General features: G+C 38.3%; 3 protein-coding genes, 1 long non-coding RNA gene and 1 pseudogene across 4 annotated transcripts; 2 read left to right on the top strand and 3 right to left on the bottom strand.

The window, feature by feature from the left end:
- The first annotated feature begins 6,785 nt into the window (after positions 1-6,785).
- Positions 6,786-7,352, top strand: LOC113359233 (serpin-ZXA-like). The gene has a single exon (XM_026602900.1). The coding sequence runs from the start codon at positions 6,786-6,788 to the stop codon at positions 7,350-7,352; it is 567 nt and encodes a 188-aa protein (XP_026458685.1).
- A 15,688-nt stretch (positions 7,353-23,040) lies between these two features.
- Positions 23,041-23,844, bottom strand: LOC113359231 (protein NYNRIN-like). The gene has a single exon (XM_026602899.1). The coding sequence runs from the start codon at positions 23,842-23,844 to the stop codon at positions 23,041-23,043; it is 804 nt and encodes a 267-aa protein (XP_026458684.1).
- Positions 23,845-47,452: 23,608 nt separating this feature from the next.
- On the top strand, positions 47,453-48,867 carry LOC113359230 (serpin-ZXA-like). Its single transcript, XM_026602898.1, has 3 exons — positions 47,453-47,953; positions 48,001-48,500; positions 48,708-48,867. The coding sequence occupies exons 1-3, from the start codon at positions 47,453-47,455 to the stop codon at positions 48,865-48,867; spliced, it is 1,161 nt and encodes a 386-aa protein (XP_026458683.1).
- Positions 48,868-48,895: 28 nt separating this feature from the next.
- Positions 48,896-51,759, bottom strand: LOC113355715. The gene is made up of 9 exons (XR_003362589.1): positions 51,677-51,759; positions 51,479-51,521; positions 51,317-51,392; positions 50,968-51,018; positions 50,517-50,815; positions 50,362-50,405; positions 50,194-50,271; positions 49,788-50,083; positions 48,896-49,137 (listed from the first exon to the last, which is right to left on the bottom strand). It is a non-coding gene; the product is annotated as an uncharacterized LOC113355715 (long non-coding RNA).
- Positions 51,760-52,429: 670 nt separating this feature from the next.
- LOC113359229 lies at positions 52,430-55,351 on the bottom strand (annotated as a pseudogene).
- Between the last annotated feature and the right edge of the window lie 16,738 nt (positions 55,352-72,089).

Here is a 72,089-nt window from a genome sequence, read left to right as displayed (position 1 = left end):
GCGAAAGATCCGAAATCCTCAGGATCGAATGATTGTTGTTACGAGCCTCTTCTTTGAGAATCCTTCTTCGTTCTTTGATTGATGTTAAGGCCTTGAATATACTCTACTAGAGAATATACTGCTAGTTCATACCCTAGTCTCCTAGAGAAGTAATAGAAGAGAAATAGTTTATGTGTAAACCTTAAACCTTGCGGCAGTTCACTTAACCAAGATAAGAGTAACTTATACTCTTATATATGTCGTTCAGGGGAGTGGAAGAAGTGCTCCGAGTACTTCTCAGTCAAAACTGATTCTCCCACATCTCCCACGTTCAACTATTCAACCCAATATATGCGGGTATACAAGATGGATTTGGTCATGGGTCAGGGTACATAACTTGACTGACCAAATACTAACATCTCTCACTTGCACGCATATAATATAGTATTTTCTATGTCACATTACCAAACTCTTCATACTGGATATAGGGTGTGCGACCTCACGAGCATTACACAAATGGCAGGAGCACGATGATCAAGTTTTTATCAAACTAACCAAAGTACATCACTTACTAACTTCTCGTTTTCACCTCAGATAATTTGACTACACCAGGTGCAATACTCTTAATCCCTCGAAGAAGCGGTATTGTACCCACACATATAAATTGTATACATGATTTTCGACAGACGAAAAATGCTGGCCAGCAATGAATCACAACTTATGGTGTATCATCAAATTTTCTTCCAAGAAATCCATATCAATCCAATTCAACTTAATAGATTTCCTAGACATGTATCATATTACGGAAATATGCATCGTATTAGAAAACATGCTAAAGTAGCATCATTAAGTATCATATTCATGACATAAACCTAAGTCAAAGGGGTAAAAGAATTGGATATTAATCCAGTGGCTCACACAGCAATGAAGCAGGGAATCATTCATTGCTCCCACATTTGGTCGACTTAGCACATACAATATGCGTATGCTACGGTGTTCTCCCACTTAAGTGGGCATGTCTTGCGTTAAAAATATACACCATACAAATCTTAGTCTAGTCGCTAAAAAGCGCCTAACCTGAATTTCTAAACCCAGTCATACACAGAGAGACTATTTAGAAAATCAAATCTGGATTTATAACATGCTTCATTAAGTGGTGGTCCAACTTAATGACTAATCTCTTTGAGATCTCATCTTAGACATACTAAGGCGACTTTTACAATTTAGAAAAGAATCAAAAGATTGTTACAAAAACAAGTAGTTTTTGAAATACAAATTCCCAAAAACTTCTTTTCTCTTGTCTCATCCTGCTCGCTATACTAAGCGCCAAGGCGAATCACCTGTGTGAGTAGGCTGATTCTTGCCCGTAGACAACTTCATATATATGTACACATGAATAGTATATTTGAATCCTATAAAACGTATTTAATCAAGAAAACAATCATTACTCATTCATTCACTCAAAAATAATAATAATGTCATCGAACAATAATCAAATGTTCTACATATCAAATCCTAGACATGGGATTGGAAAACAACTCTTGGAATTGGCTTGGTCAAAGGATCATCCAACATCTTGTTCGTGGAGATATGTCTAAGAACAACCTTTCTTTGTGCAACTATATTACGTATGAAATGGAATCGCCTACCAATATGTTTGGTTTTTCCATGGAATTTGGGATCTTTCACATATGCAAGAGTTGATGTGCTATCACTATGAAGCACCACCGCATCCTTTGCATTTTCTGAGACACCAAGGCTCTTAAGAAATCTCCTTAACCATACAGCTTCTTGGACAGCTGCTGAAAGTGCAACATACTCTGCTTCCATAGTGGAAAGAGAAACAAACTTCTATTTATTACTACACCAAGTGATTGCACCACCTCCTAGTTTAAACACATAACCTGAAGTAGACTTGTACTCATCTTTATCGTTCCCTAATCGACATCGCTAAATCCTTTAAGTCTAATATCATCACCATGGTAACAAAGGGAAAGATCAACAGTCCCTTTAAAAATAGAAATATACTTTTTGACGCTTACTTCTGCGTGTCTCAAGGTCTTGGGGATCTAGTGTGATACTCCCACTAGGATGAAGATCACTCTCACTATCTTCAGCGGATATAGGTTGAGAAATTAATTCCCTACCCTCGCTAGAAGATGGTAAGATGTCAACATTCTCTTCTATTTCAAAGAGTTCCAAGTCCTTGTTAATGTCACTGATGCGTGGAAAATCATCTTCAATGAAAACAATGTCTCTGGACTCTACTTCAGTCATTCCTCTATTTGGATGTTCACCATACATCAAATAACCTTTTGAGCAATCAGAATATCTTATAAAGACAAGCTTTCTTGCTCTAGGTCCTAGTTTACCGTACACATAGGAAGTGTTGTGAAGAAAACCAGCTGAACCCCATGGACGCAAATTCCCTAAATTGGGGTTTTTCGCCTTTCCATAGTTCATATGGTGTAGTAGGAACTGACTGTGACGGGACACGGTTTAAAATGTAGGCCGCACTCATAACAGCATCCCCCCAGAAAGATATTGGGAGGTTGGATTGCGTTATCATTGATCTTACCATATCCAATAATGTTCTATTCCTTCTCTCTGCAACACCATTTTGCTGCGGAGTATAGGGAATAGTAAGCTGCCTAGTTATACCACCCTTTGTCTCACAAAATTCTTTGAACATATCTGATAAGTATTCGCGTACAAGGTTAGTACGGAGAGTCTTCAAACTCTTCCCAGTTTGATTCTCAACCTCTGCTACAAAGCGCTTGAAATAATCCAAGGCTTCGTAGCGGTGAGCGATCAAATATACATAACCAAATTGCGTATAATCATTAATAAATGTAAGAAAATAGGAATAACCATGCCTAGATTTAACATTCATAGGTCCACAGATGTCAGAATGTACCAAATCAAGAGGTTGATTAGCACGTTTAACCTTACCAAAAGGCTTTCTACAAGCTTTGCCTTCTAGAAAAGGTTCACAAACGGGTAAGAAAACTTTAGCGAGTGAGCCAAGATGGCCTTCTCGAGCTAACCTTGTCATCCTATCTTTCCCAATGTGGCCTAGTCTAGCATGCCAAGTCATATAATCATCAACTGCACTACTACTAGCATTAGTTACTAAAACATCAGAAGAAAAAGAACTAAACAAATCTAGTTTAAAGAAGTTATTACTTAAATAACCATGTCCAAACAAAATACCATCATAAATGATGTCCAATATGCCGTCTTCAATTTCAAAAGAATATCCAAAACTAAGAAATGCAATAACTGAAAGTAAATTATGATGAATTCCAGGTACATAAAGCACATAGTGGAGTGTTAAAATGCGTCCAGAGCGCATATAAAGTTGATAAGTACCAACTCCAACAATTTCCTCACTTGAGCCATTTCCCATGTAGACTCTTTGTGTACCACGTGAAAGATGTCGATAATTTACGAACCCCGCTCGATCTCGATCTACATGTCTTGTTGCTCCCGTATCTACAATCCATTCAGGGAGAGAGTGAGAAACCAGTACATGTGTACAAACACAAATTTTTACGGAGTTGGGTGAAAAATGTACCTTTTTAGGCTCTGTGCACTCACGGCCAAAATGTCCCTTTTTGTTACAGTTGTAGCATTTCAACTTGGACTTATCCTTTTTACCAGCTCGCTTGCCGCGACGGCGCTTAGGTGTCTTTTCTGCCTTGCTGACATCTTTTCGGCTATTGTTCTTGCGCTTACCCTATGGTTTGCACTCACCTTGAGCATACAAGGAAGCCACACGTGTCGCCTCTTGGCGCTCAGCCTCAAGCTCAACGTGTCGAGAAATATCAGAAAAATTCTTGATGCCTTCATTATGAGTTAAAATTTGCTTCATATGCACCCAAGAATCAGGCAATGACCTTATCACAGCTAAAACTTGTTGTTCATCAGTAAGAACATTCCCAATAGATTTTAAATCACGGATCATAGACGACATCGTCCTAAGATGTTCGTTCATAGAATGCTTGGGATATTTTCTGTAGACCTCGAATTTCAGTGCTAAGCTGCGAAGTCTTGTAGTGGACGTACCACCAAAATCAAATTTTAGCTGATCCCACATTTGCTTGGATGTTGGATAATTCTCATATTCTCCAATAAGATCATCATTCATTCTACTCAACATAGCATAGCGTGCATGACGATCTTTCTTAACCCAAGCTTCGTAGGCTTCAAGGTCACCACGGGCTTGTACAAAATTACCTTCTTGAGGTCGGACCATTTCATTTGTTAACAGTTCCGTTTGATCTTTGGAGTCGAACAAGTACTGAATTTTCCTATTCCACATGTCATAGTTCTTCCCATCTAGTTTATATCCCTTGGTGAGATCAACAATCAAATTCTCGGTAGTCATTTCTACACGTATTTTGCACAAAGATTGACATTATTATTATGTGTACATACGAAATACCGTCTCAAAATCTAATTAATAAAAATAACATTTACATACAATTTAGGATAGAAAATTTCGCTAGGCTCATAATCATCACCCAAAAATGTACTTCAACACGAAATTTATCAATTAATTCAGACAAGTAATTATTGGTAAAATACATAGTTTAAACCAACTGAACCACAAAATTTCATTTAACAAGCATGTTACGCACACACAAAAAACAACATGTGATCATGGTTTTCAAAACAATCATACATCTTAAGCATACATGTCATTAATACGAACATGTGATCATACCATACAACTTAAATTATGATTAATGTATATATATCTATATACATATATAAGATGAGCCTGAAAATAAAAATGTAGCTTTAAGTTGAGAATGTCATGTCCTGTTACCGTCCAACTTATGAACATAACGAGACTCTCCAGTTTCCGGAGCACCGAAAAACAAACTGCATACACTTATTGATTAACCAACGGACACTAAGCCCATTTAGGCTACATAAGCCCACTTAGGACTCATCTTCTTCGTGATATTTTCTGAAAACTCAAAAAACATATGGTACACACAGCAAGCAAAACATGGGGACTCATTTTCACAAACCATATGAAGACAAAAAAGATCAATACAGAATCATTTTGAGTTCCTTTACTGCTAGGTACCCATTACCCATCTCAAAAATCATTTTCAACTAATAAAAATGACGAGCTTCAAAACAATCAAGAACACAGTACAAAACCATTTTCTTGTTTCTGACAACGTACCGAGCAGATGTATACGGGTCTATAGATCTATGGATTTATTATAACAAATATATAATCCCTCCTGATACAATTCCTAAGTACTGGGCAATAAGTCCATTACTAATTGTATCCTCTTGCTCGGCTTTGAAAGCTCATGGGAGTTTCAGAAAACATACAGATTCAAACAGATGTCAACTTGACTGACTCTTCATGATGGGAACAAATCGGTATAGCAAAACAAATACACTCATCATGGTCACACTATCCACAGAAAAAATATGTCTATATATGGCATGATTAGACAAACTATAGGATTACAGAAGAAACATAAAGATACTAAATCTTCATGTGATATACACGAAAATACTTTCAACCAATGAAAGTAAGTCTACAGGTCATCCAAAAGACGCTGGACTCACTTGTCCCGAAAATAGACAAAATATTTTATGTTTCTTCCAAACATACACGGAGCATATTCGAGAAAAAACAGGACTTCCTCTGTATACGAAACAATCAACAGGAGATTCATCATACATCAAACAGAGATACAAAATCATCATGCGACATTGCACTCCTAATGCATACATCAAACAAGAGATACAAAAACTCCCATTGCATACAACATACATAGATCAGAACAGAGAACACTCCAAAAGGCGAATCAAGCAATACTAAACAGCTCATGATGCCACTGTTACTCAAACATGAATCAAAGTAAATGGATTCGGATAGGAACTTACCTGAAGAAGATCCGAAATCCCCAGGATCGAATGATTGCTGTTACGAGCCTCTTCTTTGAGAATCCTTCTTCGTTTTTTGATTGCTGTAAGGCCTTGAATATACTCTACTAGATAATATACTGCTAGTTCACACCCTAGTCTCCTAGAGAAGCAATGGAAGAGAAATAGTTTATGTGTAAACCCTAAACCTTGCGGCAGTTCACTTAACCAAGATAAGAGTAACTTATACTCTTATATATGCCGTTTAGGGGAGTGGAAGAAGTGCTCCGAGTATTTCTCAGTCAAAACTGATTAGAGAACCTGATTCTCCCACATCTCCCACGTTCAACTATTCAACTCAATATATGCGGTTATACAAGATGGATTTGGTCATGGGTCAGGGTACATAACTTGACTGACCAAATACTAACATTTACAAATCTACCGCCGAAACTGTAGATTTCACAAATAAGGAATGTAGTTGCTCGCACAGTTTATGTTTTTGTTATTTCTTTCTTTTTGTGTTTTTTTTTTCTTTATGTTCGTTTGATGATAAATTTCTTCGTTTCACCGTAATGATTTGTTGTTGGTTATCATAGCAAAGAAGTGCTGAAGAAGGTGAACACATGGGCTGAATATAAAACCAATGGATTAATTCAAGAACTCCTGCCTGCTAAGGCAGTCAATGAACATAAATAATTTATATTTGCGAATGCACTCTATTTCAAAGGAATTTGGAACAGATATGAACAGTTTACACCATCACTAACTGAAATGTCAAAGTTCTATCTCCTCGACGGAAAACAACCGGTATAGTTCCGTTCATGTCATCGAGGGGAAACCAACATATTCGTTGTCATGAAAGCTTTAGAGTACTGCAACTCCCATACAAAAGAGACCCGAATATGAGACCACATTTTTCTATGTACATAGTTTTACCCGAGGAACGTGATGGGATCGGTGCACTTATTGAAAAGGTGAGTTCTGATCCTGCCTTTCTGGATCAATATCTACCAGATGGTGCGGTTCCAACAAGACACTTTAAGGTTCCCAAGTTCAAAATTTGTTTTGATTTTGAAGCAAAAAGAATTCTAAAGAAAGTAGGACTAGTTATGCCCTTTGATCACAAAAAGGCAGATCTGACTGAGATGTTGTATACTAAAGATTCCAAAGCAGAGCTAACTGAGACTGATGACTCAAAGGCAGAGCTGACTGAGATATTGAATAGTCAGAGTAAGCTTCATGTTTCAGAGGTTTATCACAAGTGTTTCATTGAAGTTGATGAAGAAGGAACTCGAGCTTCTGCTACTACTGGTGTAGTGACTAGATCGGTAGTTTCCAAGGGTCCTCCTCGTGCACCTCCTCCTCCTGTTGATTTTGTGGCAGATTATCCTTTCATGTTCGTTGTAAAAGAGGAGCAAACTGGTGCAGTCTTGTTCATGGGGCATGTCCTTAATCCTTTTTCAAACTAGTCTCTATGTGTCTTAAGTACCCTCATTAAATAGTTTTGAACTTTTTGTTCTTTTTTAATCTAAGAGAATTGATTGAGAGGTTTTAAACAGAAAAAATGTAAACACATAGTCGTATTATCAAAGAAACAGAAAAACGAAAGTGAACCCTTAGCTACATCAACTAGATAATAAATGTAAACCACAGTTGGGGGGAGAAGTGTAATTTGAGAGTCCACCAGAAACAACATATTTGGATGTCATCTTGTTGAATGCAACTGGAGCAGATTTTGAAAGCTTTCTGAAGAACATCATATTTGTCGTTCTTTATATCAATCATTAGAAATACTAGATGACCGTGTCCACGATGGTTCTTCATACCTCTATTACCTTGTTCCCAAATTTATAGACCTTGGTTCCACATCTGTAGAACATTGAAACTAATGCATCTTCCCATAGAATCGTTTTTAAGCGTTTTGGAAAATCAAGTAGCTTAATCTCAACTAGCTCATCATCACTCATTTCTTCATTGTTCTCAGCCTCATCATCACCACGGGCACTCATTTTTACATTGTAATTATTTTTACGTTTTTTTTGTTTTTTCTATATAATACGCAACTCTATTCATAACCCTTGGAAAGGCATCCAAATATTCTAGCTTTCGGCCATTATGTGTCATAGCTTCAATTTGCCGCACAAGAGGCACCAAACTCCTACTGCAACCCTTAACATGATAAAAAAAATTCAAACAAAAGCGATAAGCATTACCTGATCTTCTACAACCCACGTACATACATCCCTGTAAGTGATCAACGACAAGTGGAACATAAGGAGAATTGCAGATGACACGGAGTTGAGAAAATTGATGCTTCTTAGCAAGTGCAATACCATCATTTACACGCTTAAGCACCTGAGTGTGTTGGAAACAATAAAGAAAATTCACACAAAATAAATCTCAAACAGCTGAGTCGCGGACTAGGTCGCTATCTTTAAGGTATTTTGCGACTCTGCCTCTTGAATGTGATGTCAGTCAAAAACTTGTCGAACACCTATGGGATAAAACAGCTGATTCTCTCTTGTTCGATTTCTCTGCACCTTGAGAAATCGAACCAACTCTTACTCTATCTTACACTTGCTCAGAACACAAATAGATGAAAAACTCAATCATTCATCTTCTCCAAAAACTGTCTTTTATAACTCAAAGGAAATCAATTCGGTTTAATGAGAATAAAATCAATAATAACTGCATATTTAAAATCCTCCATAACAATAATAAAACGGCTAGAATATAAAACCGAAATTAATGAATTTAATTGAGAATATTAAGTTGACAAAAAACCGTTATGGAATCAGAAGTTACATCTGCAAAAAAATAACTTTTAAGTCAGTAGACCTCCAAAGACACCAAGGCCCCGCTCTCCCGGACTTTTTAAGTAATATATATATATAATATACCTAGTCAAATGCATGGGGTGACACTTGAACCCAAGTCTATAGTGTGGGAGCCCAAAATAATACCACCACACTAATTCTATAAGTTTGATATAATATTACAAAACTATGTTTTTAAATATATATATATATATATATCTCCCAACAATCCCCCACTTATGTTTTAAAAACATTGAGCAAGTGTTGTATAGTTGTGCATCTGCAAAGGTGCCTTTCGACTTGAACCTCCGCATAGTGTTGAACTTTCTAAGTACCAGGTGACTAGAGTGACTTGCTTCTTGAACTCTAACTAATATTAGATTATTTAACACATACAACTATATCTAGAGTAAAGTCCTTAAGTTCGCACATTAAGGCCATGTGTTTATCCCTTTTTTAACAAATGATCTAGAGAAATGCCCAATTTCTCAAAGAAGGCGGCCACACCTTCACATTCGTATAGGTGAGTCTATCAAGAATACTCCTGCGTATACCTCTCTAACTTAAGAGCTATAGACATCATTAAGAGTTAAAAAACTCAACCTTTCCCACTTCAGGATATCATGCTATGGGAATGCATGGCTCTATCATATCATTTATAACTTCGTCTAGTCTCTTTGAACCTATTTCTAGGTTGGGTATCCATTACAAATGACTCAACTTCAAACGGTAAAAAGTCCCATGCTTTAAGAGGTACTTCATACCTTTTTTCTTGTTAATCCTTTCGTCAAAGGATCAGCTAAGTTTCCTTAAGATCTCACATGATCTACTCTAACAACGCCAGTTGTGAGAAATTCTCTAACTGTGTCGTGCTTTCGACGTATCTGTCGATTCTTATTGTTATTATAACAATTCTCTACTACTCCGATAGCTGCAGTACTATCACAGTGGATCAAAGTGGCTGGTATCGGTTTTTCCCATACTGGAATGTCTGACAACAGACTCTTCAACCATCCTGCCTCTTCACTAGCTGCTGCTAGTGCCATCAATTTATCCTCCATCGTAGATTGGGCTATAATTGTCTTTTATTTGATCTCCAAGATACAGCGCCCCCAGCAATAGTAAAAACATATCCACTGGTGGCCTTAGAATCATCTGAAATAGTGTTCCAATTAGCATCGCTAAATCCTTCAAGGACTGCGGGATACCTCTTATAGTGTAATCCTAGGTTTGTGGTTCTTTTCAGATACCGCATAATCCTCTCAATAGCATCCCTGTGTTCCAAACTAGGATTACTGGTAAACCTGCACAGAACTCCCTCTACATATGCAATGCCTGGTCTAGTACAATCAGTTGCATAAGACTTCCAATTATACTACCATATTCATATTGTCTAACACTTTCTCTAGTATTCTTAAACAATTTCAAATTAGGATCAAACGGAGTACGAACATGTTTACAATCAAAATATTCATACTTCCTCAGAATTTTTTCAATGTAGTGAGATTGATCTAAAGAAATACCACTATCAGTTCTAGTTATTTTGATTCCCAAGATTACACTAGCTTCACCCAAATCTTTCATGTTAAAATTCGAACTAAGCATGCTTTTAGTTTCATTGACAACAAATAAATTGGAACCAAATATCAACAAATCATCCACATACAAGTAAACAATCGCACACACATCGTTCTCAGATTTATAATAGATGCATTTGTCACCCTCATTTATTCTGAAGTTATTTGAAATCATTAAATTACCAAATTTCTCATGCCATTGTTTAGGAGCTTGTTTCAAACCATAAAGATATTTTTCTAGCTTACATACTTTTTGTTCTTGTCCAGGAATTACAAAACCTTCAGGTTGTTCCATATAAATTTCCTCTTCTAGTTCACCATTCAAAAAAGCAGTTTTCACATCCATTTGGTGAATAACAAGATTATGAACAGAAGCAACAACAATCAAAACACGTATTGATGTTAATCTGGTAACAGGAGAATAAGTATCAAAAAAGTCTACGTTTTCTCGTTGCCTAAATCCTCTAGCAACCAGTCTAGCCTTGTGCTTATCTACTGTTCCATCAGGTTTGAGTTTCCTTTTCAAAACCCATTTACAACCTATAGGCTTACAGCCAGGAGGTAAATCTACTATACGCCAAGTTCCATTAGACATGTGAGAATCCCATTCATTATCTACAGCTTCTTGCCAGAAACTAGACTCTGCAGAACTAAACGCCTCTTGTAAATTAGAAGGTTCTTTCTCTATAGCGTAAAATTCAAAATCGGGATCTTTATCTTTTGTCTCAGTCCTAGCTCTTTTACTACGTCTAGGTTCAACTTCAGTGATCCTAGTTTCCTCACTTCTAGGTTCTTATAATCTAGGTTCAGAATTAGAACTAGGTAAAGTACTAGGTAAACAACCCCCACTATTACCCCCACTATTTCTAGATTTAAAAGGAAATCTCTCTTCAAAGAAATCAACATCAATAGATTCAATAATAACCTTATTATTAATATCAAAGAACCTATAAGCTTTACTGTTTTGAGCATAACCAATAAAAACACATTCATAAGCTCTACTTTCTAACTTATGTCTTTCAGGATCAGGTTTTCTAACGAAAGCTAAACAACCCCAAACTCTAAAATAAGATACATTAGGTTTTCTATCTCTCCAGATTTCATAAGGAGATATCTTGGTTCTATTATTGGGAATGCGATTCAAAACATGTAAAACAGTCAACAAACATTCATCCCACCAATGGGAAGCAACACCAGAACTAAGCAAACAAGCAACAGTAAGTTCAGTCAGTGTACGATTCTTTCTTTCAGCTTTTCCATTTATTTGAGGATTATATGGATCAGTTCTTTCATGTATTATGCCATTAGTTTGATAAATTTCAGTAAAAGGAGCAGAATCATATTCAGTGCCTCTATCACTACGAAACCTCTTAATTTTTCTACCAAATTGATTTTCAATTTCAGCAATAAAGATCTTAAGTTTTTCAATATCTTCATTCTTATGGCTCAACAAATAAACATAAGTATAATAAGAACAATCATCAATGAGCGTCATGATATACCTCTTGCCATTTCTAGTTAGGATACCTTCATATTCACACAAATAAGAATGTATTAAGTTTAGCGGTTTGGATTCTCTTACAACAAATTTATGTGAAGTTTTAGTTATTTTTGCTTGACTGCAGTATTCACATTTTTCAAATTTATTTTCAAAAAATTCAGGTAGGACACCTAACTTTCTCATGTTATTTACTAACTTTTTACCCACATGACAAAGCCTACCATGCCAAACATTAAAATTGCAAACCATATAAGCAGAAGATTCAATTTTATTCATAGCATCAACATTAAGCTTAAACATTCCATCAGTAGCATAACCCTTTCCTACAAAACTCTTATTATTAGTTATAGTGTAAATATCAGACCCAATAGTTTGAAACAACCCAACCTTGTTGAGAAGATAGCCGGAAACAAGGTTCTTTCTCATTTCTGGAGTGTGAAGGACATCTTTCAGCATGAGTGTCTTCCCAGAAGTAAACTTCAACTCTATCGTACCAGAACCTTTCACCATAGTGCTGTGAGAGTCTCCCAACAACACTTTCTTATCCTTGGTTTCAGCATAAGCCTTAAACATGGACCTATCAAAACAATAATGACGCGAAACACCACTTTCTATCCACCACCCATCGGATCCACCAAACATGTAGAACTCTGGATCAGAGACCATGGCAATTATAACGTCACTTATAGCATTAGCTTGTGCGTTATTCTTTTCCTTGTTAAACCTGCAATTCCTAGCCATGTGGTTTGGTTTACCACAAGTATAACAAAGAAACTCAGAATTGGAATTCTGTCCATTTTTCGATGGGTGTTGGTTCTTGTTTTAATTAGGCCTTCCTACTCCTTTCTTCTGGTTCGGGTTAGGTTTCATATCCTTTTTCTTAGGTTTCAAACTGGGATGAGTCTTATTGTTAGAAACAATGAGAATCTCTTCCTTCTTATCTTGTTTCCGAGCTTCTTCCTCAACCCTGAGCTTAACAATCAAACTTTCAAGAGAAAATTATTTAGTCTTGTGATGCAAAGTATTACGAAAATCTTTCCATCTAGGTGGTAACTTGTCAATCATTACATAAACTTGAAATTGTTCATCAGTTTTCATACCTTCGGCCACAATTTCATGGTAAATTTTTTGAAGTTCATGAGCCTGTGCAACAACTGATCTATCATCCACCATTTGGTATCTCACATACCGGCTCACAACATATTTCTTTGAACCAGCTTCCTCGGTATCATATTTTTTCTGTAATGCATCCCATACATCTTTAGTAGTTTCAAAAGTTGAATAATACTCATATAAATCATCAGATAATGCGTTAAAAATGTGGTTTTTGCAATCAAAGTCATTATCGACCCATTTGTCAATGGCCTTCTGTTTCTCCCCAGGAGTTTGAGGAACAACTTCTTTGGCACCACCGGTAGGAGGTGGATCGGTAGCAGCACCATCAGTCTTATCAGCAGTAGGTTCCAGGGTTCCACGATGAACACTCGACACAATCATATGCAACTTCATCAGTTTGAGATAAAAGAACATCTTCAGCTTCCATCTTATGAAATGCAACCCTTCAAATTTGAAAGGCTTGTTGGTATCATCAACGCGCTTCTTTTCAACCTCCATAGAAAAATCAATTACCTTAAAATTGTTGGAAACAATAAAGAAAATTCACACAAAATAAATCTTAAACAGCTGAGTCGCGGACTAGGTCGCTATCTTTAAGGTATTTCGCGACTCTTCCTCTTGATTTTGCTGGCAGTCAAAAACTTGTCAAACACCTATGGGATAAAACAGCTGATTCTCTCTTGTTCGATTTCTCTGCACCTTGAGAAATCGAACCAACTCTTACTCTATCTTACACTTGCTCCGAACATAAATAGATGAAAAAACTCAGTTATCATCTTCTCCAAAAACTGTCTTTTATAACTCAAAGGAAATCAATTTGGTTTAATGAGAATAAAATCAATAATAATTGCATACTTAAAATCCTCCATAACAGTAATAAAACGGCTAGAATATAAAACCAAAATTAATGAATTTAATTGAGAATATTAAGTTGACAAAAAATCGTTATGGAAATCACAAGTTAAATCTGCAAAAAATTAACTTTTAAATCAGTAGACCTCCCAAGACCCCCAAGGCCCCGCTCTCCCGGACTTTTTAAGTAATATAGATATATATATAATATACCTAGTCAAATGCATGAGGTGAGACTTGAACCCAAGTCTATAGTGTGGGATCCCAAAATAATACCACCACACTAATTCTATAAGTTTGATATAATATTACAAAACTATGTTTTTAAATATATATATCTCCCAACAGAGTGAACAAACAATCTCCCTTTTTCGAGAACTTGGATGCAGCAGTGATTGGCTCTGCTAGCCAATTGCGTAAAATAACTCTGTATCCTCCCAATGATGTTTCTCACTGTAATAACCATACACATTAACCCAAACAAATGGTGTTTTATGATTTTTCAATATCCAGGAAGCAACCAAATTTTTTCTCGATATACTGGCAGTAATTTTGAAAGTTGTTGGTACGATTTCCTTGTTACTTTCAGTTGTTGTTGAATCAGTCATACCTACTTCTCCTTTATCTTCATCTTCTTCAGCAGCATAAGCCATAAGTTATAGATCTGAAAGTAGCGGCATGTATTTCACCTCTACCTATCTCAATTTTTACAATCCTGAACCCTGAAATTTAACAAGCAAGACCCCTATAAAAGGTAACTGATTGATCCTACGTCCAAGCATGTCAACATGCATAATGGGTGTGCACAAAGTTTGTTAAATTATAATGGGCCAAAACTGTAGAAAGTGTGGTTCAATTGATTAAATAAAGTTAACTCAAAGTTCAGGACAAAGTCATATATATATATAGACTCATTGACTTAACGAAAAAGAGAAAATTACAGGAGGTGAATAGACACAACTGTAATAATACAGTTTCTGTTATATCAGATTACAGCTATTATCAACTCAGCTGTTATACTTGACTATCTTGACTAAGTCTAACAGCCCCCCTCAACCTGATGTACGCACTACATGCATTAGTTTGTCCTTTAATAAACCAAACTGAGACTTAGACAGAGCTTTGGTAAACACATCTGTTATCTGACTGAGAGTATGAATGCATGAAACCTTGAGAAATCCAGAACTAACTAGATTACAGATCATATGATAATCAACTTCAATGTGCTTAGTGTGGGCATGGAAGATCGGATTTTCAGTTAAACTTCCTGCACCCATATTATCACAGTATAGACGACAGGGAAGAGACAAGTAGACATATAACTCCTCAAATAAGTAAGAAATCCAGAGAATCTCAGTTGCTGCATTTGCAAGTCCTCTATATTCAGCCTCTGTGGAAGAACGTGAAATAATGTGTTGCTTTTTAGAAGACCAATAGACTAGATTTCCACCCAAAAATACACAATAACCTGAAGTAGACTTGCGCGTATCAGGACAACCAGCCACGTTACTATCACAATAAGCTATTAATTCAGAGCAATTTCCACTTTGCAGAGTGAGGCCTTGACCCAAAGAGCCTTTAATATATCACAGAAGACGCTTAGCAAGCTGTAGATGAATGTCTGTAGGTTTGTGCACTAACTTACTGGCATAATTTACTGCAAAACTAATGTCAGGCCTGGTGAGTGTCAAATATTGGAGACCACCTACCAAACTTATATAAGAAGCAGCATATTTCAACAGATCACCATCATATGCAGAACTTCTTGGACCAGAACATACTGGAGTTTTACATGGCTTACAACCCAACATATCATGTTTTCTAAGTAAATCCACAAAATAATTATTTTGAATGAGAAGCATCTTGTTAGCTGAGGAGTCAAAAGTAGCTTCAATTCCCAAGAAGTAGTGTAGATAACCAAGATCTTTTATTGCAAACCCAGATTTCAGAGAATCGATAAAATAAAAAAAGAGTAAATCATCTGATGTCCCAATAAGAATTATATCATCAACATACACTAAGAGAATCATTCTCTTAGAATTCTTGTGATAAATGAACATATATCTATCACAACTAGAGTTGGTGAAGCCACTTTTCAGAAGATAGCCACCAAATCTTTCATACCAGGCTCTAGGATCCTGTTTAAGTCCATATAAAGATTTTTTTAGTTGACAAACATGTGTAGGGTGTTCTGGATCTACAAATCCAGGGGGTTGTTCCATATAAACATTTTATTTTAAGTATCCATGTAAGAAAGCATTGCTTACATCCAATTGTCTCATACTCCACTTGTTTGAAAGAGCTAAACTTAAGACACATCTAAAGGTAGTTGCTTTAACAACAGGACTAAAAGTCTCCTCAAAGTCAATGCCATCCACTCGATGATATCCTTTGGAAACAAGTCTTTCTTTGTGTCTATCTATAGTACCATCAGCATGAAGCTTAGTTTTATAAACCCATTTGCAACCTAAAACATTCATTGAAGGATGATATGGAACATGAATAAATGTATCATTTTCATGTAGAGCAGTGTATTCTTTCTCCATCGCATTAATCCAAACTGGTAACTTACTAGCTTCCTTAAAAGTCTTAGGTTCAACAGGTGGTTTAAGCAAAGTATCAAGAGCAAGAGGAACATGATGTTTCAGTGTGCTATTTGCTATAAAATCCTTCGATAAAACTTTAGGAACATGAATACCTGATTTGGACCTTGTTTGAACACCAGAAGAAGGTTGTGTTGTTGAAGAAATAGAAGTATTAGTAGGGGGCACACAGTCTAGAGTTGCTTGCAGTGATGGAGTAGAGTCTTGTAAAGCTGATGTAGATGAAGGAGAAGTAGATGAAGATTCGGTAGGGGTAGCAAAAGGAAACTTGGCTTCATCAAAAACTACATGTGCAGTAACATATATCATGTGAGAGTGTAAATCCATACATATGTATCCCTTGTGATGAATGCTATATCCCAAGAATACACAAAAAGCTGATTTTGGACTTAGCTTATCTTTTCTATAAGCTACAAAATTGGATAACACAAGCACCCATAAACTCTCAAAATTGAATAATCTGGTTTAGACTTGTATAAAACTTCATAAGGAGATTTTTAGTCAAGAAGTTTACTTGGAAGTCTATTGATAAGAAATACAGCTGCTAGGAAAGAATCAAACCATAATTTCTTAGGAAGAGAAGCATGAAATGACAAAGTATTACCCATTTCCATGACATGCATATGCTTCCTTTCTGCTGAACCATTTTGTGGATGAATATGATGACAAGAAACTCTTAAGGCAATACCACTTGAATCAAGTAATTCTCTAAAAGGTACTTTTATAAGCTCACGAGAACCATCACATTGAAAATGTTTAATCTTGACTTCAAAAAATTCTCAACAAGAGATTTGAACAACTTAAAACAATGAACACTATCTAATTTATGCTTCATTGGATAAATCCAAGAAAATTTTGTACAATCATCAACAAAGAGAATATAGTATTTGTATCCCAAATGAGATTGGACAGGAGAAAGACCTCAAATATCACAATGAACTAACATAAAAGGTATACTAGAAACATGACCAGTAACATGAAATAGTAGACATTTATTCTTAGATAGCTGACATGACTCACAAATAGAAGTAGAACATCTTGTAGACACCTTTATGTCAGTAGAAATGTCAAGATTTTGAAGAATCTTCTGAGCAGGATGACCCAGTATTGAATGCCATAAATAATTAGTAGCTATCAAAGTATAAAAAGAAGTATTATGAGGTGCAGCAATAGTAGATGGTTGAGCAGCATCATGTGAAGTAGATTGACCAGATACTATGGGATATAGTTCATTCTTCATCCTTCCTTTAGCAAGAGTAAGATTGCTCTTCAATGACTTGATTTCATACCTCCAGGGATAGAACATAAATACAAAATTATTCACTTGAGTAAACTGAGCGACAGATATTAAATTGTGTTGCAAATTGGGGACATAAAGAACTTTTTGCAGATTAAATTGCTTAGAGGAAGTAGACAAAGTAGAAAAACATGTTAAAGAAATGGGAAATAACTTACCATCACCCACCATCACTTGTTCATTACCATAATGATAAGTAGGATTCTAAATTAATGATGCATTATTTGTCATGTGACTTGAAGCTCCTGAGTCAGGAATCCAAATTGGTCCAGAATTACTATGACTCTTATAACCTCCACTTTCATAGGCAGTGTCAGAAGGAAATTTCACATTGAAATCAAATTCATTTGAGAACCAGGGAGGATAAGAATTGCTGCCTGCATTAAGATCAAGTCCAAGGAATGCCTTCTGTGGTGGTGCACCACTATTTCTAGAGGAAGAATATCGAAATCTACATCGGTTTGCCAAATGACCCTATTTGTGACATATCTGACAACATTTTGTTGTGTCTATATTCACCTCCTGTAATTTTCTCTTTTCCGTTGAGTCAATGGGTCTATATATATGACTCTTGAAAATGCGGGGGTCAAACAACCTCACCCAATATTTCGATTAATAATCTGTATGGACTAACTCGAATATACTTTTAAGAGAATCAACTAGACAGTCAGACTCAATCTTAATAAAAAGTATATCAAGGAGTTAATATCTCAATCTCTTGATTTTATCTATAATCAAACAAATAGAAATCTGTGAGTCTTTATCAAATACAAGAGAGATAAACTTGGATGGTACCAAAGAAAAATATCCAAGGATCAATCAATTTCCAATCAATAACCAAAGGTTGGATTTCACAATTGATCGATACAACGCACAACCTGTGATATTTCAATTATATAACAAAATATAATGCGGAATAGAAATAACACAGACACCAGTAGTTTTGTTAACGAGGAAACTGCAAATGCAGAAAAACCCCAGGACCTAGTCCAGATTGAACACCATACTGTATTAAGCAGCTACAGACACTAGCCTACTAAAAACTAACTTCGGCATGGACTGTATTTGAACCCCAGTGAATCTCACATTGATTCAAGGTACAGATTCTCTCCTTACGTCTCTGATCCCAAAAGGATGCTACACACTTGATTCCCTTAGCTGATCTCACCCACAACCAAGAGTTACTACGACCAAAAGTCGAAGACTTGAATAAACAAATTTGTATCACACAGAAAAGTCTACGATAGGTAAATATGTCTCCCATTGATAAACCCAATAGTTTTATTCCGTCTTTTGATATAATCAAGGTGAACATGAACTAATCGATAACCCGGACTTATATTCCCGAAGAACATCCTAGAATTATCAATCACCTCACAATAATCTTAATCACTTATACAAAAAGAGGAGAGAAAGAAAGGAACAATCCTTTGTGATACCACCAATACTAAAAAAAAAGAGGAAGGAGAGGAATCCCTAACAAAAGATAACAGAACATCCTTGAACCATTGACTCATTGACCCATTTTGTTATGTATTCGGTGGCAGTAATAATATACTTGTGGCGCTTTGACAACATAGGATAAATCTGTCCTATGATGTCCAGTTCCAAGATATAGAATGGCCATGGCGTCACTATGATATGTAGCAAGGTGTGTGGCGTCCTAATCAGGTTTCCATGCGTCTGACAGCTTAAACATCTTCTTACTTGTTCAGCGGTATCATTCTCCATCGTAGGCCAATAGAACCCTCCTTTGTAAACCTGGAGGAATAAATTCCGCATACCTTGATGTTCCGTGTTGTGTGACCGAGTCATTATTTCACTAGCCTCTTGGTCTAATAGACATCGGAGCGCAGCATTGCTAAAGCTTCATCGGTAAAGGATTCTTTCATGCATAAAGAATCGTGACCCTTTCCTTTGAATTTTGAGTGCCGCTTTCCTGTAGCTGGGTAACTTTCCTTTTTGAATGTAGTCTATATATGGTTGTCTCCAATCAACTCCTTTAATCGTGCAGAACTCAGCGGGCTGTGGTGGAGCCTGACAGTCGGCGCAGTTATCCTGTAACGCCAAAACCTGTGCTGACATGCTTGGCCAATACACCCCCATCCTATGGAGTTTCCTGTATAATTGTACAGTCGTGGTTTTCCCACAGGTCATCGCGTGTAACTCGCGAAGTATCTTATCCACCTCCATATTGTTTACGCATCTGGCAAGGGATCCCCCTGCTGCTTGGTGATAGAGGGCCCCTTGGATCAACACAAATTTCTTGAGAGACTGGATTGGAAATGTTCGATCCTCCTCCTTTTTGGTGAGATCCTCGATGTAAGTCCGTCACTAATCATATGCTTCTTCAAAAGCCATATCCTCCTTCCATGTGCTAGGCAATGCTCTCCTCCTTACTGTCACCGTGCTTTCTTCTTCATTATCCTGCCAGACCTTGCTTGCTAATGTTTCTAGAGCATATGCGTGATGGTTGCCTCCCCTACCAGTATGGTCTAAAGTCGATCCACTCTGGTTCATCAAGTCTTCGGCTTCCGCTCGGTATGGTGCTAAGTGGGGTTCCTTGACGTGAAAATCTCCATTCACTTGGTTGGTTACCAACTTCGAGTATCCCCTCACTTCCAAACTTCCTAGGTTAAGCTCTTTTGCTAATCTTAGTCCTAGAATTAGAGCTTCATATTCGGCGACATTATTGCTGCAAGGGAAGTCTAGCTTAAATGAATATGAGAGTAGATCTCCTTGAGGGGCCTCGAATACTATCCTAGCTCTGCCAATATCACCATATGACGAACCATCAAAGAACATGGTCCAAGGTTTGTTAACGTCCACAGTCTCTACTTCTCCGGGCACGCTATCGTGTATCTCGTCATCTTCTTCTCCTGGGAACATAGCTATGAGGTCGGCGATTGCCTGTCCTCTTACGGCCTTGAGCCGCTGATAGTCGAGTTCGAATTCCGACAGCTGTAATAACCATTGGGATGTTCTCCCTGTGAGGATGGGCTTTGATGCCAGATAAGTTATTGAGTTTGCCGCTGCGACGATAATCATTTTATGCGTGAGGAGGTACGGGCGGAGTTTTTGTGCTCCATAGATGAGAGCCAAGCACGCTTTTTCTACCCGCGGATACCTTAACTCCGCGTCTCGAAAGACTATACTTACATAGTAGATGGGTGATAACTCATTTCCCCCATATCTTGGGCCAAGACCGCTCCTATTGCGGATCCAGTGAATGATGCATATAAATTAAGCGGGGTCCCTTTGACCGGTGGTCTAAGAACCTGCGGACTGAGGAGACACTGTTTTAGTTTTTCGAAATCCGTTCGCTGAGTTTCCCTCTATTGGAATACAACTCCCTTTTTAAGCAGCGGTAGTAAAGCGGGCATTATCTGAGCCAAACCAGGTACGAAGCGTCGTATATAAGAGATGGGTCCTATGAAGGCTTGTAGTTCCCTCGTGTTAACGGTGGGTGCCATGGTTGTGATTGCTTCAACCTTACTTGGATCTACTTGAATTCCCTCGCTTACACGGGTTTACCTTAACCTTGGCAGCGGTCTCCGCACTCGTCCGCTCTTTCGATATTCGTGGATAATTGAGGCGCCTGCTTCTATTGAAGGACGAAGTAGATATGTTGCTAGCGTTATGCACTGTTCATGTAGGTAAGATGCGTGCAGCTTATCATACTTGCGAAGAAGTGCTAGTTTCCGCTCGCGGGTCGAAACCCTATGGCCAGATAAGAGAGCTCGCTGATCTTGTCAACGATGCTGACTATGCGTTAGCTACTGCTATTGACCAACGAGAATAGGCAATTTTGATGGAGCGCACTGTGAGCGTAGATATTGATCACCGACACATGTTACTGGCTGATGGTGAATAAGTGGTTCAAGGATGTTCTGTTATCTTTTGTTAGGGATTCCTCCCCTTCCTCTTTTTTTTTAGTATTGGTGGTATCACAAAGGCCTGTTCCTTTCTTTCTCATCTTTTCCCCCCTTTTTTTTTGAAAAAGGGTCGTCGAGTTATTTAACAGCTCAAGTGGTTTACCTCCCCTCCCCCTCCCCCTTCTCTTTTTTTTTCTTTTTTTTTTTTTTTTGGGAACGGGGTGTGAGCATAGACGCAAAAAACGCGCGTACTCCCTCCCCTTTTATTTGGAATCGACTTGAAGGGTATGGGTGGGTTTGGAATGAACGCGTGTACCCCCTCTTTTTTTTTTAAATGGTCGGGTATGGGTGGGAAGGGCATGAGCGAGCCAATCCCCCTTTCTTCTTGTGCGACTTCTATGGGAGGAGAAAGTATAAGTGGGGTATGGATGGGTTACGCATAAACGCGCGTACTCCCTCCCTATTTTATTTTGTATTGACTTGTAAGGTTATGGGTGGGTTGGGCATAAACGCGTGTACCTCCTCCCTCTTTTGGATATGTGTGTCAGATTTTAATCAGGTGATCAGATGCTTTTTGCGTTTCTGCGACCCTGAGTGAATTCGTTAGCGAATCGGGCGTCATTAGCATTCCCGCAGCTTTTAGCCAGTCAATCGGGCGTCATTAGCACTCCCACGACATTTAGTCAGTTGATCAGGTGCCATTGACATTCCTGCAACCATTAATTCTTCAGCCGACCGGGCGCCATTAGCATTCCTGCGGCCTTTAGCCATTCGATCGAGCGCCGTTACCATTCCCACGACCTTTAGTCAGTTAAACAGGTGCCATTAGTGTTCCTGTAACCGGTAGTTTGTCAGCCGACCGGGCGTCATTAGCATTCTCGCAGCTTTTAGCCAGTCGATCGGGCGCCATTAGCATTCCCGCGACATTTAGTCAGTTGATCAGGTGTCATTGGCATTCCTGCAACCATTAATTCGTCAGCCGACTGGACGCCATTAGCATCCCCGCAGCCTTTAGCCAGTCGATCGGGCGCCATTAGCATTTCCGCGACATTTAGTCAGTTAATCAGGTGTCATTAGCATTCCTGTTACCGGTATTTCGTCGACCGACCAGGCACCATTAGCATTCCCGCAGCCTTTAGCCAGTCAATCGGGCGTCATTAGCATTCCGGCGACATTTAGTCAGTTAATCAGGCCTGTAACCAGTAGTTCATCGGCCGACCGGGCGCCATTAACATTCCCGCAGCCTTTAACCAGTCGATCGGGAGCTATTAGCATTCCCGCGACATTTAATCAATTAATCAGGTGTCATTAGCGTTCATGTAACCGGTATCTTTTTAACCGACTGGAAGTCATTGACATTCCCGCGGTATTTGGTGGACTTGATCAATTATATATATCATAAAACATTTTATTCAAAGCAAGTAACCGCTATTACATTCGTTGATTTAAGCATAGAATTTCTTCAGCCACTTACCATTAATCGAGGATTTCACTTTGGTACCGCTCATCCGGCTGAGCTTTTAGTACCCACTTTCCGCTACTTTTCTTATCTTGCAGGGTCTTTCCCAATTTTCCACGAATTTTCCAGCGTTGGCGTTCCGTTGGACATGTGGGGCAATCTTAAGGACTAGCTCGTTTACTTCAAACTTCCTTTGTTTGACGCCTTGATTGTAGTAATTTGTCGTCCGTTTTCTGTATGCCTCAACGAACCGTTTCCTCTGCGTTTTTCTTTCTTCGATCACGTCCAGATGAGCAAATCGACTTACGTCATCTGGTATTGTGTGACTTGCCATTGCTACTCTCGTAGATGGGATCACAATTTCTGCAGGTAGGATTGCGTCTTTCCCGTAAACGAGCGAGTAGGGCGACACTCCTGTAGCGCTTCGTTTCGACATCCTATAGGCCCATACAGCGAGATGTAATTGTTCATGCCATCCCCTTTGATGCTCTTCGACCGTCCTTCTTAGAATCCGGATGATTGTTTTGTTGCTTGCCTCTGCCTGTCCATTCCCCTTACGGTAGTATGGAGTTGATGTGTGTGGTCTAACATTGTATAGTTGAAGTAAATATATCACATATTTGTTCACAAATGACTTAGTGTTGTCCGCCATGATAATCATGGGTGCGCCAAACCTGCAGATAATATATTCTTTAATGAACGTCGCAATGGTTGCTCCGGCATAGTCTTTGAGGGGTATTGCTTCGACCCATTTTGTTGTGTATTCGGTGGCAGTAATAATATACTTGTGGCGCTTTGACGACATAGGATTAATCTGTCCTATGATGTCCAGTGCCCAGCTGTGGAATGGCCATGGCGTCACCATGCTATGTAGCAAGGTGTGTGGCGTCCTAATAAGGTTTCCATGCGTCTGACAGCTTAAACATCTTCTTACGTGTTCAGCGGTATCATTCTCCATCGTAGGACAATAGAACCCTCCTTCGTAAACCTGGAGGAATAAATTCCGCATACCTTGATGTTCCGTGTTGTGTGACCGAGTCATTATTTCACTAGCCTCTTGGTCTGATAGACATCGGAGCGCAGCATTGCTAAAGCTTCATCGGTAAAGGATTCTTTCATGCATAAAGAATCGTGACCCTTTCCTTTGAATTTTGAGTGCCGCTTTCCTGTAGCTGGGTAACTTTCCTTTTTGAATGTAGTCTATATATGGTTGTCTCCAATCAACTCCTTCAGTCGTGCAGACCTCAGCGGGCTGTGGTGGAGCCTGACAGTCGGCGCAGTTATCCTATAACGCCGAAGCCTGTGCTGACATGCTTGGCCAATACACCCCCATCCTATGGAGTTTCCTGTATAAGTGTACAGTCGCGGTTTTCCCACAGGTCATCGCGTGTAACTCGCGAAGTATCTTATCCGCCTCCCTATTGTTTACGCATCTGGCAAGGGATCCCCTTGCTGCTTGGTGATAGAGGTCCCCTTGGATTAGCACAAATTGCTTGAGAGCCTGAATTGGCAATGTTCGATCCTCCTCCGTTTTGGTGAGATCCTCGATGTAAGTCCGTCACTAATCATATGCTTCTTCAAAAGCCATATCCTCCTTCCATGTGCTAGGAAATGCTCTCCTCCTTACTGTCACCCTGCTTTCTTCTTCATCATCCAGCCGGACCTTGCTTTCTAATGTTGCTAGAGCATCTGCGTGACTATTGCCTCCCCTACCAGTATGGTCTAAAGTCGATCCACTCTGGTTCATCAAGTCATCGGCTTCCGCTCATTATGGTGCTAAGTGGGGTTCCTTGACGTGAAAATCTCCATTCACTTGGTTGGTTACCAACTTCGAGTATCCCCTTGATGTGATTGTAGATAGTGATAAAAGTGGTTCGATTCTCAGACTTGCGAAGGATAAAATATAGACTTAAATTCTAAAACAAAAATAGAAAACTCAAATAAAGATGATGTTGTTATCAATATTAAAAGAACACTGAGGCTAAGATTCCACTATTTTCCAAGTTCAAAGTGATTTAAATCAAATATTTATATTTATTCAATTTTTTAGTTTAATTTGATTCTAAGATGTTGCAAGAAGTAGATTTTTAAAATAACAAGTGTAAATCAAAAGCATGGGATATCAAAAACCTAAGTCCAAGCGTATACCATCAATGGAAATCACAATTGTTGAATAAAAATCATTAAAACAATTCTCAAACAAGGCAAATAATCATATAAATAATTGTAATAAATAAGATAAATAGAAAATACCATTCTTTATTGGAAAAATAGCTTCCTCTATCGCCTCAGCAATGGGGTTTAGCTCCTCATATCAAAAACAGGTTCAAAATATTTTTCCATTGCTAAAAAGGTGTTTTCAAAGGTGAAGAGACTCAAAGGGAGTAAAACAGTTCAATCGCAACGTTTATATGTGTTGCAGATCGACTGTTACAAGAGAAACAGAAGGAATAAGACTGCTACAATAACGATGGAAGCGAGGTGCTGTAGAACAACGACAGTGTTCTGCGACAGTTGGGCGTGGGTTGATGTTTTTCGTGTTCTTCAGCAGCACCAGCATAACAGCTTTCCTGCAACTCGTGATTTTTGTCTCCTCTGGTTCTCTAAACTACCCCAAACTGTTCGTAATCCTTCTATGACCTGCAACCAACCTATATATAGGAAACAGACCCAAAAATAACTCGATTTAATCCCTCTCTTTCCTTCACAGCAAGTCTCGAATATTTCCTTTTCTGAATCTTCTCTACGCGTCTTACAAATTAAATATGACGTCCAAGAATCTCCCAATGATGGCATTAAATATACAGAAGATCTTCTACCCTTATATGCACGTAATCCCCATGTATAGAACCAAGAAAATTCCCGATAATAATGCTCCTCCTCTGTTTTGTTCAATCCAAGAATTCATCCCTATTCATTCGTATTTGATAAACATACATCCCCTGTTATGCTCTAAGAAGTCCATCCCAACACGAATATGCAGTTGAATCACTCCAAATCAGATCCATAAAATCTCACAAGTCCCGTGAAACTCCAAGCCTTTGTTTTGTATAAACTCGATTTCTGACCCTGTTTTTTCGATTCTACAGCTCATACCTTCCCTGTTTGACCAAAACAGGGTAATCCCAATCCACAACAAACACGAATTCAGCCTAAAACTCGATCAGAATCTCGCCAGAATGTTCCGCTGCAAAACTGAATTTGAATTCTGTTTTTCCCGCTAAAAATCTGGATAAGAGAAAGGTTGCCACCTATCCAGAGTGGAGGTGCCAATACCATGTGCCTTTGGGGTGTCCTGAGGGTGCCCCTTAGTAATTCGGGTACCCCTTATCCATAGTGAGAGTCCGAATAGCAAGTGTCCTCCTGGTGCCCTTTTCGACAACTTTTCGAGCCGATTTTTCCAAAAATGTTTATTGGACAAAAATACCTGCACACACATAAAACACCATAATAAGTACAAAAATGAGCACTATCAATATATAGAATCGAGACAAATTAGACACAAAAATGTGTCTATCACCCCTCACTTCCAAACTTCCCAGGTTAAGCTCTTTTGCTAATCTAAGTCCTAGAATTAGAGCTTCATATTCGGCGACATTATTGCTGCAAGGGAAGTCTAGCTTAAATGAATATGAGAGTAGCTCACCTTGAGGGGCCTCGAATACTATCCCAGCTCTGCCAATATCACCATATGACGACCTATCAAAGAACATGGTCCAAGGTTTGTTAACGTCCACAGTCTCTACTTCTCCGGGAACGCTATCGTGTATCTCGTCATCTTCTTCTCCTGGGAACATAGCTATGAGGTCGGCGATTGCCTGTCCTCTTACGGCCTTGAGCCGCTGATATTCGAGCCGGCGATGACGCAGGCATCGTCGATTGCATTTAGCGTATGCAATAAGCCTTTAAACCCCTATGTGGCCCTAGTGGCCGAGTTATAGTCTCGGGAGGGCTTACCAGAGGTATACCCACAAAACCTTTATACTCCAGACCCTAGCTATCTACGCGGAACCTTGGAAAGCACTAAAGAATCTCCTTGGTTGGCATACTTATTGACTACAGGAAGAAATACCCTGATGCGAAATTCCAATTGTTGTACACGAGTTTGCACTCAAGCATACTAAAATTCATATAAAGTGACAAATCTCTACTCAGATAGTTGCACTATGGACATCAATACTTGGAGTCAAACCAATCACATGGATAGAGTAAGAGATGGATATAGAAAAATGTAGATGGTTTTGATGTTTACTAAGTGAACGGCGTTTCCCATATCTGTCTGAAGGCCTCCGCCAAAATGAACCTATCCTAATGGATTGAGATACTAGTCTGACTAATATCAACACAACTGGCATATACAAGGGAACCAGTGATTGATAATCCTAACTCTAGGTCAATACAGCTGGCATATACAAGGGTACCAGTGGTCGACTTTATTGAATTTATTCCTTTTGGTCAAATAGTCTGGTCTCAAATATTTTTTTTTTTTTTATCTCTTTTTCTTTTGCACTTTTATTTTTCATGGTATCTCAATCACTCTAATTCACACTAGCATTGGTAACAACTTGAATCGTGAGCCCCACCTAATCACTTAAAGTAACATAGTTTTAAAAAAAATAGAAGTGAAAAGGACTCAACGAGATATGGTGAAACTATCATGTTATTTCTAACACCTGAGATCTGTGCTTTTATGAATACACTCTTCTATATGTTTCCATCTAATCAGATTGGTTCCTCAACTCCTACAACCAAAATGCTTCCATCCACTTAGGTTGGTTAGTTCTATCCTTAATATGCATAAATTTCTAGGCTCTGGAGTTTATTTAAAACAAAAAGTTTCTACCCCACCCCCAAACTTAAATCTAACATTGTACTCAATGTTTTGAATGAAAGAACAGTACCAAAAATATAAGTAACATGAGGAAATAGTAAAGAGAGAGTTCGGAAAGATAGTACCTGGGTGAAGTGAAACCAAAAACTGACAAAATATTATACAACATACAAATCGCCTCGATGGTCAATCAAGGGTAAACATGGTCCTCCAGAGAGACCTCCTCAACATCACCTGTAGGAAAAGGCTCTAAAAAGGGCTTCAATCTCTAATCGTTAACCTTTTAAGAACTAGTACCATCTGATGTCTCAATCTCAATAGCACCATGAGAAAAAACAGTACGGACCACAAAAGGACCGGTCCATCGAGAGCGCGGTTTCCCGGGGAATAGATGCAAACGAGTGTCATACAGAAGAACTTTTTGACCTGGAGAAAATGACTTCCGTAAAATATTCTTATCATGCACAAGTTTCATTTTGTTCTTATACTCCTTAGCACTATCGTATGCATCTCTACGAATCTCGTCCAATTCATTGAGCTGGAGCTTTCTGTGAGCTCCTGCCTTGTCAAGTGAAAAGTTTAACTGCTTAATAGCCCAATAGGCTCTATGCTCTAACTCAACAGGCAAGTGACATGCCTTTCCAAATACTAAACGGTAGGGTGACATTTCAATGGGTGTCTTAAACGCGGTACGGTAATCCCATAAGGCATCAGTAAGCCTCGACGTCCAATCTTTCCTATTAGGATTAACGGTTTTCTCTAAAATACGCTTAATTTCCCTATTGGAAACCTCTACCTAACCACTAGTATGTGGGTGATACGGGGTAGCTACTTTGTGGGTAATACCATATTGTTTCAATAATAGAGCAAACGGTCTATTACAAAAGTGTGAACCCCCATCACTAATTATAGCTCACGGTGTACCAAAACGTGTAAGTATATTCTCTTTCAAAAACTTAATTACGACCCTATGGTCATTTGTTTTACACGGAACCGCCTCAACCCACTTAGACACATAGTCTACAGCGACAAGTATGTAAAAATAACCTAAAGAATTAGGAAATGGACCCATAAAATCAATGCCCCACACATCAAAGACCTCAATCACTAAAATAGGGTTCAAAGGCATCATATTTCTACGGGAAATGGTTCCTAACCTCTGGAAACGATCATAAGAAACACAGTGACTATGGGAGTCTTTAAACAATGAAGGCCAGTAAAATCCACACTGCAATATCTTAGCAGCAGTCTTCTTAGCACTAAAATGACCCCCACAAGCATGTTCATGACAAAAGGAGAGAATACTGGACTGGTCACTCTCAGGTACACATCTCCTAATAATATGGTCGGGACAATACTTAAACAAATAAGGATCGTCCCAAAAGAAATGCTTAACCTCGGCTAAAAACCTAGAACGATCTTGTTTACCCCAATGTTGAGGGGTATGGCCAGTAACAAGATAATTCACTATATTTTCATACCAAGGTGATTGGGAAACAGAGAACAATTGTTCGTCAGGAAATCTATCCCTTATAGGAAGGGCATCACTATGGGAACTAACAACTAACCTGGATAAGTGGTCTGCTACTACATTTTCAGCACCCTTTTTGTCTCTAATGTCTGGAGAAAATTCTTGTAACAATAGGATCCACCTAATCAATCTAGGTTTGGTGTCCTTCTTAGACAAAAGGTATTTCAAAGCATCATGATCGGTATAGATTACGATCTTAGAACCTAATAGGTAGGATCTAAACTTATCCAAGGCAAACACGATGGCTAGCAGTTCCTTCTCGGTAGTTGTATAGTTCAATTGGGAATCATTCAGAGTTTTGCTAGCATAGTAAATCACATGAAGTAATTTGTCTACTCATTGACCTAACACAACGCCTATAGCATAATCTGAAGCATCACACATAATCTCAAAGGGTAGGTTACAGTTGGGTGCCTGGACTATGGGAGCGGTAGTGAGTAAATTTTTAAGCTTCTCAAAAGCCTCTAAACAAGCATCATCAAAGACAAACTTAACATCTTTTGCAAGCAAACTGCAAAGAAGTCTAGAAATCAAGCTAAAATCCTTAATGAATCGACGGTAAAAACCTGCATGCCCTAGGAATGACCTAATGTCTTTTACGGTTTTTGGGACCTGTAAAGTCTTAATAAGGTCAACTTTGGCTTTGTCTACCTCTATACCCTTTGAAGAAATGATGTGCCTTAAAACAATTCCTGATTTAACCATGAAATGGCATTTTTCCCAATTAAGCACTAAATTCTTTTCCTTACACCTAGTCAACACTAATGTCAAATGATGCAAGCACTCATCAAAAGATGAACCAAACACTGAAAAATCATCCATAAAGACCTCTAAAAACCGTTCTACCATATCAGAAAATATGCTCATCATACAACGCTGAAAAGTCGCAGGGGCATTACACAGCCCGAAAGGCATGCGTCTATACGCGAATGTACCAAAGGGACAAGTAAAAGTGGTTTTCTGTTGGTCTTCTGGGGCAATAACGATCTGATTATATCCGGAAAAGCCATCTAAAAAGCAATAGAAACTATATCCAACTAATCTCTCTAGCATTTGGTCGATAAAAGGAAGGGGAAAGTGATCCTTCCTTGTGACCTTGTTTAATTTCCTATAGTCGATACAGACACGCCATCACGTGGTCATTCGGGTTGGCATTAACTCATTATCCTCATTCTGGACTACAGTGATACCTGGTAATACCATATTGTTTCATTAATAGAGCAAACGGTCTATTACAAAAGTGTGAACCCCCATCACTAATTTTAGCTCGCGGTGTACCAAAACGTGTAAGTATATTCTCTTTCAAAAACTTAATTACGACCCTATGGTCATTTGTTTTACACGGAACCGCCTCAACCCACTTAGACACATAGTCTACAACGACAAGTATGTAAAAGATAACCAAAAGAATTAGGAAATGGACCCATAAAATCAATGCCCCACACATCAAAGACCTCAATCACTAAAATAGGTTTCAAATGCATCATATTTATACGGGAAATGGTCCCTAACCTCTGTCAACGATCACAAGAAACACAGTGACTATGGGAGTCTTTAAACAGTGAAGGCCAATAAAATCCACACTGCAATATCTTAGCAGCAGTCTTCTTAGCACTAAAATGACCCCCACAAGCATGTTCATGACAAAAGGAGAGAATACTGGACTGGTCACTCACAGGTACACATCTCCTAATAATCTGGTCGGGACAATACTTAAACAAATAAGGATCGTCCCAAAAGAAATGTTTAACCTCGGCTAAAAACCTAGAACGATCTTGTTTACCCCAATGTTGAGGGGTACGTCCAGTAACAAGATAATTCACTATATTTGCATACCAAGGTGATTGGGAAACAGAGAACAATTGTTCGTCAGGAAAGCTATCCCTTATAGGAAGGGCATCACTAGGGGAACTAACAACTAACCTGGATAAGTGGTCTGCTACTACATTTTCAGCACCCTTTTTGTCTCTAATGTCTGGAGAAAATTCTTGTAACAATAGGATCCACCTAATCAATCTAGGTTTGGTGTCCTTCTTAGACAAAAGGTATTTCAAAGCAGCATGATCGATATAGATTACGATCTTAGAACCTAATAGGTAGGATCTAAACTTATCCAAGGAAAACATGATGGCTAGCAATTCCTTCTCGGTAGTTGTATAGTTCAATTGGCCATCATTCAGAGTTTTGCTAGCATAGTAAATCACATGAAGTAATTTGTCTACTCATTGACCTAACACAACGCCTATAGCATAATCTGAAGCATCACACATAATCTCAAAGGGTAGGTTCCAGTTGGGTGCCTGGACTATGGGAGCGGTAGTGAGTATATTTTTAAGCTTCTCAAAATCCTCTAAACAAGCATCATCAAAGACAAACTTAACATCTTTTGCAAGCAAACTGCAAAGAGGTCTAGAAATCAAGCTAAAATCCTTAATGAATCGACGGTAAAAACCTGCATGCCCTAGGAATGACCTAATGTCTTTTACGGTTTTTGGGACCTGTAAAGTCTTAATAAGGTCAACTTTGGCTTTGGCTACCTCTATACCCTTTGAAGAAATGATGTGCCCTAAAATAGTTCCTGATTTAACCATGAAATGGCATTTTTCCCAATTAAGCACTAAATTCTTTTCCTTACACCTAGTCAACACTAATGTCAAATGATGCAAGCACTCATCAAAAGATGAACCAAACACTGAAAAATCATCCATAAAGACCTCTAAAAACCGTTCTACCATATCAGAAAATATGCTCATCATACAACGCTGAAAAGTCGCAGGGGCATTACACAACCCGAAAGGCATGCGTCTATACGCGAATGTACCAAAGGGACAGGTAAAAGTGGGTTTCTCTTGGTCTTCTGAGGCAATAACGATCTGATTATATCCGGAAAAGCCATCTAAAAAGCAATAGAAACTATATCCATCTAATCTCTATAGCATTTGGTCGATAAAAGGAAGGGGAAAGTGATCCTTCCTTGTGACCTTGTTCAATTTCCTATAGTCGATACAGACACGCCATCCCGTGGTCACTCGGGTTGGGATTAACTCATTATCCTCATTCTGGACTACAGTGATACCTGATTTCTTGGGAACAACCTGAACGGGGCTGACCCACTTACTGTCTGAAATTGGGTAGATAATACCCGCATCTAACAACTTAAGCACCTCTTTTCGAACTACTTCTTTCATGTTAGGGTTCAGTCGACGTTGCATCTCCCTAGACGGTTTGGAGTCTTCCTCTAAATGAATCTGATGCATACAAACGATAGGACTAATACCCTTAATGTATGCTATAGACCACCCTAAAGCTTCCTTATTATCTTGAAGTACTTTTACTATCCTACTTTCCTGATCACTATCCAAGTCGGCAGCAATAATCACAGGTAAAGTCTCAGATAGGCCTAAGAACACATACTTCAGGTTATCTGGTAGTGGTTTAAGGTCCAACTTAGGGGGCTCTTCTAAGGAAGGAACTGAGGTAGTCTCAGAAGCTGGTAATGGTTCGAACCTAGCTTTCCATCTATCAGTGTCTAACACAGGGGTAGAATCTAATAGAGCATTCACTTGTTCAATGGTACTATCATCGTCAAAATCTAAACCAAAACGGGATAGACAACTCTCTAATGGGTCTTCAGACAAGATGTTTGGTAATGACTCCTGAACTAAGGATTCTATCATATTCACCTCTTTAACACATGTGTCATCTAGCTCATAAGGTAGCTTACTGACATTAAAAATGTTCATTTCGATAGTCATATTACCAAAGGATAAATTCATCACACCATTTCGACAGTTTATGATCGCATTAGATGTAGCTAAGAATGGGCGACCTAAAATCACAGGTATCTGGTTCTCTGGGTCAGGGACAGGTTGGGTATCTAGGACCACGAAATCCACTGGATAAATAAACTTGTCGACCTCAATAAGAACATCCTCGATAACACCTCGAGGAATTTTTACAGACCTATCAGCTAACTGCAGTGTTATTTGAGTAGGTTTCATTGCACCAAGTCCTAGCTGTAAGTACACATGGTACGGCAGTAAGTTCACACTGGCTCCTAAGTCAAGTAAAGCTTTTTCTACCCGGTTTTTACCTATTGTACAAGCAATGGTTGGGGAACCTGGGTCTTTGTACTTTGGAGTAGTAGTGTTCTGAATAATTGAACTTACATGACTAGCTAAAAAGGCTTTCTTATGGACGCTAAGTTTTCTCTTTCGCGTACACATATCCTTATGGAACTTTGCATAAGAAGGAATTTGCCTAATTGCATCTAATAAAGGAAGGTTTATGGTAACTTGCTTAAAAACCTCAAATATGTCATTAAAGTTCGATTCCTTCTTTGTTGATGCTAATAGCTGGGGAAATGGGGCTCTACGCACAGAATCAGACCTCTCAGGAACCGAATTGGCATCATCGGAAATTTTATCAGTCCCCTCAGTTAGTGGTCCTGAGGGATGAGATCCTGAGGGGTGAACTACAGTATGTTCACTATCGGGCATGGTTACCTGATTGTCTACCACTCTACCACTCCTAAGGGTTCTAATAACATTCAATTGATTCGATGGTTTTGCACCTACTTCATGAACTCCTCTAGGGTTGGGGGTAGTCTGACTAGGGAGCCTTCCGTTATCTATATTACTTAAGGTCTTAGCTATTTGGCCGACTTGAAGTTCTAGCTTAGCAAGGATCCGAGCATTAGTTTGAAAGTTCTGCTTGGTTTCCTGTTGAAAACTAATTTGGATCTGTGCTAACATATCCTGAGTTTTTGCTAACATCTTAATAGATTCCTCTAAGCTAGTCGTTTTGTTTTCTGGGCCTGATGAATTCTTAGTGTAACCAAAACCTGGGGGAGCATTAGAATTACTAAACTGACCTTGACTCTGGCCCTTAGACCATGAAAGGTTTGGATGGTTTCTCCAACCAGGATTATAGGTTTCTGAATATGGGTCAAACTTCTGACGGTTATCATACCTAGTGTTATTATAGAGAGCATTGGCTTTCTCTTCATTATTCTGGCCTTCCCAAAAAGGCTCCAATCTACCACTAATGTGACCCACTTCTAAAGCTTCTAACCTTTTCGCTATAGCAGCAATTTTGGCATCTGATTCAAAGCTTCCTTCTACCCTATTAACGTTTCCTCTACCTAGAAGAATTGTTTTCTGGGGTACCATATTGCTTTCCCATTGTTGGGGCTATAGCAGCAATTTTGGCATCTGATTCAAAGCTTCCTTCTACCTTATTAACGTTTCCTCTGCCTAGAAGAATTGTTTTCTGGGGTACCCTATTGCTTTCCCATTGTTGGGTCTTTTCGGCGATTTCATGCAAATATGTCATCGCATCATTAACTGTTCGGTTTTCAAACCCACCTGTACACATGGACTCTACTGTAGTTGTGGTAGGATAATCTAAACCCTCATAAATAATCTGAACTAACCTAACATTTTCTAAACCATGATGAGGACATTGGGCTAATAAATCATTGAACCTTTCCAAATACCTATACAAAGATTCTCCCTCATGTTATGTAAACGTGCATATTTGCATCCTAATAGACGAGGTTTTGTGCCTAGGGAAAAACTTGTTCAAAAAGGCAGATGTAAGTTGTTTGGTTTCAATTGATTCAGAAGCCAAACTATACAGCCACGACTTGGATTTATCTTTTAAGGAAAAGGGGAATAACCTGAGTTTTAAAGCATCATCATCAAGGTTTCTAATTTTTAGGGTACTACAAATTTCCTCAAAGTCCCTAACATGGAAATAGGGGTTTTCATTTTCTTTTCCTAAAAAGATTGGGAGCAACTGTAAGGTTCCAGGCTTAAGTTCATAATTTGCTTCAGTTTTAGGTAACCTGATACACGAGGGACGAGTAGTCCTAGTAGGATTCAACAAGGCTTTCAAAGTTGCCATTTTTGGCGCTATTGGACTATCAGATATTCTTTCCTCAAACGGACGTTCAAAAACGGAATTTTCACGAATCGGACTTTCTAAATTGAGGTAATCAATACGCTTAGAACTACTAGGTTTCTCTTTAACAAATCTACCTAGGGCGTCTCTTTTACGTTCAGGCATGCAACAGAATAAGGTAGGGAATTCTATGTAAACACAAAACAAGGCTGACTCAACCAAATCAAACCTAAATTTCTAGCAAACAAAAAGCATGATGGCTCCACTTAGATTGTTTCAAGACCAGCTTCTATTCTTTCAAAAAGGAACTCGTTATAATCTGAGCAAACCCCTCTGGAATCAATCCGAGTCAAAGTAAGTTGAATCGAGGCGAGGGAAGCTTAGTGGAGCTTTGATACCCAAGGCCTCACCGGTTACAAGGCGGCGCAGTCACACATTCAACTCACAGAAACCTTCAAGAACTTCGAAGTATGCTCAAAAGAGTAACCAATATTCTTCGAACGACTTTCCTATTAAGCTCGTTACCCTATAGGTCTCGTTCTAGTCAAAATTTTAGGCTTAGGTTCGCGTTTGGTTTCGTTTTTCCTAAGGCGGGCAAGAAGAGAACGATGATGAAATCCGAACCCTTAAATTGTATGGCCAGTCCTTCCTTTACTAGGAAATTGAAGCAGCCGTTTCAAGTCCTCAGCATATATGAAAACGAAGGAATACAGTAAACCCGCTGACAGGGGATTCACGGGTGTTTCGAAAAACTTACCTCCCGTACCAGACGGGCGAAGAACCGCTGAAGTCGACTCGGGCCACGACTCCTATGTCATGTACGAACCCGAGGGGCCGAGGCGATATCGTAATCACCGTCCTTCTCTGCACACAGTTTATATTTAAACCAACCCTTCCTTAGGGTTTTAAAAAAAAATAATAATGTCCAAAGTCCAATGTCCAAGTGTCCAAAAAAGAAAAGAAAAATTACAAAAATAACAAACCCTAATATAGTTCTCTCTTTTTTTCTAAAGAAAAATAAACAAACCCTAAAAAAAATAAAAAATATCTAAAAAGAAATTGTCTTCTTCTCCGTTCTTTTCGCTTTAAGCTTTCGCTCCAAGTCTTTATGCTTTAAGTTCCAGTCTTTACGTATCACCAAACTCCTTGGCTCAATTCGCTTTATGATCCAAAACCTGTAGACAAAAGATAAATACCCAAAAACGTAAAAAAGAACAAAAATAATAAAAACCTAAAAAAAAAAAAAAAAAAACGAAGTCTAAAAACCCTAAAAGCAAATCCGCGTCGGCGGCGCCAAAAATTGATGTGATTGTAGATAGTGATAAAAGTGGTTCGATTCTCAGACTTGCGAAGGATAAAATATAGACTTAAATTCTAAAACAAAAATAGAAAACTCAAACAAAGATGATGTTGTTATCAATATTAAAAGAACACTGAGGCTAAGATTCCACTATTTTCCAAGTTCAAAGTGATTTAAATCCAATATTTATATTTATTCAATTTTTTCGTTTAATTTGATTTTAAGATGTTGCAACAAGTAGATTTTTAAAATAACAAGTGTAAATCAAAAGCATGAGATATCAAAAACCTAAGTCCAAGCATATACCATCAATGGAAATCACAATTGTTGAATAAAAATCATTAAAACAATTCTCAAACAAGGAAAATAATCATATAAATAATTGTAATAAATAAGATAAATAGAAAATACCACTTTTTATTGGAAAAATAGCTTCCTCTATCGCCTCAGCAATGGGGTTTAGCTCCTCATATCAAAAACAGGTTCAAAATATTTTTCCATTGCTCAAAAGGTGTTTTCAAAGGTGAAGAGACTCAAAGGGAGTAAAACAGTTCAATCGCAACGTTTATATGTGTTGTAGATCGACTGTTACAAGAGAAACAGAAGGAATAAGACTGCTACAATAACGATAGAAGCGAAGTGTTGTAGAACAACGACAGTGTTCTGCGACAGTTGGGCGTGGGTTGATGTTCTTCGTGTTCTTCAGCAGCACCAGCATAACAGCTTTCCTGCAACTCGTGATTTTTGTCTCCTCTGGTTCTTTAAACTACCCCAAACTGTTCGTAATCCTTCTATGACCTGCAACCAACCTATATATAGGCAACAAACCCAAAAATAACTCGATTTAATCCCTCTCTTTACTTCACAGCAAGTCTCGGATATTTCCTTTTATGAATCTTCTCTACACGTGTTATAAATTAAATCTGACGTCCAAGAATCTCCCAATGATGGAATTAAATATACAGAAGATCTACTACCCTTATCTGCACGTAATCCCCATGTATAGAACCAAGAAAATTCCCGATAATAATGCTCCTCCTCTGTTTTGTTCAATCCAAGAATTCATCCCTATTCCTTCGTATTTGATAAACATACATCCCCTGTTATGCTCTAAGAAGTCCATCCCAACACGAATATGCAGTTGAATCACTCCAAATCAGATCCATAAAATCTCACAAGTCCCGTGAAACTCCAAGCCTTTGTTTTGTATAAACTCGATTTCTGACCCTGTTTTTTCGATTCTACAGCTCATACCTTCCCTGTTTGACCAAAACAGGGTAATCCCAATCCACAACAAACACGAATTCAGCCTAAAACTCGATCAGAATCTCGCCAGAATGCTCCGCTGCAAAACTGAATCTGAATTTAGTTTTTCCCGCCAAAAATCTATAGAAAAGAAAGGTAGCCCCCTATCCAGAGTAGAGGTGCCGATACCAGGTGCCTTTGGGGTGTCCTGAGGGTGCCCCTTAGTAATTCGGGTACCCCTTATCCATAGTGAGAGTCTGAATAACAAGTGTCCTCCGGGTGCGCTTTTCGACAACTTTTCAAGCCGATTTTTCCAAAAATGTTTATTGGACAAAAATACGTATACACACATAAAAAACCATAATAAGTACAAAAATGAGCACTATCAATATATAGAATCGAGACAAATTAGACACAAAAATGTGTCTATCACCCCTCACTTCCAAACTTCCCAGGTTAAGCTCTTTTGCTAATCTAAGTCCTAGAATTAGAGCTTCATATTCGGCGACATTATTGCTGCAAGGGAAATCTAGCTTAAATGAATATGAGAGTAGATCGCCTTGAGGGGCCTCGAATACTATCCCAGCTCTGCCAATATCACCATATGACGACCCATCAAAGAACATGGTCCAAGGTTTGTTAACGTCCACAGTCTCTACTTCTCCGGGAACGCTATCGTGTATCTCGTCATCTTCTTCTCCTGGGAACATAGCTATGAGGTCGGCGATTTCCTGTCCTCTTACGGCCTTGAGCCGCTGATAGTGGAGTTCAAATTCCGACAACTGTAATAACCATTGGGATGTTCTCCCTGTGAAGACGGTCTTTGATGCGAGATAAGCTATTGGGTTTGCCGCTGCGACGATAATCGTTTTATGCGTGAGGAGGTACAGGCGGAGTTTTTGTGCTGCATAGATGAGAGACAAGAACGCTTTTTCTACCCGCAGATACCTTAACTCAGCTTCTCGAAAGACTCTACTTACATAGTAGATGGGTGATAACTCATTTCCCCCATATCTTGGGCCAAGACCGCTCCTATTGCGGATCCAGTGAATGATGTATATAAATTAAGCGGGGTACCTTTGACCGGTAGTATAAGAACCCGCGGACTGAGAAGACACTGTTTTAGTTTTTCGAAAGCCGTTCGTTGAGTTTCCCTCTATTGGAATACAACTCCCTTTTTAAGCAAAGGTAGGAAAGCGGACATTATCTGAGCCAAATCAGGTACGAAGCGTCGTATATAAGAGATGGGTCCTATGAAGGCTTGTAGTTCCCACGTGTTAACGGTGGGTTCCATGGTTGTGATTGCTTCAACCTTACTTGGATCTACTTGAATTCCCTCGCTTACACGGGTTTACCTTAACCTTGGCAGCGGTCTCCGCACTCGTCCTCTCTTTCGATATTCGTGGAAAATTGAGGCGCCTGCTTCTCTTGAAGGACGAAGTAGATATGTTGCTAGTGTTACGCACTGTTCATGTAGGTAAGATGCGTGAAGTTTATCATGGTCGCGAAGAAGTGCTAGCTGCCGCTCGGGGTCGAAACCCTCTGGCCAGATAAGAGAGCTCGTTGATCTTGTCAACGAGGCTAACTATGTGTTGGCTACTGTTATTGACCAACGAGAAGAGGAAATTTTGATGGAGCCAACTGTGAGCGTATATATTGATCACTTCCACATATTACTGGCTGATGGTGAATAAGTGGTTCAAGGATGTTCTGTTATCTTTTGTTAGGGATTCCTCTCCTTCCTCTTTTTTTTTTTAGTATTGGTGGTATCACAAAGGATTGTTTCTTTCTCTCCTCTTTTTGTATAAGTGATTAAGATTATTGTGAGGTGATTGATAATTCTACGCTGTTCTTCGGGAATATAAGTCCGGGTTATCGATTAATTCCTGTTCACCTTGATTACATCAAAAGACGGAACAAAACTATTGGGTTTATCAATGGGAGACATATTTACCTATCATAAACTTTTCTATGTGATACAGATTTGTTTATTCAAGTCTTCGACTTTTGGTCGTAGCAACTCTTGATTGTGGGTGAGATCAACTAAGGGAATCAAGTGTGTAGCATCCTTTTGGGATCAGAGACGTAAGGAGAGAAACTGTACCTTGAATCAATGTGAGATTGACTGGGGTTCAACTACAGTCCAGAACGAAGTTAGTTTGTAGTAGGCTAGTGTCTGTAGCGGCTTAATACAGTATGGTGTTCAATCTAAACTAGGTCCTAGGGTTTTTCTGCATTTTTGGTTTCCTCGTTAAAAAAACTACTGGTGTCTGTGTTATTTCTATTCCGCATTATATTTTGTTATATAACTGAAATATCACAGGTTGTGCGCTGTACCGATCAATTGTGAAATCCAACCTTTGGTTATTGATTGGAAATTGATTGATCCTTGGATATTTGTCTTTGGTACCATCCAATTTTATCTCTCTTGTATTTGATAAAGATTCACAGATTTTTATTTGTTTGATTATAGATCAAATCAAGAGATTGAGATATTAACTCCTTGATATACTTTTTATTAAGATTGAGTATGACTGTCTAGTTGATTCTCTTAAAAGTATATTCGAGTTAGTTCATACAGATTGTTAATCGAAATATTGGGTGAGGTTGTTTGACCCCCGCATTTTCAAGAGTCATATATATGGACTCATTGACTGAACGGAAAAGAGAAAATTACAGGAGGTGAATATAGACACAACTATAATAATATAGTTTCTGTTATATCAGGTTACAACTGTTATCAACTCAGCTGCTATCCGTACAAAAAAAAAAAACAAAAAAGTTCGTCCAGTTCCTTTCCATGGCATTCGACATGTTATTTGACTGAGATTATGCCACTGTTACTTAAGGGGAGTCGAATAAAATAATCCAGTTCCGTGCAAATGACATCATTGGAATTTGGAAGAAAGACGGATTCACTCGGTTATTGGGCCCAGCATGCGACAGTTCAGTTTATCCGAAATTCGAAGTTTTACCCGGAAAAACATGTCTTCCTTAGGAAAAGATTTTGATCCAGCGCTGCTAGATCATAATTGATCTATCAGCTCCAACACCAAACATTTGGCTATATATGATGTCAGCAAACTATGTTCTAACCTTAGTTATCTATCAAATTTAAACCCAATTTTCAACATCCGTTATTATCTTTTGATGTTCCGTTGTTGCAATATATCCGTATCTCTATCAAGAAATTTTTGTGTCCAACTGAATGAGGAGGACTCTCTGAATACGTGGGATTCATAAGATTATTGATAGTAGTTTTAAAATCGAATGGAAAACTAAATTAATCGATGAAACTAAAGATTTGCAACAAGTTTTTTATATCCAATCGACATTAGTAGCTAGCTTTGCATTTCAAGAAACCCTGATGATCCTTGAACTTGGTCAAGACCCACTTAATGATGAGCTTTCACGAATAACTTTTACGGCATTTTCTCCAACATTTCAAACATCAAATATCACTATTTTAAGTGTAAAGAAGATAACGAATTTCATATATGGGATTTTTGATGATGTATCCGCATCGTCGAGCTAAACCTCACAAACATTTTCCTTTTACTTACTATATGGTTTGAATCTCTGATGAATTATTGCTGAAATACTGTAATATAACTTTAAAACCAAACATAAAGCTCTCACTCGATAAAAAAAAAACTTCATTAATGAAACTTCATTCAACTAAAACAGTAGTTGTGCAACCTGCCTAATAGATAAGAAGATCAGCTAGACCATGCTCAACCCACGTTTTTGAAGTAAACACAGTCAACTGTTATGTATAATCGTTTGTATGCTGCACTCAAAATTACGTCTGCTAAAAAAATCAGCTTTCAAGATACAAAGATAGCCGTGGTTAAACCACAGTTTGCTTGCATCAGATACTTCCAAATGTATGGGGTTGGTGCTGCTAGATCGAATATGATCTAACAGTTGAGCAAAATTCTTTCCTCTTCCTTATCCGGTTTTTTGAAACTATTTAGATTTCTCTTCTCTGTATTGTTAATTGTTTCTCTCTTCTCTCTCCAAGGAATAAAAAAATGTTTTTTTCTATATAATTCATTCCTTCTAAAATTTCTTAGATCTTAATCCAAATCTGTCATATTTGATCTGAAATCTTCAGATTTTTTGGCAGATTTGGTATAAATATTACTATCTATTAGTATTAAATAAAAAAAAATCACTTTTTAGTGATTTTAAGGGTTTGTAAATAATGTTTTTATTCATTTTTAAATTGATTTCATCTCTTTCAATGGCTTCTACGAGCCAATTAGATGTTTTTTATAGCCTTGTGGGCATTTCATATGATCGTTACAATCTTATCAAATGTATCATCGATGACGATTTTTCGGAAGTGGTCATGGTTTTACAATTTTTGAAGATCAATGGCTTCAGAAAATTGTAATAATGATGAAACGGGCAGACGATTCCCTCTCTGGGAAATTATACTCTTATTGAAGAAGACAAATCTCAATGACAGAATTTTAATTCTAAAACCAATTTTTTCAAATATCAGTTTCCTCTGTGAAACAAGATATGTGTAATTCTTTTATTATTCTCATCTTTGATGTATCTGGTAGTCATGTACTCAATTTTACAATATTAATGAAATCAAGATGTTTCCTTAAAAAAAACAATTGATAATTAATATTCGTTTTTATATATGTAAGAACATTGAAGTATAACGCGCTTTGATTCGATCAATTCAACGATTTTGATCAAAATTAAAATGTAATTTTTGTTTAAATTGACCATCTAAAATCTCCCAAATCGATCTATAAGCTAAAAACTCAGTTCACTGGATTAGAAACAACTACAATAAGACCATTATTGGCATAAACTCTGAATTCTAGTGACTTAATTAAAAACAATAAGACCATTTAAATGTAAGATTCCATTCTGAGATCGAAACCTGGCCGTGAGTGGACCACTATAAGCCGAAAACTTGGTATGAACGATGAATCCATCCATTTACAGGTAAGATTCCATCGAAATATTCTCTGAAACCTTAAACAAACCCTCTTCTGGCAACTTCGAGGCATAACCTGGCTCCGATATCGAAACCTGGCTGTGAGTAGATCACTACAAGCCGGAACCTTGGTTCGTTGGATTAGAAACAATTACATTAAGACCATTATATGCATAAACTCTAAATTCTAGTGACTTAATTAGAAAAAATAAGAAAATTTACATGTAAGATTCCATTCTGAGATCGAAACATGGCCATGAGTGGACCACTATAAGCCGAAAACTTGGTATGAACGATGAATCCATCTATTTACAGGTAAGATTCCATCGAAATATTCTGTGAAACCTTAAACAAACCCTCTTCTGGAAACTTCGAGGCATAACCTGGCTCCGAGATCGAAACATGTCCATGAGTAGATCACTATAAGTCGGAACCTTGGTTCGTTAGGTTAGAAACAATTTCAATAATACCATTATGGGCATAAACTCTAAATTCTAGTGACTTAATTAGAAACAATAAGCCCATTTACAGGTAAGACTCCATTCTGAGATCGAAACCTGGCCGTGAGTGGACCACTATCAACCAGAAACTTGGTAAAAACGATGAATCCATCCATTTATAGGTAAGATTCAGTCGGAATATTCTCTGAAAACTTAAACAAACCCTCTTCTGGCAACTTCGAGGCATAACCTGGCTCCGAGATTGAAACCTGGTCGTGAGTAGATCACTATAAGCCACAAACTTGGTTTGTTGGATTAGAAACAATTACAATAAGACCATTATATGCATAAACTCTAAATTCTCGTGATTTAATTAGAAACAATAAGACCATTTACAAGTAAGATTCCATTCTGAGATCGAAACTTCGCCATGAGTTGACCACTATAAGCCGAAATCTTGGTATGAACGATGAATCCATCCATTTACGGCTAAGATTCCATTGAAATATTCTCTGAAACCTTAAACAAACCCTCTTCAGGCAACTTCGAGGCATAACCTGGCTCCGAGATCGAAACTTGGCCATGAGTAGATCACTATAAGACGGAGCCTTAGTTCGTTGGATTAGAAACAATTACAATAATACCATTATAGGCATAAACTCTAAATTCCAGTGACTTAATTGGAAACAATAAGACCATTTAAATGTAAGATTCCATTCTGAGATTGAAACCTGACCATGGGTTGACCACTGTAAGCCAGAAACTTGGTAAGAACGATGAATCCATCCATTTATAGGAAAGATTTTGTCGGAATATTCTCTAAAACCTTAAACAAACACTTATCTGGCGACTTAAAGAAAGAAAGTGGCTCCGAGCTCGAAACCTGGCCGGGAGTGGACTACTTTATATAAGTCAGAAACTTGCAAGAACGATGAATTTAACCATTTGTAGGTAAGATCCCATCGGAATATTATCTGAAACCTTAAACAAACTCTTTGCTGGCGACTTAGAGAAAGAAAGTGGCTCCGAGTTCGAAACCAACCCGTGGGTGGACTTCTATAAGTCGGAATTAAGAACGATGAATCCACCCGTCTACAGGTAAGATTCCATAGGAATTTTTCCCAAAACCTTAATTAAACACACCCCTTTTCGTCAACTTCGATACTGAACCTGGCTCCGATCTTAAAACCCGGTCGCGAGTGAACTACTATAGTTCGGAAACTTCGTAACAACGATGGATCCACCGGTCTACATGTAAGATTCCATTGAAATATTCCCTGAAAACTTAATTAAACACAACCTTTTCGTCAACTTCGATATTGAACCTGGATCTGAGCTCGAAGCCTGGCCGCGAGTGGACTACTATAAGTCGGAAACTTCATAAGAACAATGAGTCCACCCATCTACAAGTAAGATTCCATCGGAATATTCACCGAAACCTTAAACACACCCCTTTTCGTCAACTTCGATACTGAACCTGGCTCCGAGCTCGAAACCTGGCCGCTAGTGGGCTATTATAATTCGAAAACTTCGTAAGAATGATGAATCCACCCATATACATGTAAGATCCTATCGGAATATTCCCCAAAACCTTAAACACACCTCTTTTTTCCGACTTCTATACTGAACCTAACTCAAAAAATAAAGGTTGCAAAAGGGGGTTGTATAAAATAGTTTTTATCTGAATACAGAAAAAAATTAGCATAAGTGCATATCAGAATAGTATTTAGCATAATAGCGAAAATTTTAATAGAAGTGAATAAAAATTTATCAAAAGTGAATAAAATTTTGCAAAAGTTAATGTTTTTCAGCAAAAGTGAATAAAATTTTGCAGAAGTAAAACAATTTAACCATCCATTACAAAAATTTAACAGAAGTGCATTGGCATTGTAGAATGTATTTGAATGTTTACAAAGAAGCATTCGCGCTGTTTGCGGCTCAGTCACTGGAACGTTATTTGAACATCATATTTTGGTATTAAAACTCTTATAAAAGTTGTCAAAGGTTGTCATAAAGTTAGTATAAAAAAACCACAAACCTGACAGAATTGTGATAGTCTAGGCATGGTTGATGGTGTGGACTTGCACGCAGGAGGCTGAGGATCAAATTCTCGAACCTCATTTTCTAACATCCTATATTTTTACTTCAACAACTCTTATGGATGTTGTTCTACATTTTCTTTAAAAAAAACACAAAAAAACCAAACTTGTGAAGTGTAAGGATAGTTGATGTGTTAACTGACTCATGGTAGGTTCATGTTCGTATCCCCTCGTACACTATTTTTATCATCATATTTTGATTTTCTTCAACAACTCTTGCGAAAAGTTGTGATAGGGTTATTCACACTCCTGACGAAGGTTGTTAAAACTAAAATGTCGTCACAAATGTTTTGCTTAAAGAGTTGTCATTTGTTATCTTGTCGCAACCATTTAGTTTTAGGGGTTGGTAGTGATGTCATTCTACAACTCATCCTTTGAAAAAAGTTATAAAACATGTCGAGCGAAGCTAGTGAGGACTCTATATATGGTGACTTTGTGTCAATGTGGAACATGACTTCTTCTTTTTTTCAATTTGACAAAAAAAGATTGGATATGGTGTTGGTAACCAAAATTTGGAGTCCCATTTTGAAATGAGGTGACTGCCCCTCCCTTTTAGTCCAATTACTATAACTCTTATGTATCCTTTTTTTTCAGGGGTATAATTGGAAAGAAAACTAGAATATAACATATTTAAATTTGTGCCTTGAAATTTTACAAGTTTTATATCGTTGGAAAGCTTTTAAAGGAATCCATGCAATGAGTACAAACAACAAAATCAAATTTAGAATTTTTATGAAAAATTCGAACGTGTTTATCTTTTTCTTTTTTTTAATTTCGAGAAAAATAACAATAAAATTATTAATCCTCAGTAGAGTCGTACAATTTTTGAAAATTGAATACATAACCATTACACAAACCACCACAAAGGATGCATAACACATTATGCGTCCATATTTTGGTTTATGCATCAACTATTTTTCCGTTGCAACTAATAAAACGATGTGCTCCCTCCGTTTCAGGAAAAGTGATATTTTCATTTTAGGCACAAATTTCGAAAATTGAATGCATAGCCATTATGCAAACCACCACAAATGATGCATAACACATTATGCGGCTATATTTTTATTTATGCATCAATTAATTCTCTGTTTCAGGAAGAAAAAAAATATTTTCGCTTTGTTTCAGGAAAAGTGATACTTTCACTCCGTTTTAGGAAAAATGATACTTTCACCTTCAGGAAAAGTGATACTTTCACTCCGTTTCAGAAAAAATGATTCTTTCACTCCGTTTCAGGAAAAATGATACATCCTTTTGCTTAACAATTTCGCTTTACAAATTTACAAGTTCGACTTCGCACCATTAAGGCGAAACTAAATTGTAGTATAAAATTTAGTTTTGAGTCATTTTTTTCGGTCCGCCTCCTCACCGTGGTAGCAGTCATCTGGATATATCATAATTATCCATCTTATAAGAATGAGTTTCCATTAATCTTTGTTTGATAAAAGAAATTGGAAGGAATTTTTTGAAAATTTGTAAAACATGACCAAATCAAAAAAAAGAAAAAAAAATTGAAAATCAATTTCGATTTTGCGTTACTGACAAAATACAATGGACCCATCGCATAGAGGAAGGCCTCCTTACAATCAGCCGGCTGGAAAGAAGGAAAGAAAGAAAGAGAGGAAAAGAAAAGAAAAGAAATAAAATAAAATAAAATAAAATCTTATGGCTTAAAGAAACCGGATTAATTTGTTGTCCGGGTTGCTGAGTACTACGTGTTGCTGGTAGTCCAATATATTAGCATTCGTTAAAAACCTAAGAATATGCTGGTATTGGGAATGTCTGCATTTTGTGTTGTATCCATTCAAGATTCCAAAGTTAAAGTTAATTTGTTCCGATTTTGAAGCAAAAAAAAGTTCTACAGGATATTCCAAAGTTAAAATTAATTTGTGTCGCCTTTTGATTGGAACGAGCTGACGGGGATATTTTTGGCTTTAGTGTCGTTTTTGCTAGTTTATAGAAGTTTACTCAGTTTAAAATCCTATATATTTTTGGCAATCCCGAGCGCTATAGTGTTTTCCCATACATCCCTATAAATAAGAATTCTACTTGCGTCTCTCCATGCAAATAGTTCTCTTCCTCATATCGTAAGCATGGATCAGAAACCTCCTTTAAAGAGCGCCAATCCATGCATGAAACTTGTCAAAGATGTCTGGTTAAACGATGAATTTTGTATTCTCTCCGTTCTCAGTAGACAATGCTCTAGGTTTACTAGCTTCCGGAGCAAGCGGTGACACCTTAAAACAGATATTAGAGTTCCTCAGTTCCGAAAGCCTCAACGTCGGCGGTGTTTGGTGCAGCTCCTTACTCAAACGTTCATTCAAGAAATACAAATCCACAGCCGATACTGTGGATTTCGCAAACAAGAGCAAAGAAGTGCTGAAGAGGGTGAACACATGGGCTGAAACTAAAACCAATGGATTAATCAAAGTTCTCCTGCCTGCTAACGCAGTCGATGAAGATACAAAATTTATACTGGCGAATTCACTCTATTTCAAAGGATCTTGGGGCAGATATAACCAGTTTCCACAATCACTAACTGAGATATCGGAGTTTTATCTCCTAGACGGAAAACAACCGGTAGACGTTCCGTTCATGTCATCGGGGGCAACCGACATATTCGTTGTTTTGAAAGCTTTAGAGTACTGCGACTCCCATACAAAGGTGACTGGAATAGTACGCATTTTTCTATGTACATCATTTAACCCGAGGAACGTGATGGGATCGGTGCACTTATTGAAAAGGTGAGTTCTGATCCTGCCTTTCTAGATCGATATCGCCCTGGTGGTGCGGTTCCAACAAGACACTTCAAGGTTCCCAAGTTCAAATTTTGTTTTAATTTTGAAGCAAAAAGAATTCTAGAGAATGTAGGACTGGTTTTGCCTTTTGATGATAAAAAGGCAGATCTGACTGAGATGTTGTATCCTAAAGATTCCAAAGCAGAGTTGACTGAGACTGATGACTCGAAGGCAGAGCTGACTGAGATATCTGACACTAGTCGTAATAAGCTTCATGTTTCTGAGGTTTATCACAGGTGTTTTATTGAAATTGATGAAGAAGGAGCTGAAGCTGCTGCTTCTACTGCTGTAGTGGGGGTAACGAAGTGTGCCGCCAAGCATCCTACTACACCTCCTCCTGTAGATTTTGTGGCAGCTCATCCTTTCATGTTTATTATAAAAGAGGAGCAAACTGGTGCAGTCTTGTTCATGGGGCATGTCCTTAATCCTTTATCAAACTAGTCTCTCTGTGTCTCACAAGTACTGTCACTATATAGTTCAGAATTTTTTGTTCTTTTTTGAATCTAAGAGAATTGATTCAGAGGTTTCTAAACTTTGATGAACCCACTTTTATTACCGTTATCTTTTTCTTTTCTTTTTTTACTTTTGCCCAGTAAATTTAACTCTATTTTTATTCACAGGAAAGTTCCTGCTAGATCAGTAAACCTTTTTGCAACTTCTGGCTATTCCCATGATAGCCAGTATGCAAATCCTGGCTATCATGGGACTAGAAATAGCACAGGGTGTTGGTTTTTGATAAATTTGTTCCAAGAGAATGAAAAGAAGGGACAAGAAATTTGATGTCAGCCTGATTTACAGAGAGACATTTTATTCTCACTGCTGTGAAAATTACAGTGGGAGTTGAATAATATTAACTGTTGCATTTACAAACACTGATACACATGAAAATTTTCTTACTGCTTGAATAATAATATTACAGTGCGAAGCTGCAGATTTCACATTACAAGAAACAAACTTGGCTTATTGCTTCTGACCTGATGCCTTAAATATCCATCGGAACCTGTGAACCATCTCTTTGGTGTAACCAAGTTCCATAAGTATGCCAGAGACCTGCACAGTAGGGAGACGAATACACATCAATGGAAGTTAAATATTTGATACAATATCTTCACTCTTCCACTCAATTTCTATCTAAAGTACACTCTGGAAACATTCTGAGTAAACACCCTTGTATCAAATGTTCGTCATCTCCGCCAACTTCCACAAACACGTAGTTTTGCTATTTCTAACATCTCTTTCAAACTAGCATTTTGAAAGTAAAATCACTCTTAAATAGAATAATAGATCAAATAATGGTACTCTGGCATCTTTATTATTCGACCCTAATCGCAACCATAGGGGAAGGCAGTAAATGTGGAAAAACAGAAATATTCTTCACCTCGCCTTGGGAATAATCCTTTGCTTTGTCTCCAAATATGTGATCCATCTTTCAGGGGGGGGGGGGGGGGGGGGGGGGATACCTAAGCACATGACATGAAGCAAATGGGTTAAATAAGCTCAACTCTAGACTGACATAATATTTTAGTATTGCAGAAAGAGAAAAAAAATTAAGAAGTTGACAAGAATGTCTTTCTCTCTGGTAATCATTTTTCAGCATCTCGACTAACCCTTGAAAGATAGGTTGTAATATCAAAAAATCAAGCAACAAACTGGAAGTCTGCTCCAAATTTAGGATGAAAAGAAGGTGCGGAACAACTTACTAGAATAAGAGTGTCTTCGCTTGGACTAGGCATGCCTTTCTCAACCATATTTTGTGTTATATAGCCTTTCCTTCCCTTCCAGTTGTTAGTTGGGTTTTCTACAGTGTAGTATATCTGGCTCCAAACGCAAAAATTAGTCTCTTCTCACAAAATTGCTAACACCATCAGTAATACCACGAGCTTCCCACTAAAGAGACAAAACCACCTTCAAATTTGGGTAGCTAGCTGAGAGTATGTCAAGTTTTTGCTTTAGTAGTATGTCTTCTGGTGAGATGTTAGCATATAGCTGAGAGTATCTGAAAGAGCAATGTATTTAATCAATATGGGTTACATCTCAGTATAATCGACAAACTTTGATATAGTTGACACTTGGTGGTTAAAATGATAAATAAGTATAACCAGTTACCTGAGTTTTGTCATCGGGATTCTTTAGAATAGCGTCAATCACTTGCAATATCGGCGTAATGCCTGTGCCACCAGCTATCTGAAGATAAAGCTTTAAGCATTAGATGATTTTGCAACACTCACACAACGTTGTTCTTTGTTATAAATACGCTAGTTACCAATTCCTTACCATTCCGATGTTTTTCTTCATGTTATTGGAGCTTTACCTTTGGCCTGAAACATAGGGAAAATAAACACACAAATGAATTATATTATCAAAAGTTTATAATCAAATCCAAAGACACCACAATAGATCCTCAAAGAAAAATAGGTAACTGGGTTTACCCTTTTACTTCGAGCACATCTCCTGGTCTTAAATTCGCCAGATGCCGGCTCATTTTCCCTTCTGGATAAATCTTGCACAATTTGATGCAAATGACCAGTCAGTGAATACTTTTAGTGCGAATTAGAGGGGTAATAGAATAGCCTATAGTTGTGCATTGTGTACCTTAACCAATAAATCAAAATAACCCTTGGATTCGGGATCTGATATAGGAGTGTACCTGAAGACATAGTGGTAAGCATATCTGCGACATTGCATGCACAAGACTCAACATTGCAAGTTTTATAAGATGGATGCATCCCTGTTACATACTTGTTATAGATGAGCGAAGTGATGCGAGAGACTAGAGTAAATAAGTGTCTAGAAAGAAATACTCCAACATTTTCGTTAAATTTTATAAGGATTAACACCACACAACCACACAGTGATGAGAAAAAATTGAGAAAAACTTACGAGCGAAGTACATATTCCGTTTTCCCATTATCACCCAGTCCTACAGGAGCCCTGTAGTGAAAAGAACATTAGAAGCAATTAAAGTAAATAACTAAGATAAGACACTGGAGTGATACAGAGCCTTCAACACTCTGAGAATAAATCATCAGTTTCAAGGTTTACTTTCATAATATGGAAACAAAGGTAACAAAAGCAACATCAAAGCCCAACTTAGTAGAAGGATCAAATGTAAACCTGCCCATGATATGAAAGAGAGCTAATATTACAGATTTTGCAACAAAAATGCTACATAACAGCTGGATATATGACTCAACACAAACAAAAAAGAACAATAAAAGTTGAAAATTACCTGAAAAGGTGAGAGTTATGGTTGACTCTTTCCGTGTCTTGCAGCTCAAATTTAATCCACTTATCCGGAGTCAACCCTGAAAATTGAAACAAGAAATTGAATTACATAAGGTCTGGGTCATGACCAACAAGAACATGCAGCTTCATGTGTTGATATGACTACCAAATTTACTGCCTGATTCTTCTTGGATGTCATCCAGAAGAGCCTACAAAGCACAAACAATCAAAAATTTCATTCCCCCCAATCAAAAAATCTCATGAAAATGTAAAACACATACTCAATTCAATAATTGTATCATCAAAGAAACAGAAAAATGAAAGAAAACCCTAAGCTACATAAACTGGCTAATAAGTTGTATACCACATTTGGTGGTGAAAAGTCCAAGTAATTTGATAGTCCATCAGAAACAGCAGCAACAGCTCCAATTGGAACTCGGAGTTTCCCAACACTCTGTGTTTCATTCAACATATTGATGAATGCAACTGGAGCAGATTTTGCAAGTTTTCTGAGGATCCTATTCATTTTTGTGTTTTTTAAATCAATCATCAGAAAAATATTGAGAATCGAAAATAACATAAAAAAATAATTCTCATGGCTTAAAATTCACCATAATGTGATCATATGTCTCCATTCATACAAGCATAACCCTTCCCAAGACAAACAAATAATATGTTAAGAACTTTTCCCATCACAATCACAAGACTGTATTCTCTACAATCTAAAACATGCAACCAAACTACTAGTACATTTCTAATAGACAGTTATCAAGGGGTTCAACTTCAAACCCTGATACTTGAATTCTGAGTTGAGTAACACATCACTGAACCATCTTAACTCTTCATAGTATCAACACACCTGATACAAATTATAAGTTGCACATGTCTTATGCAAATTAAGATGGTTTAGAAACCTCAACACGGTTCAATATGGCAAAGTCATGGTTTGGTACCAGTCCAGTACAGGTGCTGAAAAGATTAACGGATTCATGCAATACTAAAACAGCGGGTTGAACACGGGTGATTTGGTTCTCAACAATTCTGCATTTCGCGTAGATGATTTTCAATAGTTGAGCCAGGCTGAAGTTTATATTTAATACACTAAATCAACCTCAAAACAAGTTGTTCTTTTAGGTAAAGAGTACATACACATCAGATACCCATTTTAATACATAAAGGACAACAATGATCAAAAGCTATCCTGTAATAAAATGAATTCACACTCTATCTATAAGTTGAAGGATATATACGGACCTTTTTTCTTTCCTTCCCAAAAGGATAATCATACTTGGCAACAAGAAATTCATCACTGAGCCGTATTATACATGCCAGGATGGGTCATACACCAAAGAGGTTGAAAGGGTTCAGCACCTATCCCTCTTGCAACCATTCTATACCGCCATTCATTCAACCGATTTGTCGCTTCTGCATATCGCTTCTTCCCTGTCTCGTCTCAATTCCCTGACCATAGTGTCTCAGCCATAGCTGAGGCCCTGGGCCATATTCGAGCATCTAAAACACTGGGATCAGCCTGTTCAGACCAAAGAGCCACTTCACCACCGAGAACTAATTTCGCCTCATCCTCTGTCAACCCATAAGTTGTCATAATCATAAATTCTTTGCCATGTTTTAAATGGAGAGCACCAGGAACCACCATTTCCATTATTATAGTTAAATGGGCTTCCTGAGTCGTCACCATTTTGCTTATCATATCGACTGTCATTCCCAACAAAACCACCATGACCACAGTCTAAGTAATAAAAATCAGAGGATGAGACGATTGCTCGATATCCAGCCGAAACGATTAGCTTGGTGTTGTTTGGACCATTGTTCCAGGTTTGTAGAATTACACTGTCTTTAGGCAGGAATGAAGGATCTACCTTCACATTATGGTCAAGTAAGACATCTTCCCAGTAAAAAACATTGCTATGGTTAAGGGATGTGATGTAAGGGAGAGTTGAGTTGATAAATATCTCGAGGAGTTGACTAAAGGTTCCACCATTTGACACAAAATTTTGGACCATTGGATCAGTTTTCCAACAACCAGAGACTACTTCGTCAGCCCCAGCATGGAAGAAGCCTTCGGGAAAGAGAGTTGCCATGTCTTTTAAGATATTGTGAGTGACTTCATAAGTTTTGGGGTTTAGGGAATTAAGCTGGCCGGTTCCTGGTTCAGACGCAAGACGATCTTCCCAGGCAGTTCCTGCTGGTTGCCAGAACATATTTGCACATGTGACAATCTCGGGATATGCTTCTGCCCACGATCCAGTATGTCCTGCAAAAGTTTGTTATATTAGCAATGAAATAAGATCTCATGTACAAATTGAACAAAAAAATATCAACCGGTATAGTAACACGGTGTGGTATAAAGCTAGGCAAGTCCGAATATAACACAAACAATTTCTCAAGTAATCTGAGCAATTTCTAATAACTCATTTGGTTCACGGCATGTGGTTATGAGGTGTTTCCAAGTTACACTAGTATCAGAAATCAAGGCTTTTATCCTTGCGATTCAGCTAGCTGGGAACATAAAGCATAAAACTTAAGGTGTCTTTTCTACCTGAATTTACAACGAACTTAGTACTCTCCAGAATAGTTTTGATTCATACAAACCAATTCAGGAATTACTCAATCGATCCGGATGGACCATTCCAACTAAAATCTTATTTAAGGCAGTGGGAGAAACCAACCGATTTACAATTGAATCTTATGATGCATTGTTAGCGTTAGGTGCTCCCCTGTACCATTGAGGCCATACCGAATGCGACATTGGAAAAAAGCCTATGAGAATATCATTTTGGCATAACACAACAGACCAATTGTGGAATTTATTCAATTGCCACTTTGTGTTTAAAGTAGCATATATCTTGACCAGGACTAAGCATAGATAGCCATGAAATTCAATTCTCATCTGCTAAAAATCTCAACTAAATAGTAAATTTGTGTTTCGAAATTCAATGCATTGACTACTAGTATCACAAGCACATGAAAACCACTGTCACACTGACACTCTTCAGTCATGCTAAGCTCCACTTAATTGCTTCCACTAAAAAATTCAGTTGTTTATTAACTTTGGGAAACCAATCTTATCTTCTTATCCTACAAACATTTCAAAGAAATTCATTCATAAAAGAGCTAGATAGAACTCAAACTCACCAGGCATGTCGATTTCCGGCAAAACTCGAACACCATGTTGAAATCCAATCTCTACTATCTTCCTCACATCAGCTACAGAATACTGCATTTTTGGACCATAAGATCCTTTTCGAGACAATTCCGGTTCCAAAGGCAAAACCAAAGGAAACGAATGAGAATCAGTGATATGCCAATGAAACACATTGAGTTTATTAGCACTCATAGCTTTAATAGTCCTAATTATATCTTCAACTCCATAATAATTTCTACTTGTATCAAGCAACACTCCTCTATGACCAAAAATCGGCCAATCTGAAACATACAACCCAGTCCCAACAAACAACAACGACTCACCACCACCACCACCGCTCCAGACGAGTTGTGAGAACGTTTCTAATCCTCTCATCGCACCCCATACAGTCTTGGAAGTTAAATTTGCTGATCCAACAGTTGGAATTGTAAGATCATATGACTCGTCTACACCGTGTTGTAACGGTGAGTTGAGATCGGTTATGGTTAGTGTTAAGATTTCTAATGGTGGGTGTGATGATGAGGTTGTTGTTATGTTGATAACGTTGGGATGTTGGATGATGATTGGATTGTAATGTTCGGAATGGATTAAATTCCGGTAACGTTGGATTGCAGGTGTGAGATGTTTGTGATGATGTGGGGATATGATTTTGAAGGCTGGAGATAGAAGATTTGCTTGTGGGTATGGCCATGAGAGTTTACGTGGTTTAGGCCATTCGTTGATTTGAGAATTTACAGTTGGAATTGATTGAGAGAAGAAGATTAAGTAGTGAAGAATGTAGCAAAAGATGATCGGGATAGATTGTAACACAGAAAGAGCAAATGAATAAACTGATTTTATTTCTCTAATGAAAATTACAGGGAGACAAGAAAATAATTGGGTTCAGTGTAGTGTATTCAACTGATCTTTACATCTCAATTTATACTAACCAGTCGACTAACAAATTCTGAAGGTTCTCCTACTTTTATTCCAATAACTTGAACATGGGCTCAACTAACTCCTACATAGACTGAACTGAAAGATAAACTTGCGACTAAATCAAAAGACGAAATCAAACTTACTAGAATCTTGGAGCTGCACTACTTTGCGATACTCCCTCTTAGTGCAGACTCCCATCAACCATTCCAAGAGACCTTCTAAATATTTTAAACTTTGCTACCGGAAGCGCCTTTGTAAATATGTCAGCCACTTGATCTTCTGATCGAATTGTCTGCAATTGAATATCTTCAGTTAACACCTTTTCTCGAACAAAATGGTAGCGAGTTTCGATATGTTTGGTACGTGCATGAAACACAGGATTTCCAGCAAGCCGTATTGCACTTTCATTATCACAACAAATGGAAACTTGATAGTTAAATGTTGTAACCATTTCCTGAATGAGTTTTTTCACCCATATGCATTCTTGGGTTGCCATAGAAGCTGCCACATACTCAGCTTCACAACTTGAGAGAGCAACAGTAGTTTGCTTCTTACTGCACCATGAGATTGTAGCTGAGCCATAATTAAAACAATAACCAGTGGTAGAATGTCTATCATTTACGTCACCTGCCCAATCTGCATCAACAAAACCACTTAAAGAAAACAGTTTGGTCTTGCTATACATTAACCCAAAATTCAGAGTGCCTTTCACGTAACGAATAATCCTCTTTGTTGCAAGTAAATGGCCAACACAAGGCATGTTCATGAACTGAGATACCACTCCTACAGAGTAAGCAATATCAGGCCTTGTAATAGTTAGATAAAATAAACTTCCAACAAGTTGACGAAAAAGTGTCGCATCCTCCAATACATGTCCTTCTTCTCTTGTTAATTTGAGAGATGGTTTCATTGGTGTAACTATTTCTTTCGAATCTTCCAGGCCAAAACAACTTAGTAAACTAGTTGCATACCCTTGTTGTTTCACAAAGTAACCATCTGCTTTTTCAACTTCCAAACCGAGGAAACACCCAACTTCACCCAAGCTTTTCATATCAAAACGTACATACAAGTCACTTCGAAGACGATTTATTTCAGTATCATCGTCTCCAGTGATGATCATATCATCCACATATAAAAGAAGCATTATGCATATTGTAGTTGTCTTCTTAATGAACAAACTTGAATCAGAGTTTGACGGTTTAAAGCCACAGAAATTAAGATATTGGGCAATCTTACCATACCAAGCACGCGGTGCTTGTTTGAGGCCGTACAATGCCTTCTTGAGTCGGAATACATGATGAAGATGTTTCTTAGAAACAAATCCTTGAGGTTGTTCCATAAAGATATCATGATCTAATTCACCATAAAGAAATGCATTCTTCACATCTAATTGCCATAAAGTCCACCCTTCGTATGCAGCAAGAGAAATAAGAGTACGCAGTGTTACCATTCTCGCAACTGGACTGAAAGTCTCTTCATAGTCCAATCCATACTGCTGAGAAAAACCACGTGCCACCAGTCGAGCTTTATAGCGATCTACAGTGCCATCCGCCTTCTTCTTTAACTTGTAGACCCATTTGCAAGTAACCAAGTCAGCGTCATCTGGTTTTGGTACAAGCTCCCATGTCGAATTCTTATGCAACACATCTATTTCTTCACGCATCGCAACTTCCCATTCAGCAACTCCTTCAACTTCATTATAATGCCTTGGTTCACCTTCATAAGTAACTCCCATCAGAAAGAAAGAAGTTACAGACACGTGATTACCTTGAACTTCATAATCAGATAGGTGACTAGGTGCTCTTCGTTCTCTTGTAGACCTGCGGACAACGTCTTGCTGGATAGGAGAATCCCCCTCTCGAGAAGTAGAATCTCCATCCCCCTGCTCTCGAGAATCAGTATCAAGTAAAAAAGGATCTAAAACAGCGGTACTGTCGACACCATCATACGACGTTACTTCATCGAACACCACGTTACGAGATACTGTAACCTTTTTTGTCTGAATATCCATACACCTCCACCCCTTCCTATGTGAATCATATCCAACGAACATACATTTTCTAGCTTTCAGGTCAAGCTTAGTTCGATTACTCTTGGGAATATGAACATAACAAAGTGAACCAAAAACCCGAAAGTAATTCACATTAGGTTTAACTGCATACAAATTTTCAAAAGGGGATTTATCAGTACCTGGCCATGGAGGTAGTCGATTAATCACATGACAAGCACATTGAATAGCTTCTGCCCATAGAGCTCTAGGCAGTTGCTTTTCATGCAACCATGACAAGCACATCTCAGTAAGATGATCTAGTTTTCTTTCAGCAACTGTGTTCTGTTGCGGGGTGTCAGGACATGTCATCTGGCGACGAATTCCATGTTCTCTGCAGTATTTAAAGAACTCATACGACAAAAATTCTCCTCCACTGTAAGTACGTAGACATTTAATCAGCTTTCCAAATTGCTTTTCTACTTGCAGTTTGAATTTTACAAAGATCGAAAATGCCAAAATAAACCCAAGAAAACCGGGTGAAATCATCCACAATTACCATTAAATATTGATAACCAGCATAACTAGGTGTCTTCGTTGGTCCCAAAATATCCGAATGAAGTAATTGAAATAAAGAAGTAGACCGATTTGTTGAACTTTGGAAAGGAAGGCGATGAGACTTACCATACTGACAACCAGAACATACAACATTTGTATGCATCTTCCGAAATAATGGCACACCTTCAAGTAACTGTTTGATGGAGATTTGTTGTAATAACTGATAACCAACATGACCCAGTCATGCATGCCAAAGTGAAATACTTGCATTTTGTCTTGTCTTTTCAACATAAGCTTCACCAGCAGATAAAACATATAAAGAATCTCTTCTTTGTCCAGTAAAGAGAACATCAGCATCAACAGATTTGAAATTTGAAAGAATTTTAACATCATTTGGACCAAATAAAACATACCTCCCGGAATCAGTTATTTGCGGTACGGAAGCAAGATTCTTTTTTAATCCCGGAACATGATAAACATCTGTTAACTCAACGCCATCGACATTAGAATTGTCCTTAACAGTTAGCTGACCTTCTTTAACTACTGGGTGTAGCGAGTTATCAGCAGTAACAATAACTCTCCTCCCTTGGTGTGTACGAACTTCAGAGAGAAGAGAAGCATTACATGTGGCGTGATGAGAACAACCAGAATCGACAATACAGTCTTTGGTATAATCAATGGAACTATTAGAACCTTTTCTTGCATTCATGGATGATTCACCAACTTCAATAGAAAAACATTTCTCCCAAGTAGGTTGATTATCTTCCTATTCTTCATGAACAACATTAGCATCTTCATCTGCAAGCTTTACACGACAATTTGGTTATATGTGACCAGATTTGCCACATCTTTTACAAATAATTTTCACCCGACAATGCTTTTTGATGTGTCCATTCTTACCACATCTATGGCAGGATATGGTGTCATCTGTTGGTTTTGTAGTAGACTGGTTTCTACCTTTGTCTCTGGTGAAGAGCACATCCTCGACTTCAGAAATAGTCTTGCTGGACATTTGCTTGATTAAAGCTTCTTGATTGGTCAGCAAGTTCTCTAGCTCAATGAAAGAGGGATGAGTTTGCCACCCTTGTACTGAAGTAATAAACGACATAAACTCCTTCCTCAATCCACGTATAAGATAACGACGCAATCTAGCCTCTTTAATTGGATCATCTGGTTCTAATTCTGAAATTTCATAACACAAATTCTTAACTTCTAAGAAGTATTCTGGAATAGAGAAATTACCTTGACTTATCACAGCAAGTTCATTCTCCAAATATTGAAGTCTTGCAGTATTTTTCTTAGTAAACAAGTTTGCAAGAGCATCCCATATCTTCTTAGGTGTATCCATATCACGGATCTGATCAATAAGTTCTCTACCGGTCGATGTTCGCAATGCATACATAGCTTTCCCACATTTAACCTTCCACTTACGGCGTGCCTCTGAATTCTGTGGATTGTCTGCTGGAATTCGTTCTGCATCTGAAACCAACTCCCATAAATCTTGTCCTTGAAGATAAGATTCCATACATAGCTTCCAATACTGGTAATTACTGCCAACAAGTTTCTCTACAGTAGGTTGAGAAAGAGAATTACTTCCACCATCCATGTTGATCAAAACAGTATAAAGTATAACAGCACCTCTGCAAATGGAAAACTATGTTAAAAAAATTCAAAGAGTAATAAAATCAAACACTCTGTGAGCAATGGAAGAAAACACACACTCTATCACTAACCTAGCTCTTGTATACCATGTAGCAAAAGATGATCGGGATAGATTGTTACACAGAGAGAGCAAATGAATAAACTGATTTTATTTCTCTAATGAAAATTACAGGGAGACAAGAAAATAATTGGGTTCAGTGTAGTGTATTCAACTGATCTTTACATCTCAATTTATACTAACTAGTCGACTAACAAATTCTGAAGGTTCTCCTACTTTTATTCCAATAACTTGAACATGGGCTCAACTAACTCCTACATAGACTGAACTGAAAGATAAACTTGCGACTAAATCAAAAGACGAAATCAAACTTACTAGAATCTCGGAGCTGCACTACTTTGCGATAAAGAAGTAGGAAGAAGACTGTGAAATGATTAGAAGAAGAAGAAGATACTACTATTCTTTTGTTTGGGATCATGTTTGGATTCTGAGTGTGTGTTTCAGTATTTGGTGCGGGTTACTTTGTACTACATCCGTTTTAGCACTTTTTTTTCAAAAGTGGAGGGAGTATATGCCGGAAAGGATCAAAGGGAGTTTTGTTCTTCGTGTTTTTGTGTTTGTTGGGTTGTGGATTGGATTTTTGTGTTTGATTGTTTTTTTATTAGGGAAGAAAAATAATTTAAGGGTTTTTTTTTCTTCAATACTCTATACTAATGGTTACTAGACTACTTCCAAACTCCTCAAATTGGAGTGGATTCTGGGTTCGAGCCCCTATCTCCACAGTGGAAGGAGCATGAAAACCGTCAGACCACTTGATGGTTTTCTAAGTGTGGAAAATTGACTATAGATATCGAACAAAGCAGAACAGTGCAGTAAATTAGTAATATTAAATTAGTTCAGCTAATTTTGTAATGCCTTTGGTAAAAATAAAAAGAAGCACTTTGGCTAAGGGTGCAGGTTAAAATGCATGAATTATAAGGCTTTTTCGTTTTGAACCTTTTGAGGTGTATTTTTCTAAAGAAGTAGAAAATTGTTCTACTTAGGCTGTAGTGAAGAAGGCAGTTGAGGAACATGGGTTCAATGTTGTTTCTTGGTAGAACTGCGACGGATCGGAAAACTTGGACTTCTAATAGGTGGGGTTTCGACCCCTTGGTAAATTCCAACTTCACGATACGCCACTCGAAGAAAAATTATTAACTTGCGCTTAAAATTTATTGTACTTTCAAGTCGGGTCATCAAATCCGCCAAGTTTCAGCATTTTGCCCTGAAGATTTGTGATTATGGTTAAAACGACATAGTCACCCGTAGATAAGTACTATATCTTGGTGACAACACAACCGTGAAAAATCTTTACCATTAATTAAAATCATAATTAATTGTAAATATTTTTATACTAAATGTCTATGTGTCATTGAATTAAGTTTGAACACTATAAATCATATCTCCAAAGGGTAATCTCTTCCATCAGATCAGTGTTACAAAATATCCAATGGAGAAAAATGAAAAAGAAAATTGCGAAGATGATTTTCTTGATGGTGATGATGCTACTATTGGAAATGTTTATTAGGATTGGTGAATGTTAGAGCATTGCTTGGTCGAACTCGCATGCGTTGCTATCTCAAGCATGTTTGTCAATATTAGTGATCAAAACTATATGTCTTGATTTCTAGTTTACTTATGACTAAGTCTCGGTCTAGGATAGTTAAGTGTAGTTGAAGCTCCAGATTCCATGGCGATCATCTTACGAAGACGAAGAACTACTCGAGGAACCAGTGGAACTTCATCCGACTAAAAGGTATGTGGAGACTTGAACTTATCTATCACTCAAAAGTCTATTATATCTCCTACTCTTGAGACAAATTCTTTTAAGTATGATAGTTTTCATACATACACATTTGTTATTTCGAGCCGAGTTTACTCGCCTATCTTTTTCTAGAAATATGTGTTAGTAAGCTTTCGCTTTAACCATTTTTATCTTTACCCGTGACGAAAGTCATGATGACGTTTCAATCTTGAAAATAGCTTTAATGACGATAGTCGTGAATAACGATTGTTATAACATTATAGAAGAATGTTTCAATGATTGAAATGTAGAGTTGAGATTACCATCTATGGATATAAGCATATATAGTGTGTTCGCACATTAGTGTATAAATCCATGTACCGGAAGCCGAGTGCGTGCATATGTGTGCATGCGGTATTGGTGAAGGAGACAGGTTGAGTACGCGTACTGATGAGCACGCAAGTGTGACGCATTTTCACCCATAACTACATTCGCTATGACTAATTTAATCACTAATAATCTTGTGTTTGAGTCTTTTCAAGGAAATAAGCTCTTTTGGAATAATAGCTAAAAAAATGTTAAAGGCAACCAGAGGAACTGATAAAGGCACCCATCATTTCAGATACGGACACCCAACAAATGGATAGAGGCACCCTCTTCTTCTTCATTTGAAACAGATTCACATAATTTATGCGAAATCTCAAAGATTTAAGGAAAAGATATCTTCTTTCCTATTATACAGGAAGTTTTCATATCTTGAAGTTAAAAGAGATAATATATTGATGAGTTTGTTTTTATTGAAAAGGAGAAAGAAAATCTGTGGTTTTATTTATAAATAAAAAAAAAGATAATATCCCTAGGATTTTATTCTAGAAAATAGAGGAAGATGTGTGATAAATAGAGAAAGAAATTATTCCTGGGATATCTTTAATTAAAGAGAAGATCTGGTGGAGTTATGGAAGAATATTTTGAAAAGATGTTTGAGTAATGGGTTGTTGTGTATAAATAGGGTGCTAATAGGACCAAACTGGCATCCGGAGAGGGGGGAGTTTTGGAAGAGCAAAATAGTTGCGTTTAATTTTTCTCCTTTTCTCTTCTTTGTAAACACCATTTGAGCAATAAAAATAAATTTTGAGTGTGTTTTCATCATGAGAAGCTAAACCCCATCACTGGGACGACGGAGGAAGCCGAATTTCATACATGGTAAAATTATTTTACTCTCTATATGACTTTTGAACTTATTTTAAATTGATTTGTGATTTGAATTAATTAGTTATTATTTTATTCGATGGGTCATGCTTGCTTAAATGTTTGATGTCCCATGCTTACGATTTATAACTAATGTTTTGAGAATCTACCTTGGCAAAAATAAGAGTCATTATATTTTATTTATTGAGCTATAATTTCCGAAGAATAAATAATTGAACCTTATGATATGAATTCGGTGAACTCCTAGTCCCAGTAACTCTCTCTTTTATTATTTTCATTAAACCTTTAAATTAAATCTTCACAAGTCTTAGAGTTCGAATCCTTATTTACAACAACGACGATTAAAAATCACATCACGTACCCACGGAAGTTTTCATACCGAAAATTTCTGCTGGAGTTTGTAAGTTTGCAAACTAGTAAACCAGTCACCTTAGGTACGCGTACCCACGAAATTTTTCGAACCGAAAATTTTTGCTGAGTTTATAAACTGAAATCCGGTAGCTAAGGTACGCATACCCGTACGCGTACTCAAGCTTGTGATATCTCAAATCGGTAGTTCATGAACTTAAAACAATAAATTATAAGGAATGCAATCTTTTCAAACCGTGGCTAGATTGTTCATGAATTGATTCAAGTGGATCAAAGCGATTTTGTTTCAATTGTGTCTATAAATAAAGACCTAAGCAATTGAACAACTCTTCAACTAGTTCTTATGAGTCATTTGAACTAGTTATGAGAAAGATGAATACGGTTAATATGAAAGTGCTCGTATGGATAACCATTGGTTAACTATTTGTGAACCAACTAAGTGTACACGTTAAGGTACGGTTACTCAAACCTAAATGAATGCATTTCATTTGTGTATGTGACAAGTTAAGTTAACGGTTGAAAGATATTATCTTGATTGAATCAGGTTTTTCATCTAACGGTGAATATTGAATGCTTTGTTACCAACGTAACTTAGATTGCAAACCATGATTTGAAAACTATATAAAAGAGACATCTAGCATCTGGAAAAACTAATCCTCACACCTCATGTGTGATACTAGTTGGTTTGATAGAGTCGATTCTCCTTTAACCTTAGGTTTCTTCTCGAGACCCTGTAGGTTAACGACTGAAAGACTTCATTGGGATTATGAAGCCAGACGAAACTACTTTTCTTGTAGTTGAGCGATCTGATCTTGCTATTTTCTATCATACGAGTTCAATTGAATAATTGGCTTGATATTATATCTCTGATAGGGAAAGATAAAAAGAAATCACAAACATCTTTGTCTCATCATTTGTGCTTCCACAATATCTAGTTTCCCTACCATAGGATTTATATTATTGTGAGGTGATTGATAATACTAGGCTGTTCTTCGGGAATATAAGACCAGTTTATCAATTAGTTCATGTTCACCTTGATTTATCAAAAGACGAAACAAAAACTCTTGGGTATTTCTATGGGAGACAGATTTATTCAATTCTATAGACTTTTCTGTGTGAGACAGATTTGTCTATCACGTCTTCGACTTTGGATCGTAGCAACTCTTGGTTGTGGGTGAGATCAGCTAAGGGAATAAAGTGCGTAGTATCCTGCTGGGATCAGAGACGTAAGGAGCGCAACTGTACCTTGAATCAGTGTGATATTGATTAGGGTTCAACTACAGTCCAGACCGAAGTTAGTTTGTAGTAGGCTAGTGTCTGTAGCGACTTAATATAGTGTGGTGTTCAATCTGGACTAGGTCCCAGGGTTTTCTGCATTTGCGGTTTCCTCGTTAACAAAATTTCTGGTGTCTGTGTTATTTCTATTCCGCATTATATTTTGTTATATAATTGAAATATCACAGGTTGTGCGTTGTATCGATCAATTGTGAAATCCAACCTTTGGTTGTTGATTGGAAATTGATTGATCCTTGGATATTGGTCTTTGGTACCATCCAAGTTTATATCTCTTGTATTTAATCAAGACTCGCAGATTTGCTTGGGTGAGAATTAAATCAAGAGATAGAGATATAAAACTCTTTGATATACTTTTCATTGATTGAGTCTAAATGTCTAATTGATTCTCATAAAAGTATATTGGAGTTTGTTCATACAGATTGCTAATCGAAATATTGGGTGAGGTTGTTAGACCCCCGCTTTTTCAGTGAAGCTTGTTTCGCAGACTGTACGTTTTATTGTCACCTCTATCCCTTTTGTCCTGTTATATGTTTGAAGAAATATATATTCAAAGGGGACGTTGCTAACAAGATTGCATCTGGGACTGACTACTGCAAATTTGGTTGTGTTGTTTCAAGCTACATCGACAAGAGCACTCCTCGGAACTCTTGTGGAGACGAAGTAGAACCATCTATTGATTTTTACTGCCACAACAAATGCACAATCTAATCACTTAGAATAAGATGTTAACTTATTCAACGTATTAGAAAAATTGTGGTGATTCCTTAATGAAATAAAAGAGAATATATTTCTGAATTTTTCATATTCAAGGCTAATTTCCTTGAAAAATAAACCATTTATGATATTTTCAAGTTGTTTTTTTTTTGGCTTTAATGATTGAACTTTCATACCATAGTCTTTTGATCCTCATAAGAGAATACTAGAATTCGCTTATCATTTAGGATTTAGTATTTAAAAGCCGCATTATTCAAAATTTAGCTGTTGCTAACTGTTGCTGCATATTTGCGATCCTCTTAGCCTCAGGGTTTTGGCTTAAAATAAATAATTTAAAAAAATCAGTTAATTGTCTAAAAATCTATGGATTTAATGTTAGTGTTAGAGTATTGCTCGATTGAACTCACAAGCATTGCTATCTCAAGTTTTTTGTCAAGTTTAGTTGATCAAAACTATAGTCTTGATTTCTATTCTACTTATAGAAGTTTCGGACTAGGATAGATTGTGTAATTTAGATTTAGACTTCACGGCGCTTACAACTGAAAACGAAGATCTACTGAAGAACTCGGAGGAACTTCATTAACAAAAGGTATGTGGAGACTAAAACTTATTTATCACTCAGAAGTGTATTCTATTTTATTCTATCTCCTATTGAGAAAAAAGTCGTATAGTGATATAGACTTTCATATCATACACATTTGATATTTCGAGCTGAGTATAACTCGCTTATCTATTTCTCGAAATATGTGTTGGTAGATTTTTGCTTTAGCTACATTCATCATTATTCTTGAAGAGTTTAGTTGGAAAAAATTTATTTGTTGGAAACTAAATAATAAGTCAAAAGATGATCATTGGAAATTGCCTTGAAACATCTTACATGATTTGTGTGAGACAGTCATTTGATGTCGACTTGGAAAGTTTCGTATTGATCATTCGATCACTTGAAAATTGCTTATAAGATAATGGTTTGTGTGAGACAGCCATTGTCGTCTTCTAAGAATGTTTCAATGATTGAAATGTGAGTTTAGAACTAAAACCCATGTCTGGAAAACATCACAGTACTTAGTGTACAAACTGTGTTGGTATGATTCAGGTCCGGAAACCAAGTTTGCATACCAGTATGCGAACGGTTTTAACTGTTAAAGTCCGGGAACCAAATTTGCATACCAGTATGCAAACGGTTCTACCTGAATTAGGTCTGGGACGACAGTTTGCGTACCCGTTTGCAAACTTAGTGTTCAAAGTTCTAAAATCGGTTTAATATGTTTACATACTCATGAACAAATACATTTATGAAATAAGGAATGCAATCTTTGCAAACCATGTCTTAATGTTCGTGAACTGATTCTTGTACTTTGGAAATTACGAATCATTCTAATTTTGCTTCAATTGGATCATATACTTCTATGTGATTGTCAACAATTGAACAGCTCTATGGAACACAATTAGATTCATTTGATTATGTTTTATGAGTGATTGATCATCATAGTTGATTTAGATGTGTTAGATGAATGTGGTTAAGACAAAGTGTTCATATGGATAACTTTGGTTAACTATTATTGAGCCAACTCAAGATACACGTTTAGGTACGGTTACTCATATCTAAATGAAAATATATTCCATTCGGTGGAGAGATATTTCTTTGGTTTCAAGAAGATTTAGCTTGTATCGTAAATCATATTTTCATCTAACGGTGAATATGGAATGCTTTTTTTATATTCTAATTCATGCCTTAAAAACCTATGTCGAATACTTTATGACCCGACTACACCGTTAGGATTGTAAGATCATATGATTCGTCTACACCGTGTTGTAACGGTGATTTGAGATCGATTATGGTTAGTGTTAAGATTTCTAATGGTGGGTATGATGATGAGGCTGTTGTTATTAGGTGTGGGACTTGGGTTGGTTGGGCGGGTTAAAAGGCTTGGCCGAGGAAGACCCGATCTAGGAATCCTTTGCCCAGATTTCCCATCGGACCCGGGTCACCCATGGAGGTACTGCCCAAGCCCGCCCAAGTTATGTTCCTCGGGTTCGTCGGGTTGGCCCAAGCTTCGCTGGACATACGAGTTTTTTAATATAATAATAACAAATTTTAGTAACAATAGATTTAGTTGCTCAATTTACCTCAAATTTCCAAACAACTGAAGATTATTTACATTAACATAAACTTTTATCATATTGAATTATTAATGAGATAAATATAATTTATATTTTCATTATTAAATTTGAAGATACTATCCAAAATTACTCTAAGTAGGTGATTATACCAATTATAAAAATAGTTTTATATAGGTATATCGTAGTTCTTCGGGTTGGGCGGGTTGCTGGGTTAGAAATATTTGTGCCCATGCTTGCCCAAATTTAGTTCGGGTTTATAAATTTTATGCCTAAGATTTCCCAAAATCTTGAAATACGTTTCCCATTTCCGCCCAATGTTTGGGTTGGGCATGGGTTGGGTGGGTTGACGCAACCAAGTCCAACCCCTAGTTGTTATGTTGATAACATTGGGATGTTGGATGATGATTGGATTGTAATGTTCGGAATGAATTAAGTTGTGGTAACGTTGAATTGCAGGTGTGAGATGTTTGTGATTTGGATATGGGGATATGATTTTGAAAGATGGAGATAGAAGATTTGATTGTGGGTATGGCCATGAGAGTTTACGTGGTTTAGGCCATACGTTGATTTGTGAATTAACAGTTGGAATTGATTCAGAGAAGAAGATTAAGTAGTGAAGAAATAGGAAGAAAACTGTGAAATGAGAAGAAGAAGAATAATAAGATAATACTATCCTTTTGTTCGGTTCATGTTTGGATTCTGAGCGTGTATTTCAATGTTTGGTGCAAGTTACTTTATACCACATCTGTTTAATCGATACTTCCACTTGTTTGAGGGTGAAAACAGTTTCTGCTGATTTTGGTAATTTCGAGTGTGTGGGTGAGAAACGAGTCTAAACCCTAAACAATGTACTGCAAGGGAGTACTTTGATTCGAGAGATCAATCTGTACAAATCCGTCCTAAACCAAGAAATGGTCGTTCCATACTTGCTTCAGTCACAAAGTGAAGGAGAAGGGTTGCTCTAGGGAGGGAAGCGAAGAGAGTGTTGAGACCAGAATAGTTGATTCGGGAAGAGTAGTTGTTTGACGACTTTGTATCAGAAAGTGGAAAGCTAACATATAGGAAAGCTAACAAGTGATTTCTGAGTGTTGTATTCTCTTGACCAAAACTTGTTTTCTGGTGGAAATAGGCGAGACCTATTTATACAAGTTACAACGAAACATACCCTGGTCTCGTAAGAAGTGGAAATGGTTGAGTAAATAGAAGAAAATTATAATGGGTAACGCGTGGAATTGATGTTTCCATAATGAAGGAAACGTTTCACCATTAATTTTTGTATTTACTAACCGCCTCACCCTTATGACACTTTCCTGTAACGGGCGTAGTGTACGCCGCACGCTGTAAACCGCCAGACCAATACCCTGATGAGCATCTCCCAGTTTGTGACATGTTTTGATGTCTCGAGTGTTTTCGTGGAAAACGTGTAGCATGTTGCTACGTGTGGCGTGGACAAAGGATTTGGCGTTTGTATCCAAGTTGGTGACGTGACTAAAGAATAGGCATTGTAGCCAGGTTGGTGTCGTGACCAGAAAGTTAGCATCGTAACCAAGTTGGTGCGGTGACCAAGAGTTAGCATCGTTTGGTGGCAGGTTTGTACGGATAAGATCTGCATCTCAGGAGGAAGGGTAGCCGCAGATTTTTTTCAACCCTTCGTTTGGCAACCAGCGGCATGGTTGCAGCGCTTGCATGCTCTTGGCATGGCCAAATTAGGGTTTTGGCGTCGTGGCCAAGAGATTGCCACAAATCGTTTGGTGGCAAGTTTGTATAGCTGAGATTCATATCTCAGGAGGAAGGGTGGCCGTTGATTGTTGCAACCCTTCGTTTGCAGCCAGTGGCATGGTTTAGGCGCGGCCGAGCTAGGATTTTGGCGTAGTTTAGGCACAGCCAAAACTAGGGTTTTGGCATAGTTTAGGCGCGTCCAAAATTAGGGTTTGGCATTGGGCCAAAAGTTTCCATGCGTTCGGTGGCAAGCTTGTAGGATGAGATTTGCATCTCAGGAGGAAGGGTGGCCGTTGATTATTGCAACCCTTCGTTTGGAAGCCAGTGGCATGTGATAGGGCCGGCATGGCTTTGGCATATTTTAGGCCAAAATTAGAGTTTTGGCAAAAACCGTGATGTTTGTCCTTGGGACGGAAGTTTCCATGCGTTAGGTGGCGAACTTGGACGGCTGAGATCTGCATCTCATATGGAAGGGTAGTCGTTGATTTTGCAACCATTCGTTTGGCAGCCAGCGGCATGTGGTAGGGCCGGCATGGCTTTGGCATAATTTAGGCGCGGCCAAAATTAGGGTTTTGGCAAAACCATGATGTTTGGCCTTGGCCGGAAGTTTCCATGCGTTAGGTGGTGAACTTGGACGGCTGAGATATGCATCTCAGATGGAAGGGTAGCCGTTGATTGTTGCAATCCTTTGTTTAGAAGCCATCGGCATGTGGTAGGGCCGGCATGGCTTTGGCATATTTTAGGCGCGGCCAAAATTAGGGTTTTGGCAAAACCGTGACGTTTGGCTTTGGGCCGGAAGTTGCCATGCGTTAGGTGGCGAACTTGGACGGTTGAGATCTGCATCTCAGATGGAAGGGTATCCATTGATTGTTGCAACCCTTCGTTTGGCATCCAGCGACACATGGTAGGGCCGACATGGCTTTGGCATATTTTAGGCGCGGCCAAAATTAGGGTTTTGGCAAAACCGTGATGTTTGGACTTGGACCGAAAGTTGCCATGCGTTAGGTGGCGAGCTTAGACGACTGAGATCTGCATCTTAGATGGAAAAGTAGCCATTGATTGTTGCAACCGTTCGTTTGGCAGCCATCGGCATGTGGTAGGGCCGGCATGGCATTAGCATATTTTAGGCACGGCCAAAATTAGGGTTTTGGCAAAACCGTAATGTTTGTCCTTGGGTCGGAAGTTTCCATGCGTTTGGTGGCGAACTTGGGCGGCTGAGATCTGCATCTTAGATGGAAGGGCAGTCGTTGATTGTTGCAAACCTTCGTTTGGCAGCCAACGACATGTGGTAGGGCCGGCATGGCTTTGGCATATTTTAGGCGCGGCAAAAAATAGAGTTTTGGCAAAACCGTGATGTTTGGACTTGGGCCGGAAGTTGCTATGCGTTTGGTGGAGAACTTGGACGGCCGAGATCTGCATCTCAGATGGAAGGGTAGTCGTTGATTGTTGCAACCCTTCATTTGGCAGCCACCGGCATGTAGTAGGGCCGGCGTGGCTTTGTCATATTTTAGGCGCGGCCAAAATTAGGGTTTTGGAAAAATCGTGATGTTTGTCCTTGGGCCGGAAGTTTCCATGCGTTAGGTGGCGAACTTGAACAGCTGAGATCTGCATCTCAGATGGAAGAGTAGCCGTTGATTGTTGCAACCCTTCGTTTGGCAGCCAGCGACATGTGGTAGAGCGGATATGGATTTGGCGCGGAGATGTGGCTGGAATGGTATGCTATTGGCACTGTGGTGCGGCTGGCATGCCTTGGCGCAGAGATGTGGCTGGCATGGTATTCCATGTGCACTGTAGTGTTGCTGGCATGGTTGGCATGCCTTGGCGCGGAGATGTGGCTGGCATGGTTGGCATGCCTTGGCGCGTAGATGTGGCTGGCATGCCTTGGCGCGGAGATGTGGCTTGCATGGTATGCCATTGGCACTGTGGTGCAGCTGGCATTGTTGGCATTCCTTGGCGCGGAGATGTGGCTGGCATGGTATGCCATTGGCACTGTGGTAAGCATAAGATGGTGACATGCAAGGACAAAATCGAAATGGCAAGTCATGAAAATATGATCAAGAAGATCCGTCTAACCTTTTTCGGGAGGTAAGGAGAATTCGTGATTCTTACGCTGGTGGCTCTGCGTAGACTCTGCTCGTGGTGTTGCTAGCTAGGCCGCGGAGTGGTAGTGGTGGTTGCTGTCCGGGATGCAAACAGTTGGCGTCAGCTTGGCTAGGCTGGGGAACGCGGAGATGTTGGCGTTGTTGGCTTGGCTTGGCAAGCCGTTGGCATGGTGTGGCTTAAAACGGAGCCGCTGGCGTTGGTCGGCTTGGAATGGAGCCATTACGTTGGATCGGCTTGGGATGAGCGCTGGTTTGGCACGACGCGGGCTATCGACTTTGCGTGGCGCGGATTGTTGGCATTGCTTGCAGGTCCAGTTGCCTCTTTCCATGCGTGGCTCAGATAGGAAATCCTTTCTTTATTCATATCCCAAAGTATCACGTCCATATGAAAGGTGTTAGCTCTCCTCCTCATGTTATACTGCCGGTTTCGCTTCCAAGTTCCGGGGCTGGCGGTAGAGTAGAAGCGATAACGCAGGCCAGCATGTTCCAAACACGTACTTCTACGTGTTTTTTTATCAAGCCCTAATTGACACGCATAGACAAATATCTTTCCCAGCCGATATCACTCCTTAATTCACGACTAGTAGAAAGATTTCCTTTTTCGTATTTCATCGCTCTGCTGAATATAAGAGGCGATCTTGAATCCTTCGCTCGTACAAATATTCTTGAAATCACGTTTATCCTCTTTACAAGTATCGTCCCGGGCTTTCTCCTGGTTCCTCACTCTGTTTTCTTGTTCGTGTAGATTGCTGGTGCAGATGAACCGGGACATCCTCGAAAGCCTGCTGAAAAAGCCTCCGAGGAAGACGCCGTTGTGGTTGACAAAACTGAAGCAGCTTTTGGAATATATGCCGAAATTGTTGTCAGGGACGTTGGAGAAACTGTGGTGGAATATGCTGAGACGGTTGTCGAAGTGGGCGTTGGACTGGATGCGAAAACTGTTGCTGCTGAGGCAGTTTCCGGGTGGGATGTTGGAGTTGCTGTTACAGAGGCGGCTTATGAATGGAACGTTTGTTGTCCGAAATATTGTTGGGGAATGTGCTTGAAAGGGCTCTGACAGAGGAGTTGGCGATCCGGGCTTCTGCTTTCGATGACCAGTTTCACTTTTTTCCTTTTCTATTTGGCGTGTAGCCGCTTTGATGTTTCACAGACTCATTTTTATCTTCTTTGTATTC

The sequence above is a fragment of the Papaver somniferum genome, chromosome 3, assembly GCF_003573695.1.
Source record: "Papaver somniferum cultivar HN1 chromosome 3, ASM357369v1, whole genome shotgun sequence".
Classification (NCBI taxonomy): Eukaryota; Viridiplantae; Streptophyta; class Magnoliopsida; order Ranunculales; family Papaveraceae; genus Papaver; species Papaver somniferum.
Note: the sequence above shows the minus strand (reverse complement) of the source record. Positions and strands in the feature narration are given on the sequence as shown.

Coding starts and splice junctions, on each gene's coding strand:
- LOC113359233 (XM_026602900.1), top strand. CDS start 6,786: ATGAGACCACATTTTTCTATGTACATAGTTTTACCCGAGGAACGTGAT.
- LOC113359231 (XM_026602899.1), bottom strand. CDS start 23,844: ATGGTGACGCCATGGCCATTCCACAGCTGGGCACTGGACATCATAGGA.
- LOC113359230 (XM_026602898.1), top strand. CDS start 47,453: ATGAATTTTGTATTCTCTCCGTTCTCAGTAGACAATGCTCTAGGTTTA. Junction 47,954..48,000: donor ACTGCGACTCCCATACAAAG/GTGACTGGAATA, acceptor ATTTAACCCGAG/GAACGTGATGGGATCGGTGC. Junction 48,501..48,707: donor GGTGCAGTCTTGTTCATGGG/GCATGTCCTTAA, acceptor TTTTATTCACAG/GAAAGTTCCTGCTAGATCAG.